The following is a 71,933-nucleotide window of genomic DNA, read 5'->3' as shown; positions in this document are numbered from 1 at the left end:
GAGGGGAAAGGGAAAAATAATACAAGAGGGAGATGAATTACAGTAGAGGGGGTAGAGAGAGAAGAGGGGAGAGGAGGGGAGGGGCATAGTAGAGGATAGGAAAAGCAGCAGAATACAACAGACATGAGTATGTCAATATGTAAATCAGTGGAAGTGTAACTGATGTGATTCTGCAATCTATATACAGGGTAAAAATGGGAGTTCATAACCCACTTGAATCAAAGTGTGAAATATGATATATCAAAAACTATGTAATGTTTTGAACAACCAATAATAAAAAAAAATACAGGGGCATTCTGTCTCACTCCAATTAGAATGACAATTATCAAGAATACAAGTAATAATAAATGTTGGAGAGGATGTAGGAAAAAAGTTCATTCATACGTTGCTGGTTGGACTGCAAATTGGTGCAACCAATACTTGAAAGCAGTATGGAGATTCCTCAGAAAACTTGTAATGGAGCCACCAATTGACCAAGTTATCCCACTTCTCAGTATAAATCTAAAGGACATAAAATCAGCATAATAGACCCTATCAACCAAAGGCCAAATAACCTTAATGATATGTGAATACTAACAAATAATCAGGGGGGAGAAGGAAGGATATATATTGATTGGATTAGACAGATGGAAATAAAAGAAGGTAGGGGAAATGGGAATAGAAAAGACAGAATGAATCAGACATAACTTTCCTATGTTCTTCTATGAATACACACACACACAGTGAAGACCCATATCATGTTACAACCATAAGAATGGGATCCTAATTAGAATAAGTTATATGCTATATTCTATGTGTATATAATATTTCAGAATTCACTCTACTGTCATTTTATATCTAAATAGTGAAGAAAAATATTTTTTTTAATTCCATACTATAATCCCACATAGGATCTTCAATGAAATTCTAGTAATCTAAATCTAGAAGAGTAATATTGCAACTTTTGGGATAATTGATTAGAAATTTGAGCATTGTTATTTTATGCATCAATTCCTGCTCTATGATTCTCAAAGAGGCAGCTACTTAAAGATTTGAAGTCCAGTACTCTGGGACTATTTCTGGGAAGCAGTCTCATGTCTACACATATCTCATTCTTCCTTCTCCCTCCTGATTATTTGTTAGTATCCTCATATCATAAAGATTATTTGGCCTTTGGTTCTTTCAATGGACAGGTGAACCCATGCTACAGCTACACTGTGACTACAACCTTGTGTGTTCCATGTGCTTCTGGCTGGAGCACAACTTTACTGAGCTTCATATCCTAGTTTATTCGGAGTGAGTGATGCCTGTGTGTACCTCACAGTGCTGCCATGGGGAATACAGAGAATAGGGCACATTCAGTGCTCAATACATGCTCTGGGTTGAATAGTCATGTCCTTCCCAGCATATCAGCTTATTACCTCATCTGGAAATGAGGTTTTTGCACATAAAAATGTTGTATGAGTCCATAGTCAATTAGAGTGGGCTATAATCTAATGATTCATGACCTTAGAAGAGGAAATTTGGAAAGTATACCTGTGCAGAGAGAACAACATGTGATAATCATGACAGAAAAAGGAGAGATGAATCTACACATCAAGGTATGCCAAGAATTTCCTACAACTACTGAAAGCTAGAGGAGACGAGGAAAAATCCTCCCCTAGACCTTCCAGAGCAGATACTATAATAATTCAGTTTGGACTCCTAGACTCCACAACTGTGTTACAATAAATTGATATTTTTGGACACCCAGTAAGTATTATTTTTCAGAGTAGTCCTAAGAACCCAAAAGGGCCCATGTTTGTCTCTTCCTTGACACTCAGTAGAGGAGTTAGTCCCAGACTGGTAGCTTCCTTTAATAAAAGGGTAAAAGAGGAATCCCATTGTCATCAGCAACATCCTATGTCCACAAAGTCCTGGATAAAATATCATGAAAATGCAGTGTGGAATTCTAAGAGTAAACGATGTTCTAAAATTCACATGGAAATCAACAATCCAAAAGATGAGATTCTAAAAACTGATATGAAGACAGTGGATGAAGTACAGAGATAGAGCTTGCAGTCTTCAGGGAAAAAAAATCTGAAACTGTGGAAGGCCCATGAGACTGGAAGATCCCATGTGCTCCAACTTATCATGGACATATGCAGGTGTGATCTAAGTAGGAGCTACAGTAGGTTTCTCTATAGGGCACTGGGAAAAGAGGTAGGGAAAGAAGGTGAAGACTGGACCCAAGGAGGACCTTATGTCACCTTCACTGCCCCTGAAATTTCTAGACCAGGGCAATCAGTTGGAAGTGTTTATTCCACGAACATTAGCAAACCCTGGGGGCTTGTAAGGAATAAAGAAGGGCCACCCCGGGCCCTGAGTCAGACACTCTGAGTTGAGGCCCAGAAGTCTGAGTTTGAGTGAGCTCTCCAAGTGACTGTCATGTACCCTACTTGAGATGTACTGTTGTAGTCTTGAACAGATGGCCTGGGGTGAAAGTGTCAATTTTATTCTCCATAAGAACACCTGGGAATTACAGAATTATACCAATAGCTTTTCTCTTCCAAGCTTCTGACCCTTCATCCTAGTCTCTCAAATATCAAATATCCAAAAGAATATATGGACATTATATATATATATATATATATATATATATATATATATATATATATATATAGAGAGAGAGAGAGAGAGAGAGAGAGAGATAGATAGATAGATAGATATAGATATATACACAATAGAACATTACTCTGCCTTAAATAAAACTCAATTAAGGCATTTGGCAATATACTGATGGAACTAGGAACTATCAAGCTAAGTGAAATATGTCAGTCCCCAAAACCAAAGGCCAAATATTTTCTTTTATATGTGGATGCTAATACACAATAAGGGACAAGGAGGAAATAACAAAAGTTCATTGGAATAGACAAAGAGAAATGAAGGTAAGAGAGCAGAATGATAATAGGAAAGACATGAGAATGAATTGAACATAACTTTCCTATGTTTATATATGAATTCATGACCAGTGAAATTCCACACCATGTACAACCACATGAATGGGATCCTAATTGGAATAAGGTATATGTCATCCATATATAATATCTCCAAATGTACTCCACTGTCACATATATCTAAAAAGAAGAAATTTAGAAAAGTAAAAGGACCTGGGGGAGGGAAGGAAACAAAGGGAAACACTGCAATATAATATTGCTTATTTTTATATTAGATTTATATGTGAATATGTAACAATAAATCCATTGTTCTGTAATACTATAATGCATTAACAAAAATAGGAAAAAAATTAAAAAGTGGATAGTGGCACATGAACCTAATTAGAAAATCATGCCTTGGTTCAATTCCCATTTCCAAAAAAAAAAATTTAAGTACATATATGTGTACATATATACATATGCACATATGCATGCATGAGCGCGCGCACACACACACACACACACAAAATTTACTGTATGAACAAATTTAAGTACAAAAATACCATGATATAATCAGTAGATGCAGAAAAGCCTGTTCACAACACTCAGCACCCATTCAGGTTAAAACACCAGAGGCACTAGTGATAGAAGGAGAAACCAAATGCCAACATCAAATTGAATTAAAAAAAATTAAAACATTTTTTCTCAAAACAATAGCAAAACAAGGAAGTAAACTTTCACCACTCCTTGAATCCCCAGCAAGAGCAAACAGGCAAGAGAAGAAACTAATTTCATACACATAGGAAAAAGAAGTCCTGTTGCCTCTGTTTACTGATGACAGGAACATTTTACTTAGATGATTTAAAATGCTCCATCAAGAAATTTATAGTGCTGATATCAAATCTACTAAAAGAGATGATACAAGAAAATAATACATAAATCAATTGTAGTCCTATAAGCAATAGCAAACCCTCTTCAAAACAATTGAGAAACATGTCTCATTCAAAACCCTAAAGAAAATACTTTGGAAAATATCTAACTTAGGAGATGAAAGACCTCAACAATGAAAATTATAAAATGGTGAATAAAACAAATCAAAGACAATCTTAAGAAGTGGAAATACTTTCAATAATCTTGAAAAAAGCAAAATTAATATTATCCCAATGGTCATACTACCTTAACCAGTGATCAGACTCAGTACAATCCCAGTCAAAATATCAATGACATCCTTCACAATACAGACATTCTTCATAACACAGAGACAAAACACATTTCTCAAATTCATTTTGACACAGAAGTGACATAGAACATCCAAATATATCCTGAACCAGAAGAGTGATGCTGAGATCTTCATGGTACCAGATATCCAATTATATCACAGAGCTTTAGTAAAAAAAAAAAAAAAAACCAGCATTATATTGCACCAAAACAGACCTGAAGATGAATGGAAAAGAAAACACAGACAAACCCGCATAGATAAAGTGACCTGATATGCGACAAAGGGGCCAAAAATATATGTTGAAGAAAACAGAAACACTTTAACAAGTGGTGCTATGAATACAGGGTATTCATATGTGAAAAACATAAAACTTGATCCCTATCACCCTGCATAAAAGCCAACTCCACGTGTATCAAAGATCTAGGAATTAAACCAGAAACTCTACAGTTGCTTAAAGAAAATGTGGCCCAACACTCCAACATATTGACAAAATCATCAACTTAACAAGACCTCTAAAGCACAAGAAATAAAACTAACAGTCAATAAATGAGATTAAATCAAATTTCAAAACTTCTGCACAACAAAGGAAACAAGAATGTAAACAAAGAGCTTACCAATGTGATAAAATATTTTTCATCTGTTCCTCAGGAAATTAATATACAGAATAATAAAAAAAACTAAAAAATATTAAACCCCAATTACTAAACGAAACAGGTACAAAATCTAAAACAGACATTGCTTAAAAGAAAAAATACAAGTGGTGTGTGTGTGTGTGTGTGTGTGTGTGTGTGTGTGTGTGTGTGTATAAGTATACATAAAACATATTTAGGCATCAGGGAAATGACAATCAAAACTGCAAGGAAGAGAAAGTCTGTTATAATGTCCTTGCTCTTTCCCTGTACTTCAATAAAACTATTAGATTCAAAAAGAACTGCATGGAGATTTTATCTCACTCCACTTAAAATACCAATTATCAAGAATATTGTGCAGAGATCCACATATCAGACAGAACATTTGGGGGGAAAGGAAGAATAAAGTTTATTGGATTAGACATAGAAGGATGAAAGGAAGGGAGAGGATGGGAATAGGAAAAACAGTAGAATGAAACAGACATAACTTTCCTATGTACTTATATGAATTACACAACTGTGTAACTCTACAGTATATATAGCACAAGAATGGAAAGTTATAGTCCATGTATGTATAATATGTCAAAATACACTTTACTGTACATACACCTGAAAAAAATTTTTTAAAAGAAAAAAATAATAATTCATGGGGAAATGCAGTGTTGGTAGGACTTCAAATTAGTACAGCCATTCTTGAAAACTGGATGAATAGCTCTTTCAAAACTTGGAATAGAACTACCATCTGACCCAGTTGTCGCATTCCTTGGTATATATCCAAATATCTGAAATCAGCATACTATAAAAACACAGGCACATCAGTGCTTATAGCAACACGATTCATAATAACCTAATTACAGAACCAGCCATCAAACCCATCAACAGAGTAATTGATAAAGAATACATGGTGTATATACACAATGAAGTTTTACTTAGTCATTAAGAAGAATTAAATTATGGCACTAGGTGGAAAATTGATGAAATGAGAACACAATTCTAAGTGAAATAAGCCATACTCAGGAAGCCAAAGGTCAAATATTTCCCCTCATATGTGAATACTCAACCACATAATGGAAAAGAGGGCATTCAACAGAGATATCTGTGAAAGGGGTTACATGGAAGGCATGGAGGACAAACAGAGGGATGAACAGTAGAATGAAACAAACTAAACTCTCTTTGTACATCTATGAATAAAGCATGGTGAATTTCAATGTTGTGTATGTCTATAATGCAGTAATTTAAAAATCTATAAATAAATAGATGTTAAACCAACAGAAGCCGGACTCATTGTTCTCTCTTTCACTCTTCCTCTAATTTTTCTTTTATTTTTATTTCTTCTCTTCCCCCTCATAAATAATGAACAATATGTTGTCTATGGATCAGCCCTATTTTGAAATTGCAAATCTTTGTCTCCCTAATATATTCTTCTTTACTCTTAATTATCTCTATTTTGAACTTCTCTTACCACTGGTTAGTTTGTATAATGTCACACCCCACCACTAATGCAATAGAAGCAGTTAAAACACTGGAAGTCATAGGTAATACCAATTGTTTGAGTTTTTGATGGACATAATTCATGATTAACTACTATCTTTAATGATAGAAATTGCTGACCCTACAATTTCTGTTTATTGTGTCAATCAACATTGTACATGTCATAATAGGAACTAAGTACTTAATTTAATCCTATATGTTATATGCATAGGTTTTTGCAGTTATTTGACTTCCCTTAATATCTGAGGCACTGGAAAATTACAGGATAACTAAAAGCTGGTAGAGTAGAAACCCCACTGTTTCAGATCCATTTGAATAGATGGGTTGATACATAAACAATATGAAGAAAACATCCAAAACAGAATGATTCAACAATAGACTCTACTGATACTGCAGTATAGGAAATTTCAAAAAATAAATTTAGAAAGTTCAAAGATAAGAAGACATAAGAGGTAAAAAAATGAGGTAAAGATTGGAATCAGAGAGAAAATATTAGAAGTGAAAGATCATGTCAAGAAGGAGATATAGATTTTGAAGAAGGATAATTTGGAAACTCCTGAAATTGAAGAATCAATAAACCAAATTAAAAATTTAATGGAAAGCATTATCAACAGACTACATCATTTGAAAAATAGATATTGACATAATAAAGGCAATATACATATTCTTGGCAAAGAAACTTGATCATGGAGAAAAGATGTTAAGAGAATAGGAGCTGAATTTCATGAAATATGGGATAGAATTAAAAGGTAAAATCTAGGATGTATAGGGGCTCTGAGGAACAAATTAAAGGAATGCAAAATATTTTCAATAAAACAATGAGAGAAAAAATATCAAATATTAAAAATTAAATGGAAAACTCTTTTTGATTTCAGATTTGGTTTATAATCTAACACCTTAAAATATAAAAATCTCAAGTGTGCTCATCAGATTCCCTTATTTCAGGGCTCACAAAAAATACTATTTGACTAAACTTTTTTGAGAAAATTGAATTATAAATTCGAGAATGCATATGACTTTATTTGGATACATTCACCTATTCAGCATTGAAAAATAATTTAAATAATACACATTTTACAAGAATATTGCAACTTGAAAACCCAAAAGGTTTCGGATATTTAAACAATACCACAAATATCATAAATGTTATTATTTGTAGTTACTCAATGGTCATAAGATAAAAGTGGCCGAAATGTATTGAAGCTTTCCTGTAAAATGAATGTTATGCTACAATGTAGCTCACATTTAAGAAATTATACTTGAATGAAAGTCACATTATAATATGAATAGCCTAGTATCAACTTTTTTATTAAACAAAAATGTTTTCCTTGAGTGATGTCTGAAATTTTTCAGAATATAAAGCCCCAGACCTCACTTCCTCACAAATATTGACACACAAAGATTATGGTCCAATGATCTCATAGAAACATTGCATAAGCCAGTTATGAAATTGGGGTATTCCAGGAATACACAGTTTTATTTAAAGAGGTAAAAAAAAGGCCATTTCCATTCACTTGCTATCTACCCCATGCCCAACCCAGCAAGACAAACATAATTCATGACTACTTTCTTAGGAGGAAGGGTGGATATGCTTCCAATATTATAGGTGTTGTTTAGGGAGAGACAGATGTCTGAGGAAATGATTTGTCTCACTTGTCTTAAGGCTCATATGAGGAAATTTCTTACTTTCAATACCTGAGTTGGGCTGAGAACCAGAGAGAGCTCAAAAGGATTGTCTAAGCATCAGACTCTACCATACAGCAATGAGATACCAGGGGGAGGAAGAGAGTACAAGACTTTCTTAAGAAACCAGCAAACCTAATTCAGAAATCATTTTTCAATTCCAGAAAAGAACCACTCCCATAAAAGATCCAAGGGGCTTCCAAAATTTCTGGCTAATTTGTGAAACTTGTCCCCCATACAAAACTGATTCACAAAGTCTGGAAGAGGTAGCTGTTTCTTCAAATGCAAAAACAAAACAAAAAATTATAACAGAAATAACAAGACACATGAAGAAACACAGAAACACAAATAAATCAAATAAATGAGATAACTCTACAAAGACCAATCCTAAGACTTTTAAGGTCTATGAATAATTTCATGAAATGAAAAATAGTCCTTGTAAAAATACCTACATGTGTTATGAGGAAACAGCAGAAAACTACACAAAAGGGCTGGGATTCTGGCTCATTGGTAGAGCGCTCACCTAGCACACACAAAGTCCTGGGTTCAATCCTCAGCACCACATAAAAAAATAAAATAAAGATACTGTGTCCAACTACAATTAAAAAATAAATATTAAAAAAATGACACAAAATCAGGAAAATGCATGTAAAGTGTAAAAATGCCAACATGACAGTATTTAAATAAAACAATAATTGAAATAAAATATTTTTTTGAAATTATTGATTGAAACAAAAACAAAATTAAAAATATAAAATTTTAAATGTGAAGAAACTCTAAGGGACTTATGAGACAACATCACAAGGACAAATATGTGTTTTGCATGTATCTCTAAAGAAGAGAAAGAGAAGGGTGACTAGAACTCATTTGAAAAAATAAAAGACATTTTTTTTCAATTCTGAGAAAGAAAATGGATACCCAAATTCAAGAAACTCAAAGAAAAATAATTAAGATGAATACAAAAAGGACCCAAAGTGAGGAAAATTGTAACAATCAAAATTTAAAAATAAAGATTTTTGATGGGTTGGGGCTGTGGCTCAGCAGAAGCACACTTGCCTGGCAAGTGTGAGGCACTGGGTTTGATTCCCATCACCTCATATGAATAAATAAATAAAAGTCTGTTCAATTCTCAGCACCATATATAAATAAATAAATAAAGTTTATCAGCAACTAGAAAATAAATAAATAAACAAGTAAATAAAATGAAAATAAAAAATTTTGAATATAAGAAGTGAAGAGTGATTTATCTCCTAAGATGGAGCTTTCAGAAAAACATCAGCAGGGAAATGGATCCACCATTTGACCCAGCTATCGCTCTTCTCGGACTATTCCCTGAGGACCTTAAAAGAGCGCACTATAGGGATACGGCCATATCAATGATTATAGCGGCACAATTCACAATAGCTAGACTGTGGAACCAACCTAGATGCCCTTCAATAGATGAATGGATAAAAAATGTGGCATCTATACACAATGGAGTATTATGCAGCACTAAGAAATGACAAAATCATAGAATTTGCAGGGAAATGGATGGCATTAGAGCAGATGATGCTAAGTGAAGCTAGCCAAGCCGTAAAAAACAAATGCCAAATGTCTTCTTTGATATAAAGAGAGCCCCTAAGAACAGAACAGGAAAAAAGAGCATGAGGAAAAGACTAACAGTAAACAAAGACGAATGGGGGGAGAGAAAAGGAGAGAGAAGGGAAAACATATGGAAATGGTAGGAGACCTTCAATGATACAAAAAATTATAAGAGGTTATGAGGGGGGGCTGGGATGTGGCTCAAGTGGTAGCGCGTTCGCCTAGCATGCGTGCGGCCCGGGTTCGATCCTCAGCAGCACCACATACCAACAAAGATGTTGTGTCCACCGAGAACTAAGAAAAAATAAATAAATGTTAAAAAAAATTCTCTCTCTCTAAAAAAAAAAAAAGAGGTTATGAGGGGCAAGGGGGAGGGAAAATAAAGGGAGAGAATTGAACAACAGCAGAGGAGGTAGAGAGGGAAGATGGGAGAGGAGGGGAGGGGAAATAGTAGGGGATAGGAAAGGTAGCAGAATACAACAGTCACTAATATGCCATTATGTAAAAATGTGAGTATGTAACAGATGTGATTCTGCAATCTGTATTTGGGGTAAAAAAGGGAGTTCAAAACCCAATTGAGGCAAATGTATGAAAGATGATATATCATGAGCTCTGTAATGTTTTGAACAATCAATAAAAAAAAGAAAAACAGCAGATTTTTTGGAAGAAAACTTTAGGTCAGATATGATGTATTAATTTTTCAAAGAAAAAGAATGCACACACACAAACTAAAAACAATTTAACAACTGAGAAGAGAGCACCAGCAATAATTTCCTTTAAAAATTAAGAAAAAATAACAACTTTTTGGCAAAAAAATAAAAGGTGTGTGAGTTAATTACCACTAGCCTTCCTTTTTGGAATTGCTACAGGCAGTCTTTCAAGTGGAAACAAAAGAATGGTGTAACAAAAAAAGCAAATGATCATATAAACATTCTAGGAAAGGAAAATATGCAAATACTGATTCTTTTTATTTATCAGAAAACATTATTATATTTCTCATCACTGACAGCATAAAATATGTTAATTATTAGTAAATCTTAATTTATATCATCTTTATTGATATTATTTTTGAATAATCTCAAATTATTCTTTATTCATGACTCATGTGGCCATTTTATTTATTCTTGCATCTCAATACATAAATTCAATGGTATCTATGAAATTCTTCATTTTTATAATATAGTCTGTGGCTGGGGATATAGCTCAGTTGGTAGGGTGCTTTCCTCACATGCACAAGGCCCTAGATTCAATCCCTTGGGATATAAAGGTAAAATTGAGGTATTATTAACAAATACGGTAAAGTAAAAATGACAAATCAATTTTATAATAACACAGTAAACACTTAAAATAAAGTATACTGGAATAAACTATGTAAATTATTGAGAAAGTCAAAGATATAGTTCCATAAAAATCTAGTAAAGTTCCAGACAGAAACTGTCATTGTGTGTTTGAGAAACAGTTGTAAAAACTTTTTTATTTACATGACAGTATTTAGGACAGTGAGATAAGGGTTTGGCTAGGTAGATATTTTCATACTTGGAAAGTCATAATATTAGGGAAATATTGGGATAAATGTGGTAGGCAAGACACAAAAACCATTTTTGAAGAGTGTGATGGTTGGAATGTAGTTAGTTCAGTTATTATAGAAGAAAGTATGGAGAGTCCTCCAAAAAATAAAAATAGAGCTACCACATATCTTGAAATTCCACTATTGGGGGGTATACAAAAAGGAATGAAATGAGCATGGCAAAGAAACACCTGCACTACCCTACTGATTGCAGCACTGTTCATAATAGCCAGGAAATGAAAACAACAGATGTGCCCATAAACTGACAAATGGATAAAGAAAATGTGATATATACAAACAAATATTATTTGACCACAAAATTAAAAGAAGTCCTGTCATATGCAACAACAGAAATAAACATGGAGGACATTAAGTTAAATAAAATAATCCAGGCACAGAAAAACAAATATTACCTGATTCCACTTATATGTGAATTCTACAAAAGTCAATCTCATAGATGTTGAGAGAATAGTTGTTACCAGAAGCTGGAAAGAGTGTAGAGGGTGGGAGGATGGAGAGAGATTGGTCAACCAGAACACCATTACAGTTAGGATGAATAAGTTCTTGTGTTCTATGGCAGAGGCGGGTGAATACAGCATTGAATAACTGAAATTAGATAGAAAGGAGGATATTTAAAATATATTTACAATAAAAATGATAAAAGTTGAGATAGATATTACCCAGGAATCAAAGTAATTACATTGTACATACTAATATGTACTTATGAGATGTTAAACAATATAAATCATTGAGAGAAGAAATATTGCCTGGGACCTCAGAATAAATGAGAAGAAAAGCCAGGCACTGTGGTGCACACCTGTAATGTCCATGAGTTTAGAGACTGAGATAGGAGGATGCCCTCTAGGAAAGAATACAGGTGATTTGGATAAGGCAGACGGGAGTGAAGGGAGTGGAGGAGGGTAAGAGGGTAGGAAGAATAGTGGAATGAATTAGACATTATTAACCTATATACATACATTATTACATGACCAGTGTGAATCTACATCATGTATAACCAAAAGAATGAGAAGTTATACTCCATTTATGTATGTCAAAATACATTTTATTCTCAATTATAACTCATATGAACAAATAAAACAATCAAGTATGCATCCCTTTTCTCCATTTATACCATCATCATTCTAAACCAAACCACTAGCTGGGGCTTGGAGGCCCTGGGATACATCACAGAACTGCTGTGGGAAACCAAAATTTCCACATTTAATTTCCTCATGAGAGCCCTCATTTGCATTTTGAGGTATTCTAAATAGAAAAAAAATATGAAATGAACTTATACAAATATAATCAACACTCAGAAAGGTATTCTACATAATTGAAAATCTAAAGTGACAGGATTTCAAAGCATACACAAACACACACACACACACACACACACACACGTATATGTTGAGGTGTAGCCACAACCCCAGCCCAGGAATTCAGTGCTACATATTTTAATGGAAATATGTAAGCTTGGTTGCATCTGCTACACTTAAAAATACTTCTAAGAAATGATACTCCTCATATAATCTCAATCCCACTGTGAAATCCCAAAAGTAAAAAAATAATTAATTATAATAGTGCTGGTTAATGTTAATATTCTTAATTGCCTACTTTGATGCCAACTTGTAAAACCCCTAAGTAAAACCTCGTTATAACAAATGACCTTGTGGTAAAAATAGAAATTAACCCTAACTTTGCTACCAGCTTCTTTTATCAGATGGTGATCATAATAAATTCCCACCTATAGAACATGAACAGAGGCTCAAACATATCGAATGATGAAGTGAAAAAATAGAAAACCTTTTTTTACTAAAACTGGTTCTATGAACAAAAATATTGACATGAAATATGTGTGTTACTATAAAGACATGTACTTACAAAATGCATGTCTCAACAGAGCAAAATGTCACCAGAAGACAAATGCCTTAAAAACCTGACCATTTCAACTACAGTTTATCTCCCATTTTAAGACAAAAACAACTGATAATTAAATTTCCATGAAGCTTGAGTAACACACACTGGACAAAATACACATCAAAGTATTTCAGAATGAATATACCCTTTGCACAGCAGAAAGGGAAATGCCAATGGATGAGTAATTGTACTTACTGGGAAATAGTGAACTAAAAAGCAAAGTAAATGAGGACTTACAAAAATGGTTTCCATAAAAATGATTGATTTAAAATATGAAAGTCATTGATATATAAACAATGAATCATTACAAATCACCTAATTGTAATAAAATATAAGTTACAAGAAAAACACATAAATTATATGTACAGAATGTAGAGAATAGACTTATACTAAAAACTTGCAATTTATTCTTTTGGGGAGACAAACAAAAGAAAACACTGGCAGATAAAGTTGAGAACACAGCTTTTAAAATGATACACCATACACACAGCTTTAAAAATGATACATGCATACTCCCATTTAAACCAGGTGTTCCGCTTTCTCCCTTTAACATCCTCCCATTCAGACCAGCCCCCAACCAGTTTCCCTTCACACTTACTCCCCCAACAAGGCCCCACTATTGAAGCCAGGTACCAGCCCTAAAACCTCTACCACACAAACTCAGCTGCCTCCAGGAGCACCCAGGAACAGCACCCAAGTGCCTCTGCCCCACTGCCCTACAACCTCTGCCACACCCACTCAGCTCATGTCAAGAGCACCCAGGAACAGCACACTAACTCCTATGCCCCACTTCCCTACCTCCACAGGCCTTAGCACTAGTGCCCCCTCCAGGCACTCACTCAGAGCAGGCAGCCACTACCCCACATAGCTGCCAGTCCCTCTGCACCTCTCCAGCCAGGGTGGCGCCCCCAGAGGCCTCACCACCTGTGTCTGCTCCAGTCATCACCTTGCAGCCACAGGCACTGAGTGCCCCCTCCCCACACACTAACCCACCTAGATTCTGGTCCCAGGACACCTCTCCTGCAAGGGTCCAACCCCCACAGGCCTCAGAAAGAGGCTCCTCTCAAGGAACCACCTCAGAGGGGCCAGCACAGCATGCCCCCTCCACACACACTACCCCACCCAGCTCTAACCCATCCAGCTCCAGTCCCCAATGCCTCTCCAGCCAGGGCTGTGCCCCCACAGGCATCCCCTCAAGTAACTGCCTCCCAGAGACAGGCACAGTGTGCCCCATCACCACACATTACCCACCAAACTCCTTCACCACCCAGCTCCAGTTCTCTAAAACCTCTCCTCCCAGAGCCATATGCCACATGCCACTGGGGACACTGGAGTCCTCCCTACCTGAGACTGTCCTCATAAGTCCACAAAGACCAACAGGAGGTGGTGGTGAGGGCCATGCTGCCACTGTGGGAGGCCCAACATCCTCACCCATGAATGAGAAAGGACGGCAAGGACACCTTCCCAGAGGGTGACATAGTCTAGGAGCAAGACTGGAGCAGCCCAGGCAGCCATCAGTAGAAAGAATCTGTGTGATTTGAAGGCCCCAGATTCTCCACAATCTACAGTACACTTTTAGGCTGCCCAGAAATCCACTGTGCAGACGCAGTTTGGGATAAGTCCCTGCATGAATCAGTGAATGTGTGCAAACTGCATGCACATGTGTGCAAGGGCGGGGCTATGTGCAGGGATGTTCCCAGGCCCTACCTCACAGTTATAGAAACAGTTCAGCCCTCCAAAGGTACTACCTCACTCAGCTCTGGTCCCCTAAGACCTCTCCAGCCAGGGTTGTGCCCCTACAAGCCTCAGGAAAACTGCCCCCTCTAGCTAACCCCTAGCAAGAACAGGCACAGTGCACTTCTCCCCACAAAAGTTCCTACCCCATCAAGCTCCACCCCATTCAGCTCTGGTCTCCCAATAACTCTCCAGCCAGGACTGCACCCCCACAAGCCTCAGCACAAGCACCCACTGTAGGCATTGCATTGCAGCAACAGGCACAGCAAGTACCCTCCCCATGTACTACCCCATCCAGTTCCTGGTGCCCTAACACCTCTCCAGTGAGGGCCTTGTTCCCACAGGCCTCAGAAAGAGCGCCCCCTCCAGGCATCTCCTCACAGGTACAAACACAGTGTACCCCCTCCCCACCAACTACCTCACCCAGCTCCGTTCCCCTGAAGCCTCTTCAGCCAGGGCGGTGCCCCCAAAGGCCTCAGCATGAGCTTCCTCTCCAGGCACCACTTTACAGAAACAGCGTGCCCCCTCCTCACACACTACAACACCTAGCACCTACCCCATCCAGTCTGGTCCCCCAACACCTCTCCAGCCAGGGCCATATGCCACACATTGCTGAGGACACTGGAAGTCTCCCTACCTAGGCTCTGCTCCCAGGTTCAGCAGGAAGGATCTCAGGTACTTGAGGACATGCTTCTCCACTGTCTACTGGCCACTTCTGGATGCCTGGAAATGCAGAGCACAGAAACAGTTTGCAATATGCCTGCCCAAGCTTGTGTGCTTCATGAACTCACCTGTGTGTTGAGGGTGGGGCTTTGCCCAGAAATGTTACCAAGTAATGCCTAGTGGCAACAGGCACAGTGTGCCTCCTCCCCAGACACTACCCCACCCAGCTCAGGTCCCTTAAGATCTCCAGCCAGGACCCTTCCCCCACAAGCCTCAGCATGGTCACCCCTTCAGGCACTGCCTCTTAGGGACAGCACAGGGCATCCCCTCCCCTGCACTATCCCACCCAGCTCCTACCCCACGGAGCTCCTACCTCACCCATCTCCTACCCCTTCCACCTCCTACCCCACCCTGCTCCAAGTTCCCTAAGAACTATCCAGCAAGGTTCCTATCCCAAACAGGACTCAGCAGGGTCGGCGCATCCATGAACCTCCTTACAGGGAGAGAGACACACTTTGCCTCTTCCCCATGCATTACTTACCCAGCTCTGGTCCCATGATGCCCCTCCAGCCAGTGCTGCACTCCACAAACTGCTGGACACACTAGTGCCCTCCCTACCTGAGGCTCTCCACTGGGATCCACAATGTCCAACAGGAGCACCGTGGTGAGCACCAGGCTGCCTTTGTGGGAAGCCTCACATTCTCACCAGGAACTGCAAAGTGGAAAGCCAGAAGGGACTTCATCCCAGAGGGTGACAAAGCTTCTTGGCCAGGAGCAGAGCAGGCCAGGCAGCCTTCCGAAGGTAGGTCCTCAGCTACGTGAAGCCACTTGCTTCTTCACCATCTGCCTGAAACTTCTAGGCCTCAGGAAACCCACTGCACAGAAGTAGTTCGCAGTGTGTCCGTGCGTGCGTGCGTGCATCCCTGCGAGCATCCGTGCGTGCGTGCATCCCTGCGAGCATCCGTGCGTGCGTGCGTGCGGAGTCCGTGCGTGCGTGCGGAGTCCGTGCGTGCGGAGTCCGTGCGTGCGGAGTCCGTGCATGCATGCGTCCGTGCGTGCGTGCGTCCATGCGTGCGTGCGTCCATGCATCTGACTGGTGCTCCCCATGCCCTGGCTAGAGGAAGGACTGATAACACACCCCCATGTACTGTCTTCAGGAATTGGGGTGGGGTCACCAGGGAGGACCCCCAGGATATGGAAGCTATGCTAAAGAAGGGAGCATCCTGGACACAGAGGCTGACACCCATGCCTACCCTGTGTCTAGTCCCAGAGGTAACCATCCTGGAGCCCCTGCAAGACATGCAGCTGAATGAAGGCCAGGATGCCCACTTCCGGTGCCGGCTGTCCAGAGCTGCAAGCCAGGAAGCCCGCTGGGCTTTGGGAGGGGTACCTCTGCAGGCCAACGAGATGAATGACATCACCATGGAGCAGGGCATGCTTCACTTGCTCACCCTGCACAAGGTGGGGCTCTGGGACCTGTTCCACTTGAACAGGGATGGTTCCAGCTCCATTCAGAAAGACCATCCATTAGGGGGTCGGGTTAGGGAGGTGATGAGCCCCATCACTGGGGGCTGGCTAGATGGACCAGTCCTTCCTGTCAGGATGAGTTGGCCAGGACTGAGCATCTTCCTCCCTGTGTCCTCAGGTGACCCCTGAAGATGCGGGAGCCATCAGTTTCCGAGTGGGTTCATGCAGCTCAGAAGCCCAGCTGAAAGTCACAGGTGGGCAGCTCTCTTCCATACCTAGGCCCTGGCCTGTGGATGCCTGTTTTCTGGACACCATAGCATCTTGCCTAGTGGCAGCTGGTGTGTGTGAGTGTGTGTGTGTGTTGGTGTGGGGAAGAAACCCTAGACTTAGCAATTTTCCAGTCCTTGATCCCTCAAGTCATGGAGTGGGGTAGGCTGGTGAAGATCTTGAGGAATACTGTGTATAGGGGGAGCACAGGCCAGGATTGGTATTCTCTGTAGGAGAGCTTTGCTGCCTTGGACCCTGAGGTTGAGACAGGGTCTTCTGGACATCATCTTCCAATGCCTGACCTTCTGATATGGTCCATGTGGGCCCACACACATCCATGTTGAAACGCTCTTGCATACCACACAAGCTCAAAGGTGTGGATGCAACAGCTGATGCGTGACACCTGTGTGGACTCAGGCATGGTGCACATGGCCCCAGAATGCAAACAGGACTTTAGGAATCTTCAACTTGGATTGTACCTTGACTCCACAGGTCACTCTTGAGTGCATTCCCTTACTGCCCTATTCCTGGTTCTCAGACTGGTCCCATCGGTCCACACAAATCATCCATTCATCCGTCCACCCATTAACCACCTCTCCATCCACCCTCCCATCCATCCATCTCTATCCATACGTTTATTTATCAACCATCCATCCATCTACCATTCATTCATTTACTACCACCATCTGTTCACTGTCCACTCATGCACCCATTATCCATCTATCTATCCCTCCACTTTCCATTCATCTATTACCTATCTTCCATATCTAGCTATCCACATACCTTTCCACTCATCCTCTGTACATCCATTTATCACACATTCATCCATCTACCACCAGTTAATTATCCTTCTGTCCATCCACTAACCTATTAACTATCCATCCATCCACCCATCAACCATCTACCAGCCACTATCAAACCACTTATCTACTCACCATTGAGCAAGCCCCTACCATGGTCAAGTCCTGGACCTTGAGGTCCAAAGGTAGCTTTGCCCTCAGGGATTCCCCGTCTGCTTGGTGGAGCTGGACATGGAGACAGTGTATGTTTGAATCTCATGCTCTCCTCCCCACAAACCTAAAGAATAAACAGATATGGTCAGCTCTGTGGCCTGGGGGCTGGGAAAGGCTACTTAGTGCCTTAGGTTGAGTGATGAAGATGAAGTGTCATGGGTTTCCTGAATGGGAGCAGTGCAGGAAGGGCCTTGTGTGTTCCTGGGGCGATGACTATGTGGGAGTGACATGGCTCTGAGTCCCTAGCCTGGGAAAGATGGCTCATTATGCATCAGGACAGTGATCTCAAGGGGAGGGCCCTGGGCCTAGGTGTGTGAATGGATGTCCAGGTAGGGGTGTGATAGGTAGGCCTGGGAACTATTGCTCGGGGCAAGACCCAGGAGCTGGCAGAGCAGGAGAAGGAGGTGCAGATGTACACTTGGGGAAGGCAGGTGCTGGTGGGGTGCATTGAAGGGGAGGAGTGTGGAGAGGCTCCTGAGGGAGGGCTTGCTGGGGTGGGCATGGGGGCTGCCCCGCACATCACTGTCCTGATGGGCTCTGGTGTCTGCCAGTGACTCTCACCTGCCCCTTGTGACCCGCCTCCTGGGGTAAAGGCATCTAGGCCTTACCAAGCTGAACAGTGTCTCTGTCTTCACAAGGAGGCCCCAGGATGGCCTGTGGAAAGCGCTCAGAGAAGCACAGGGTGGGGGTGACATCCTCCCTGCCTGGCCCTAGGCAGCAGGTGGTGGAAGAAGTCTCTGTCTGGTCCTACTGGCTGGCCTGTGGGGATGGGAGGATTAGACGTGGATGCTGGTATCCTCTTCCTCCAACCACCCTGAGTGTCCATCAGGAGGTAGACAGGATGGAGACTGTATGGAGGGCACAGGAGGGCAGCCATGATTCATCTGGAAAGGCCCTGAGCTTGGACCTTCTGTGTGACAGGAACAGGAATATTTGGATCCAGCATCAGGGCCCTGAACCCTGGGGCTGAGGGACTTCAGAGGAAAACTGGATGAGGTGCCCTCTTGGGATTGAAGGTGCCCCCAAGGACAGAGAGGTCCCCTTTTGAGGCCAGCCACCACCCCTGGGGAGAAGCAGGTGCTGGGACCTCTGCTTCCTGCCCTAACCTGGGTCAGACGAGGCATCCGCACTAGAAGGAGCTCCAGTCATGGGGCTTGGGGCTTGTCTGCTCTCCTGATGATCAGGGTACCATGCATGGCATGGTCTCCTCTGGGTGAAACCTGTAGTGTTCTGATGGGGTGTGAGCTGGGCTCACCGTGGTGGTCTCTGTGCCTCCCTCTGTGATGAGGGTGGATTTCTAGACCCCAGGGCTCAGGTCATCCTTTTGGTCTGGATGGTGCCAGCAGGCCCCAGGGTGGCCCCACACCAGTGGGTCTCAGAACTAGGCCAGCACATCCCATTTCTGACATCTGTTCTAGAGAATGGTCACTATTCTCTTCCTGTCATACTTCCTCAACCTAGAACATTTGACCAGACAGTTCCAATAGACATAAGCAGTTCTCCAGTGGACACCTACTGGGTGTCTTGTGATTCAGTTCTGACACTATCTACGCAGATTTAGCACAGACCCTGCAAGCTAAGGGCTCAGTCCATAGGCTTCCCCAGCTTCAGATGTCAATGGCAAATCTCAGGTTGCTACCCAAACTTCTGAGTGGCTTCAAGTGAGGGCTCCCACTGTCCTCTCCTCATGCTTGACCAGTTTGCTAGGGAAACTCACAGAATTCAGGGACACACTCATCTTGGATAGCTTGTTGCAGAGGATCCTGCTCAGGGACAGCCAGGTGAAAGACAAGAATGGGAAAGGACACAGATTCCATGTCCTCTCCACGCTGCCCTCCCAGCCTGTGTTCAGCATTGTGGAAGCTCATCTAGTCTTGTTAAGAGTTTGTCTTATGGAGATTGATGTCCAACCACCCTGCTTTCTCAGAGGATGGGGCTGAGCCTTGTAACCCTGTAATCACTTGATCTTCTTGGTGACGAGTCCTTTCCTGAAGCTGTCTCAGGGCTGGGCCTGAGTCACCCCATTAACATAATCTCACGTGTGATTAAAAGAAAAAAAGAGCCTGTTATATATAATGGAAGGACTTGCAGCATTTTCAGGAGATTCTGCTGGGTTAGGAGCTCTGGGCCAGAAACTGGGCATAAAGACAAAACCTGCTATCATAAGACACACCTGCACCAGTAGACCCAGGTAGCCTCTAAGTGATGAACCCAGCCCTCCTTCTTGTCCTCTTATGCAGAGGCTGCACTGTGCCTGGTTCGTGGCCTGCAGAGTGTGGACGTCTTCGCAGGGGAGGTGGCCACGTTCTCCTGTGAGGTGTCTCGTGCAGGTGGGCCAGAGGCCCGCTGGTGGCTGGATGGCACCTTGCTACAGGACAGCCCCCAGAGTGCCATCACTGTGCGTGATGGGACCTTTCACTCCCTCACACTCTCGGGCCTGGGGGTGGCCGACTCAGGCACCATCACCTTCCGCACAGGGCCCCTGGTCTCCACAGCCAAGTTATTGGTCAAAGGTATTGACCACTGGGGACTCCCCCATGCTGGTGCTTCTGCTCCTGCTGCCACATGCTTCCTGCGGGCTCCTGGGGAAAGGGGGAAGATGGGCACTGAAGGAGGACACTGTCCCCAGAGCCAGAGGCTGGGCATCACTATACATGTGCCACCTACCCTGGGCACCCCCAGGAGGCACAGTGGGCAGCTCTTACTTTTGAATGGGAGATCTAGCTGGAGGCTAGGTCCACTGCCACCTGCCAGGTAGGGCCAGTGCATTGCCGCCTGCTTGGCCACCAGTCACCTAGTTAGCTGCACATCCCCAGCCACGGGGGCCAGTCCCTTTGGGGGACTTTTTGGGTTTCTGAGGGGAGGCCCATGCCCTTGGCCCTGGCCTACCTGTCCCTGCTCACATCTGCTCCTCTGCTGTGAGCTCAGCTGAGATCTGTGCCCTTCTGGGGAGGAGCTGGCCAGACAGGGAGAGTAACAGCTGCTAGGATCTCCCTAGCCTCTTCCCAACAGCTCTGTCTGGTTCCTGCTATGTGCTGTCATGTAAAATGTGTTGAGATTTCAACAAATGGAGATGGAATGTGGGCTCTGGGTGGGCAGCAAGGCCCCTGGAGAGGAGCAAGCAGGGCAGGGGTTCTGGGTTCTGGGGCAGGCCCTAGGACATCCAGAGGAGCCTTTCCAGTGGCGTATGTTTCTGGGGGCCAGCAGGTATGTGGGGCCAGAGGAGCTCTGCCTGGACAGAGGTGAAGCCTAGGCACTATGCTCATGGGTGAGGTGTGTCTGATGGAGGGCTCTGGGCTGCGTTGTGGGTTCCCTTCCTAGCCACATGCCAGGCAGCTCCTGCTAAACTGTCACCATGAAGCTCCATGCTTGCAGCCACTGAAGCCACTAACACTGAGTGGGGTGGGTGGGCCATGGTGGTGCTGTTCCTCAGGGCTGATGCATGTCCGGCATGTTGGCCGACAGATCCTAAGGTGGAGGTGGTCAGTGCCATGCAGGACCTGGCAGTGGAGGAGGGTGGCTCTGCCGAACTCCTCTGCCAATACTCACGGCCGGTGCAGGCCACGTGGAACATGGACGAGAGGGAGGTACACGCAGATGGGCACCGTGTCATCATAGAGCAGGACTGGACTCTGGCCAGGCTGACCTTCAGGCCAGCCCTGCCCTGTGACAGTGGCATCTATTCTTGTGAGGCCGCAGGCACTGGCGTGGTGGCACTGCTACAAGTGCAAGGTGAGGCCACCTGGCGGGCAGCCCAGGTCCAGCACGGCTTTGGCGTGGCTCTGGCCATGCAGCAATGGTGGAGTGGCAGGCAGCAACAGCCAGCTATGCACTGCAGGGGACCTACATAGTGGGAACATGCCTGGGAGGTGGCAGGCAACCTGCCTTAGGCCTGCACTGCTGCTGGATCAGGGCATGCTGCTGCTGAGCTTGTGCTTCTGGGAGGAACCATGGCCAAGAGAACCTGAAAGGGAGGAGGGGACAGGGGCCGAGGACCAGGGAGGCCTCCATCAGCAGGGCTATGGGGGGAATGTACCTGAGCAGTAGCAGGGCCAGGAGTGCTATTGGGACACGAGGACAGGGTTGTCCATGCCTGTGACTGAGCTGGCTGGGTGGTGTGAGTCTGCGGTCTGTGAACACCTGTGAGTTTCCTGTGGTCAGGAGACCACTGTTGATGTGAGGGGCCCAAAGGGTGGGCAGGGTGTGGAGGGAACACTACAGGCCTGGGTGCCGCCCTCCTGAAAATGCTGGCTCTCCCAAGGGACAGTGAGGTCAGCAGTCCCTGAGCCTTTCTCTCCCTACAGCCAAGAACACTGTGGTCCAGGGCCTGGAGAATGTGGATGTGCCTGAGGGCGGGGAGGCCTTGTTTGAGTGCCAGCTGTCCCGGCCTGAGGTGGCTTCCCACACCTGGCTGTTGGACGATGAGCCCGTGCACACCTCGGAGAACGCAGAGGTGGTATATTTCGAGAACGGCCTGCGACACCTACTGCTGCTCAAAAACCTGAGGCCACAGGACAGTTGTCGGGTGACTTTCCTGGCTGGGGACATGGTCACGTCTGCTTTCCTCACCGTCAGAGGTAATGGCAATGAGAGCTGATGGGGTGGAGGTCGGTGAGACCTCTCCCACAGTAGGTTGGGCCACTTTCTGGGCAGCCCAAGGTGGCTTCCAGGACTCTCCCACCAGAAGGGAAGTTGCTCCTTGGGAACCCCCACTCTACCTCCAAAAAGAGTTGTCTGGACTGCTCACTCAGGGGATGGGGCCTGGGACAGGAGCAGCTTGCAGGAGAGTCCTCCACCTGGGCTGGTGGCCTCTGGGAGAGTGCTGGGGTCCTGCACAGCTGCCTGATCAGGGTATGCTGCTGCTGAGCTTGTGCTTCTGGGGGACCCATGACCAAGAGAACCCGAGAGGGAGTGGGGACAGGGGCCGAGGACCAGGGAGGCCTCCATCAGCAGGGCCATGGGGGGAGTGTACCTGCACAGCAGCAGGGCCAGGCGTGCTGTTGGGACATGAGGACAGGTTTTGTCTATGCCTGTGACTGAGCCGGCTGGGTGGTGTGAGTCTGCGGGCTGTGAACACCTGGGAGAGGGCAGGGCCTGGAGAGTTGGCTGGAGGCAGGATATCAGTCTTTGAGACAAGCGGCTAGGGAATGGAGTGAGATGTGGGGAGCCTGAAAGGGGTCTCCAAGACTCCTCCAGGGGCTGGGCAGCGCTCCCAGGACTGGAGTGCAGCTTCCAGTGCAGGGCATGTGTCTCCCAGGCCCCTCCAGCGTGGGGCTCTGCAGGTAGGGAGAGCTGGTGGAGATGGGGTCTCTGTCCACTCCCACTCAGTGGGAGACCCAGTGGGCCATGCTGGGCTTGCCCACTCTGGACCCTCCTACACACCAGCATTCATTCCACCCCTGACTGCAGGCTGGCGCCTGGAAGTCCTGGAGGCCCCCAAGGATGTGGTGGTGCAAGCCGGCACGCAGGCTTGCTTTACCTGTGTGCTCAGAGAGGCCCTGCCAGTGGGCAAAGCCACCTGGTACATCAACGGAACTATGGTACAGCCTGACAATGACTGGACCTTCACTGCTGATGGCAGCCACCACACCCTGCTGCTACACAATGCACAGCTACACCACGCTGGGGAAGTCACCTTTGCTGCCCGAGACGCAGTGACATCAACTCGACTTTCGGTGTTGGGTGGGTGGTTTGTGTGTGTGAAGGTGTGTCCCTTCTCTGCAGATTGGGTCACACTCCTGACACCAGGGTGGATGACCATCCTGGGCTGGGTCCTGCTATGAATCTGTCCCACCCCCAGAGTCTTAGGATGCTCCCTCCATTCCTAGGTGGCTTAACCTGCAGGTGTGTGGGCCAGGTCACTAAAGTCTCAGGGCTGCTGTTGATCAGATGTGTCCTGGCTCAGCCCTGAGTACCCCCTGAGGCCATGGTCCCCAGATCACCACCTACCTTCCCCTGCTTTGTACCTGTGAGAGGTCCAAGCTGGGCCCTGGAGGGGTGGGCAGGAGGCGCAAGCTTGCCAATCCATACATGCTGGGGGCTCTCACTGGCCTCCCACTCAGAGTGGGCTCTAGGTATGGTCTCATGATGGTAGAGAAACGTATCAGCATCCCTTGCTACCAGGGCTCAGGGGAGGTGATCTGCCCAGTGCCTACACTGTGTCTAATTAATTGCACATGTGTGAATTCTATTTGGTGTCTTATTAATTGGTGTCTAATTAATTAACAAATTCTATTTGTCTAATTAATTAGCACATGGGCTGGTACACATAGGTCATTTGTGTGGTCTCTGTGATTACATGGCTGTGGACATCCCAGAGCATCTGCCCGGCACCTGCCCCTGGCCAGGCAGCACCCTCCACCCTGGAATCACAGAGCTAGGTGAGCTTCTGCTGGCTAGAGGTGACAAGATGGGGTCCTAGGCTTTCCCCACATGCGGGGGGATGAGGTGTGAAGATGGAAGACCCTGGTCCTTGCTGTGGGGGCTTCCTGCGCCTCCTTCCCTAAGGTTGGCCTTCTTTCCTGCCTACTGGCTTGGCCTGGGGCAGTCAAGGAGTGCACAAGAGGCCACAGGACCACCCCATTACCTCTGAGTACCACACGGCCAGAGTGGATGGACCTGCCCACCCATGAGCTGTCCTTGGCAGGACTGCCCCCATCTCATGACTCAGTTAACTGGGGGAGGTTACCGGATGGGGACGGTCTGTCCCTGGGCCCCAGAACCAGTCACCGTCTCCTGCTCCAGGACTTCCTGGATGAGAGGCTGTGGCACCTCTGGGATCTCAGCTGCTGGGAGATGAGGAGCCTCGTGAGACAGAGCTGGGCTGGGGCTCAAGGGACCCTCCTCGGCCCTGCACTGCCCAGCTGTCCCCCACATCACCAGGCCAGGGTGTGTGTATGCTCAGCAAGACCACTGCTTGCAGGGACCTGGGGGCCATGGGTGAGACTGTCCCCAAAGCCCAGGTTCAGCCCATGGCTCAGCATGTGCATGCTGGCTGGGGTCCATTCTGCAGGCACCTGCCCCACCAGGGACACCCACTTCAGTGTCCCTGCCCAGCAGCTAGGCTACCATCCAGGTAACATCCTGACAGCATAGGTCGGTGACCCAGGAAAGTGGCTATATCCCACGCCATGGGTGCCATAGGCTCTGGCAGCTTCCTACGGGCAGGAGAGACTGCAGGTGACGTCACCCAGCACTACAAGTTGTATTGTGGCCATAGCACACAGACAAGGCCCACTCTATCAGTGGCCAGGGACAAAACAGAGGATAGCCTAGCAGACTGGCTAGAAAAGTAGGGCTTAGGGTGACCAGGTGGTCACTTAGAGCAGGCGGTGGTGCCCTTGGGGAGGTTCTCCAGGGCCCTGAGGCTGGCTGCAGGTGAACTGAGGCATCTCAGGCTGGAGCCAGCACTTGGGTGGGCAGGGAGGGGCAATGTGCTGGGCCTCCAAGGACAGGGCTGGATGGAGGCTGAACTTAGGGGAACCCCTCCATCTTCAGGCAGGACACAGGGAATGAGTGGAGGGAAAGGGAGCCCAGGATGGGAAGGGGCTCGGCTTGCTCCCCAAAGCAGCAGCAGAGAAAGTGAACACCAGTGCCAAGGCAGGCCAAGCAACACCAGGGGTTTGCTCCATCACCGCGTTCCTGGACACCAGAACTCTGTGGCCACTCTGATCCAGCAGCCTCCCACAGAGATGCCATCCCTAGCCTTTGCCTCTCCATCCCCTGTGGGCACCAATCTGTCACAGCTGGTGGTGGTGACAGACAAGATGAAGCTGCCTTACTCTTGGTCCTGAGAGAGACACTGGGCCAGACCTACACCTAACTGACACCATGCTGAGAACGCTGGGGTGGCCATGTGCAAATTCAGAGCCCAAGGACATTCCTTGGCCAGGACAGGGTCAGCACAGGATGTGTCCTTGCAGCCAGTTCCCTGCAGGGCTTACCTGGTGTGCCCGAGGCTTCTGGAGCCTGGGGGCCAGCCTCCTGAAATGCCAGTGGTTCCCTGGGGCCGGGGGTGGGGCTGGCAAAGTCCCCTGCAGAAGGGCCTGGAGCCTCAGGGCCCAGCAGTCTCTGCAGCACAGATGGGACTTCCTGGTCGGCTCCAAGGGAGGGCTGGGCGGAGCCCTCCTGGGTAACACCTATGAAGAGGTGGGTTAGCAGCAGATGGTAAGGCCCAGGGTCTGGTGTGGCCTGATCCCAGGTAGGGGCCTCCAGAGACCAGTCCCTGTCAGAGACAGTCCAGTGGGCTGACCCCAAGCTGGCCTCTCCCACCTGCTTCATTCACCCACCCACTCAGGAGGCTGTGAGGAATGGAGGCTTGGCACAGAGAGAGAAGCCCCAGAACCCACACTGGGGACAGCTACTTCCTCCCCTGGAGCTCAGGCCTGTCCTCACCCAGGTGTCCCATGGAGAACTCCTCCACCTCCTGGGCCAGGGGACCGGGAACCCATCCTTCACCCTTCATGTGCCCCAAATCCTAGCACACACTTCATCCCAAGGCTGGCTGTCCTGCAAGGCTGACTCTGAACCCCAGCTCTAAACCTGGGGGAAGCCTGATACCATGTCAAGGTCCAAGGGAATCATGGGGCTGGTGTCCAGGTGGCCAGAGCCATTGGCCCCCCTCCTGGGGACAGACCCACTGCCCTATCCTTACCCAACTCCATCTGCATAGTAACCATCCACCCTCCACTTACAGCTAGTCCAGGCCATGCTACCCTTCCCTGGCCCCTTCCACCTATCCCTGAAAAACTCTCCAGGCCCCTGCCTGGCATGGCCCATGCCCTTCCCACCTGCCAACCATCTGCAGCCTGAGGATGCTGACCACTCCCATCCCCAGAAGGTCCCTTCCCAGAACCTTCCCCAACCCTCCTGAGCCCCTGCCCAGGAGGGGCACCCAAAATGGAGAGGCAGCTCCAGGATGCCCTCTGTGGGGTCAGGGAACCCACCCTCCCCTTCCCCATCCAAGAGGTCAGTGGATCCCTGGGAAGCCTCACGGTTGGAGCTCGGCACAGAGTGGTTCCCACCCCTCTGACAGATGCTAGGTTGTCCTGGGTCACCTCAGCTGGGGACAAAGGGGTAAACCTCTAGATGCCAAGAACTTGGGACCACCATATCACACCCCCACATCACATCTGTCCTGACACTAGCCTCAGCTGCCAGGTAGAGGAAAGCCTGCACTGCTCCTGGTGGGCCAGAGGGACAATTATGGGTGATTCTGGTCATATCATGTGTCCACAGGACCAGCCCCACAGCCCCTGCCTGGGAACAAGACAGGCCCATGTGCTGCCACAGCCCATCTGGGCACATAGGAGCCAATACAGGGCACCCATGTGGCTCCCAGCTTGACCTTGGAGTGAAGGAACAGGGCAGTTGGTCTAGGCCCAACCAGGGCTATGGGTGGAGGGGATCCCAGGGTACTGAATGCGAGAGCGAGAGGAGCAGAGAGGAGGCGCAGACTGGTTTATTGCTCTATCAGCCAGAATACAGGTACACTTCCCAACACAGACCCTGTGTCCACCCTGCAGAGCCGCTGGTGGCCACTAGGCCCTGGGTGTGGCTTTGGGGGTCTGGGTCCCATCCCTAGCCTGGGGACAGGCAAGGCTGTGCCCAGTAGGAGCAGGACACAGGCCCAAGTCCACATCTGTTTCCAGAGCCTGGAGGCTCCTGCAGGCCAAAAGGGACAACCCAGAGCTTGGTCTCTGAGCTGTCCCTGGCCAGGGCTCTCTTGAAGGACTTCAGTGCATCCAGCATTGTAGGCATTGTAGGCACTGTGGTCCTCTTTGTTGAGGACCAAAGTCCAGTGAGGTAGGAAGGGCCCAGGACAGAGGGCATGGCAGGCTGAACCCCGAGCTCAGAAGAGCAGGTGCTGCTGCCCAGCAGGGTGCAGGCCCCATGCTGCAAGGACAGCACAGTAAGAGTGCCCTGGCCTCCCTGTCTTGCCAGGGTATGTGGCCTCATCCCTGGGAGGGGCCAGGGGCCTCATCTCCATCTGGGGGAATATGCAGAGTGACAGTCTCTCCCACAGACCCAAGCTGGGTGGAAACCTCCGTCTTAAAGCTGCTCTGCCTGCCATCTGTAGAGTGCTGGACCCGGGTGCAGTAGGAGGTCCAAGGAGCACTGCCCACAGGCCCAGCTCGGACCCCTCGCACGTGAAAGGACAGGTCCTCAGGGCTGTGGACCTGGGATCCCGTCCTGAAGAAGCCAGGTGGACCCACATGTCTGGGTGGGCGCCCCACGTTGAGCAGGATGGGCTGCCCCACGGTGGGCTCACTGATCTCTCTCTGGAGCACGGAGACCTCACAGGGCATGTCGTCGGAGGTGCTGCTTACTGGGCAGCTAAAGGTCTCCCCTGCCTGGGGCACGTAATCTTCCAGGTCAGCCAGGGTCAGCACACGATTATTGTGTGTGAGGATCTTGGGGTCACGGCTGCAAAGGCCATCCGTGTCCTGGGGCTCCTCCACCACGAAAGGGGTCTCCCCATCACCCTCTCCTCCTGCCCACTCCATGCTGCTGTCCCTGAGGGAAGCCCCAGTCTCCTCTGGCTCAGGGGTGACTGCTCCAGAAGCAGCCCAGTCCACACTGCCCCCAGCATCCACATAGAAGACGAGGGGCTCCCCAATGCAGACCACAGCTGGACCCTGGGCATGGGGCTCCTGGTCCAGCTGCTTGTTGTTGGAGTTGTTGGCGTTGGGGTCTCCACCTGGCGTCCCACCAGGCAGTGTGAAGAGCAGTGCCTCCATGCCTCTGGGCATCTCCCTGGTGGGAGACACAGCCTGAGGACCCGACTTCTTCACTGGGACTTCAACAGTCTCCTCAACCTCCACCCACTTGGGCTGGGGCCCTGTGCCCCCTGGCAGGGCTCCGGAGGGGGCCTCAGCCTCCATCATGTACAGTGTGGGTACAGTGGGCTTCCGGCCTGGCTCTGTCTCAGGCCTGTGAGGTTGCCTGGACCCCGGCAGGAACAGCAGGTCAGGGGCCAACAGAACTGGCCTCTGTGGGCTGGTGGAGCCGCGGGAAGGAGAGCGGGAGGGGAACTTGCTGGGGGACCGTCGTGGGCCACGGGGACTCTTCACCACGGTGGTGATGGTCTCCTCTCTGGTAGGGGAGAGGGCCCAAGAAGAGATGGGCACAGAGATCTGCAGCCTCACCCAGCTCCAAGCCATCAGCACATGCCAGAGACCAAGTTAAGGTACAAACAGGTGAGGAGGGTGAGTGTGCAAACTCCTACACATGCTCTTCAGCCCCACCTGCAGAGCCCCTGGCAGGAAGCCAAGGAAACCAAGCACAGTGTTTCACATGGCTAAGCTCAAGTTCTGCTCTGCTCAAGACATGTGGAGGCACCTAGAAGGCCCATGCTACATCACCCAAGCTGAAGCCTCTGGACACCAGGACTGCACTGTCTCCCCGTCCCCCTCTTCAGCAGGCTTTCTGCTCTGTACCTCAGGCAGGGTGCCCAGCCTGCTACCAGGAAGTGCCCACATGCCACGAAGTCTTTGGCAAGTGACAGGCTGCTGGCCTGTGGCCTGTGCTCCTGGCCTCTGGATCTAAGGCCAGTGAGGCCCCATCAGGCCAAGGGGAAGATGGCTGAACACTGAGCTCCACATGGCCATGTCCCCCGCCTGGCTGGCATCTCCCAAGGTGGGAGGGGCAGATCTCAAGGCCAACAGCTCAGGAGTGCATGCTGGGAGGGCCAGCGACTCTGCAGCCCTGGCCTGTCTCAGCAAGGGCCCTCGGTGGTTCTGATCCCCTTTACAGGCATGGACAGGGGGAAAGGCTCAAAAATGCCCAGATCCAAGGGTCAGCAATGCACTGGTTAGCCCAGATCCTCCTCTGCTGCCAGTGATCCTGGCTCTAGCAGGTGCTGAGGTAAAGTGGGCCATGAGCAGGGAGCAGGCTCCAGTTGAGGGAGGCAAGTCCATGGTCAGGACTTGGTGCTTTGACCAAGGCACAGCCTATCTCTCTCTCTCTCTCAGCACTTATTTTTATTTCTTGCTCTAACTTCGGGGCTCCAGGAAGAGTTGCTCCCAGGGACGGGCCCAGAGACACATGGGCACCCTCAAGGTGCACAGCAGTGATGAACCCTACATTCCCTATCCCTTGTCCAGGAGGAAGGGAATCTCCTACTCCACTGACTGGTGGGGAGGTTGAGGCTCCTGGTGGCCTATTGAGGGCCAAAGCTGAGGGGGCACAGCCTTCTCTGCAGGACAAAGGTGGGTACTTCCCAGAATGTTTCTAATCCCCAGTCCCCTTCAGGTTGCCTCTGAAGCTTCCCAAATGGGATCTGGCTCCATCTCTACAATGCTCCCCCTGTGGAGGGAAGGGAGCAATAACCTGTCTGAGGCCCTAGAACACCTGCTTGTACCCAGGATGGCACTCTACCACCCAACTGTTCCCATCTGTTGGGTGGCACAGTAGGAGAAGCCTACTTCTGGGGAGAAGGGAGGTCAGGGAAGAGCTAACCCAGGGCCTCATCAATTCTGATGACAGAATTCTTCTGTAGCACATCTACCTTCAGGCCCTTCTGGCGGCTGCTCAGCCCCTGAGGAATGGAGGTTTCTATCCTGGAGCATCCCAGCCTGTAACTTATAAAATCCTCAGCCAGTCCTGCCTACAGCTCCCCCCACCTCCACCTGCATACCTCCTCTGCAAGTCTCCAGGACTGTCCAGGTCATAAGCAAGCCTATGTTCTGTGAGTTCACCCAGCTCTGATCCCCCAAGTCAGCTCACCAACATGCCCAGATTTTCTACAGCATGAAGGTACTGAAGGACAAAGAGCCCATGGGCATGGCTCTGGGGAAATTGGCTCTCAGCTGACTTCTGGGAGCCACCCTAAGCCTCATCACTTCCTTGAACCTTGGTTAGGCTTGGGTTTGGAGACTGCTAAAATTCCTTCACTTAAAATTTTTTTTTAGTTGTAAATGGATCTTTTTATTTTATTTATATATTTATGTGCAGTGCTGTAGATCAAACCCAGGGCCTCACACATGCCAGACAAGTGCTCTACCACTGAGCCACAATTCTAGCCCCTAAAATTCATTTCTTAAGCTGCACTAAACACTTCAAGTACTCAACAGACACACGTGGCTAGTGGCTGCCACACTGGGCAGTGTAGAGAGAATACTCTCACCACTGCAGCAAGTTCTGTTGGATGATACCGTCCCAGACCTGGGGTACCAAGGGATAAGAGTCTGTCTCTAGTCTTCTGAGGGAAGTGGCTCAGTTCCAGCCCCACCCTAGTGGTGCAACTCTGGTGAGCCATTGTGTTGTGTGCAGAGCAAGAGAGCCATGACGTGTGGAGGGACCTAAGGCCACGGCTGTGTGAGAAATCTGCAAGGCACTGGTGGCCAGAAGTGAGCCAGGCTGTTAGTGCAGCCACTGCAAGTGGCCAAGACACACCGCAAGGTTCAGGAAGGTTAGTGGCATGCAGGGCACTGCAGTCCGAGGATGGGTTAGGAACACGCCTGCACTTACATGATGACGGTTTTCTTGGGGACTTTAGTCACCTGCACAGTGACTACAAAGAAAACAGTCAGAATAGCAAGGGTTACAGAGAAGCCAGTGCCTGGGGCTTACTCCCTGATGGCACTGCAGTGCAGCCGTCTGCTGGGCTTAGGAGCACTGGCCATGTGTCCCTGGGCAGTCTGTTTCAGCTAGGAGGTCCAGTTTCCTCAGCTACAGACAGGTGAGAGCATCTGCCCCGAGGGGCTGGGATGTGACAGCAGGCACCACAAGGATAGCCCACTCTCTCTCCTGAGCACCACAGGGGCTGTGGGGAGAACGAGCTGGCATCTGTTGCCTACTCAAAAGGGCCCAGGCTTTTCCTCATGCTGACATAAGCCTGTGAATTCCTCAAACATGTAGCCCAACATAGCCCTGAGGCCTAGGGAAATGGAAGAGTAGCTTGTGGCCATGCAGTGGGCCACCAGCCACAATGGGGCCAGGATGGTTGATACCTTTGCCACAAAACAAGTTCAAGTCCAAAAGGTGTCTCCAGGGGAGAGGGACCAAGAGTCCTGAATGTGGACATCTGAACCCCACACATGTGGTGAGTGGTCTCCAGGGGAGGGGGCACCAGAGTGCTGCATGTGGCACATCTGAGCCCCCTGCATGTGGTGGGTGCCTGAGGTCTGAGTGTGGAGGTCAGCTGTTTCAACTGCGTGGCCTTTCCTGGTTTTCGCAGCTGTTGCCCTTACCAAAGCCAGCCCATGGGGCCTATGTTTCCATCTTGCTGCTGGGGACTGGAGTTCCAGGGAGGATTAAACTCATCTGGAACCAGGCAGCACCTACTCCCAACCACCTTGAGGCCTCTTCCCTTGACCTCTGGGCAGGCCTGGGCTTGACTACTACATGCCATCTCCAGGCTCAGCAGCCCTCTCACTGCTCAATGGGAAGGTGGAGGAGGTGGCCAGCAAAGCCAAGTGGCCTGTACTGGGACATGGTCCCACATCTCCTGGACCAGGGGACTTTCTGCTTCACTGCACTGCAACACTGAGATAGGCTTTCCCTAGGCAACTTTTGGCATTTCAAGCTTGTCTCAGATGATGAGCATAAGAATTAGACACTGTCTCTGTGTGTGTGCATTGGAGGTCACACTGGCTACATTTGTGTGCCTGCACATGGATGTACCTTGCATACAAATGTGCACACAGGTGTACTTGTCTGCACACATATGCATGCTCAGACATGCTGCACACACATTCACACACACAAGTGTGTATAAATGTATATGCACATCAGCACATGTACATGTGTTTGCTCAGGCTTGTGTTTATATGTGTGCATTGCTTGCACAGGCTGTGCTCAGGCATGTGTGTATTTATAAGTGTGCACTGCTTGCACAGGCTATGTTCAGGAGTGTGTGTGCATTTATATGTGTGCATTGTTTGCACAGGCTGTGCTCAGACTTGTGTGTGTTTATATGTGTGCATTGTTTGCACAGGCTGTGCTCAGGCATGTGTGTTTATATGTGTGCATTGCTTGCACAGGCTGCGCTCATGTGTGTATGCATTTATAAGTGTGCATTGCTTTCACAGGCTGTGCTCAGGCATGTATGCATTTATATGTGTGCATTGCTTGCACAGGCTGTGTTCAGGTGTGTGTGCATTTATATGTGTGCATTGTTTGCACAGGCTGTGCTCAGGCAAGTGTGTTTATATGTGTGCATTGCTTGCACAGGCTATGCTCAGGCTTGTGTGTGTTTATATGTGTGCATTGCTTGCACAGGCTATGCTCAGGCAAGTGTGTTTATATGTGTACATTGCTTGCACAGGCTGTGCTCAGGCAGTGTTTGTGTTTATATGTGTGCATTATTTGCACCGGCTGGGCTCAGGCATGTGTGTGTTTATACGTGTGCATTATTTGCACAGTCTGCTCACGTGTGTGTATGCATTTATAAGTGTGCATTGCTTGCACAGGCTGTGCTCAGGCATGTGTGCGTTTATATGTGTGCATTGCTTGCACAGGCTGTGTTCAGGTGTGTGTGTGTGTTTATATGTGTTCATTGTTTGCACAGGCATGTGTGCTTATATGTGTGCATTGCTTGTACAGGCTGTGCTCAGGTGTGTGCGTGTTTATGTGTGTGCACTGCTTGCATAGGCTGTGCTCAGGTGTGTGTGTATTTATGTGTGCTTTGCTTCCACAGGCTGTGCTGAGTCATGTGTGCTTATATGTGTGCATTGCTTGCACAGGCTGTGCTGAGGCATGTGTGCATTTATATGTGTGAATTGTTTGCACAGGCTTTTCTACAGGGAAGTGACTGATGGCGGGAATAGGAATCCAGTCAGGAAGCTGTATGTATTTAGACTAAGTTGGGCACAAAGAGGGACAACCTGTGTGCCATCTGCAGGCAAGCTCCTGTGCACAGAAGGACAGGAAAGCCCAGGGCCTCCACCTGGGTCCTCCCTGGCAGGGACCCGGCTTACTGCTCCATCTTGCTGCTCCAGGACACCTTGGGTTGCTAAGCTGGCACTTTATTCATGGTCCCCAACTTCCCCAGACCAGCTGTGGGCCCCAGTGAGTCTGCTGTTACAGGAGGGCTGCAGCCGTGCAAAGTAGCATCCTGACCTGGTGCAGACACTCAAGCCAGGTCAGTGCCACCAACAGGAGACAGCCAGGGCCCCTCTGGCTGCGGAGCCACTGGTTAAGACAAAGCAGCAGGACAGGATTAGGAAGCAGGAGGCACAGGGCTCTGATTGCATGGCCTTCAAGAACCAGCTCTCAGTGATGTGCCTGGCCCCAGTGGGCTCTGGAGGCCTGCTCTTCACGCTGACACCTGCCTTCTTCCAGAAAGGGACCCATCGTGACCAACAAGAGAACAGCTGCAGAGGACACTCCTGCCCCAGTGAGAAGGGCACGTCCCCAACCACGAGACACGCAATGCAGAGGAAGTGGACAAGCCGGTGGTGGTAAAAGCATATATGTATGGTGATACTGTCCCCGGGTTGTAGGACAGTATTATGTGACGGGTCCCCAGGAACACAGGTCCAATATGGCAGGTGAGGGTCACAAGCCCTCACACAGGGACTTGCCCTTGGAGAAAGAGTCCATGAGGGCCACAGGGGCTTCGAAGTTCCTAGGGTTGGGATCTAGGGCTTTGGCTGGCCCGGTCCTCTGAAGGTCCAGAGGGACAGAGACCCTGTGTGTTGGTCCCTGGGATGGACAGACTGCAGTGGGAACACTCCACAGGAGCCTGTGCTCAGGAATTGGACGACACATTTTCCAACCACCCTCTTGTGGAAGCTGTGGCTCCACAAACATGGGTCCAGCCTCTGCTCGATGGCCCTAGGGACAAGGATTCCCCACCTGCCAAGGCAGCCCTTCCAGGGGGACAACTCCACCTGGGAGCCAAGATATATAACAGTGGCCCTCCTCCCATCCTGGTGGCCTGGGTACTGGCTCACCCAGATGGGGCCTTGTAGGAGTGACTTGTTGTGACCCTGGGAGTGACCTAGGCCAGGGCAGGGACACTAAACCACAAATGCTCTGGACTCTCCAAGGCCAATTCAGCCTGGTGGGAAAGGGCCAGACCAATATCTGACTCTCCACTCATCAGCTTAGCCCTCAGTGGAGACGCCCTTCCCCAGATGTCCTGCTGTCCTGCCCTCTGCCCTCAGTGTAGACGCCCTTCCCCAGACATTCTACTGTCCACCTGTGCCCTCAGTGTAGAGGCCCCTTCCTCAGACATCCTATTGTCCTGCCTCTGCCCACAGTGTAGACACCCCATCCTGAGACGTCCTACTGTCCTGCCCTCTGCCCTCAGTGTAGAGGCCCCTTCCCCAGATGTCCTACTGTCCTTCCCTCTGCCCTCAGTGTAGACGCCCCTTCCCCAGACTTCCTACTGTCCTGCCTCTACCCTCAGTGGAGATGCCTTCCTCAGACGTCCTACTGTACTGCCTCTACCCAGACGCCCTTCCCCAGACATCCTACTGTCCTGTCGTCTGCCCTCAGTGTATATGTCCCTTCCCCAGACGTGCTACTGTCCTGCCCTCTGCCCTCAGTGGAGATGCCCTTCCCCAGACGTGCTACTGTCCTGCCCTCTGCCCTCAGTGTAGATGCCCTTCCCCCGACGTCCTACTGTCCTGCCCTCTGCCCTCAGTGGAGATGCCCTTCCCCAGACGTCCTACTGTCCTGCCCTCTGCCCTCAGTGGATATGCCCTTTCCTCAGATGTCCTACTGTCCTGTCCTCTGTCCTCAGTGTAGACACCCTTCCCCAGACATCCTACTGTCCTGCCTCTGTCCTCAGTTGAGATGCCCTTCCCCAGACATCCTACTGTCCTGTCCTCTGCCCTCAGTGTAGACACCCTTCCCCAGACGTCCTACTGTCCTGCCCTCTGCCCTCAGTGTAGACGCTCTTCCCCAGATGTCCTACTGTCCTGCCTCTGCCCTCAGGGGGAAACCCCCTTCTCTAGAAGTGCAGCCCATCCCAGCTGCTGCCTGCAGGAGGCCTGTGTGACCACTGCCAGGCAGGGTGCCCTGGGTCAGAAGTGACTCTGTGGGTTGTCCTGCAGGCCAGGGGCAGGGCTCACACTTCCCCAACACAGAGCAGCCTTTCCAGCACTCATTCTGGGTTCCTGGCCACCTCTGCCTGCCCCACAGGTGCTGAGACCACGTGGCCTGCAGCCTCTGGGCTCCTCCCCACAGCCTCCTCTTCTAGCCAGGTCATCTGCCCAAGATGCCTGCCCAGCCACCCCTGCAGGAAGTGCACCCACTCTGAGACATGGTGAGTCTGCTGCCCCCCAGTCCTGGCTGGCTGTGCAGCTGTGACACAAGGCTCAAGCCTGAGGACCCACCTAGGCAGCATGGGCAACAGGCTTGGTGGCACCTACCTTCTATGGCAGCCACAGTCTTCTCCCTGTGGCGCTGCTCCTGGGCCTGCAGCACAGCGCTCTGCATGTACAGCTCCCCACCACCAGGAGTGGAGCCAAGCCGGTTCACCAGCTGCAGGATGGACAGAAACCACTCAGGACCCCTATCCTCAAGGGACATAGCTGTCTCTCGACCACTCTGGTGGTCTTTAGTTTTAGGTCCCCCCTGAGACTGTGTCCCTCAAAGGGGACAGGGCTCCCAGCCAGGGCCTCGCCCAGGCATCTTGCACTGTGCAGATGGCTGCTGGCTGTGTGTGGCTCTGAGCCCCTGAAGTGCAGAGCTGGCTGGGTCTCCCTGCCTCCTGGAACTTGCATGTGGGGCCCACATGCAGGAGGCTGGCCTCTAGACAAGAGCCAGAGACTGGAGCCTGGGGCTCTCGGAGGCCCTGTAACGGGCACACACCTGCTCAATGTCACGGTGTGCCAGGACAGGCCCTGAAGACCAGAGGCTCAGACTGGGCCTTGCCTTCAGGAGCCCCAGCCTTGGGCCTCTGGACAATGAATAGGGACAGGGCAGCTCTTCCTTCTGTAGGGTCCCACCTATGTGACACCAGGCAAAGGTGGAAACTAACACTACTTTTTACATAAATGGATGAAAATTGAGGTCAGCACTGGGTTCCCTAGAAAGGCAAAAACCAAAGGGCTTCTTTGAGAGGGTGGGAACAATGACAGGTGGCAGGGCTCAGCCTCGTGTGGAAGAGGAGCAAGGCCAGACATGGTGTGGTGGGTTGGGGATGATGGGTTACAGTGGCCTGGTGTCTCCGGGCCTGTGCCAAGGGCCCAGGCCCTTCCCTTGTCAAGCCCCAGTGGACAGCTGGTCATGAGGCTCCTTGCCCACCCATCTTACCTCGCATTCATAGTGTCCCAGGTCATCCTTGCCAGCTGCTCTGACCACAAGCACCAGCAGGCCGCTGCGGGGCTCACTCAGCATCTGGTACTTGTTGCCCGTGGTCAGCAGGGCCCCATCTTTGTACCACCTAGAACCCGTCACAAGAGTCCATGAGGCAGGGTGTGACATTTCCTGTGCTGCAGAGCCGCTGCCCTGGCCCAGATGCTACAGTCCTTGGTGAACCCACCCTCTGGATGCCCACATCCAGCTTGGCCATGCTATCTTGTGGCAGAGGCCCCATGCCCAGTGGGTCTCAGCCCCACAATGCCCTCTCTTCAGTGATCAGTCACTGTGCCCAGCCCCGTACAGCTGCACAACCCTTGTGTTGCAGACAGGAGCCTGAAGCCCCTTCCCTGGTGCCCCACCATGTGCTGGCCCACCTGATCTGAGGGTGTGGGGCGCCTTCGATGGTGCAGGTGAGCTGGGCATCCTCTCCCTCCACAAAGGGTGAGGCCCGGACCTTGTTCACAAACCATGGCGGGACTGCAGGGTGGAGAGACACAAAGAGCCACTCTGATGGAGCTGGGGGTGTCCGAGCCCCCACATTCTTCCTGAGCCCTAAGTGAGCCCATGACCACATAGGGCTTCCACCCTCCCATGCCCGCCTGCCTGCCCTTCTCTCCCACCCACACCCAGTCCCTCATCACAGTGAACAGAGGGATGGAGGGCCCTTCCACCCATCCACCAGAGCCACATGGTGGGCTTGGTCAGGGTGTCTCCCTGCCCCACGGGCCTCCAGGCTCACCTTGCACCAGGATCTTTCCCAGGGTGCTGGCACTGCCAGCGGCGCTGGTCGCAAAGCACATATACTGGCCAGAGTCGACCCCAGTCAGGTTGTCCAGGATGAGGGTGCAGGAACCATCTGGGTCTTCGATGAGGATGTGGTGAGGGTCCACTTCCACTGGCTTCCCATCTAGAAAGGAGGAGTGAGGGCTGTTGTCGGGCAGGGACCTTGTAAGCCTGCCCAGATGGATGAGAGGCTGGGGCTGGTCTGTACCTCTCTGGGTCTGTCTCTGTTTCTCTCTCTTTCTCTCTCTACCCTCTCTACACAGAGGGTGTGGCCCAGACCTCTGTCTCTGTGTCTCTATGTCCACCTTGGACATTAGCTAGAGGCAGGGCCAAATGAAGAGACCTGAACCTGACAGAAGACATCCACATGGACAGCTAAGTCCATGGTCACCCCACCGCCCCAGTGTGACTCCCTGCGGACCTCCCATGTGCTGATCACGCCCAGCTCCCTGGCTATGGGCCCATCCTCACTCAATCCCACCAAGCCTACAGCTACATAATCCACTGCCTAACACCCCTTCCCTCCCACCCATACCTCGTCCCTCATCACAGCATGCAGAGGGATGGAGGGCCCTTCTACCCATCCAATCTGCAGGGGGCTTCGAGAAGGAACTCAAATTTCCATGGCTGTGCTGGACACAGGCACCAGGCCACCCAGTTGTGGACAGGGACCTCTGGGTGCCATGGCGATGATGTCTGCATCTGAACTCTGGCCTGAAACTGCACGTGACTCTGAGTTCACATAGTGGACCCTTAGCACCAGCCTTCTGCTCAGGGGGAGCCAGGCATCCTGCTGGTCTTCCTGAGGCCACTAGTGCAATGTGCCCTTGTTGACCCAGGGGCTGCTGCAAGTGGCATGGCCATTTGGTTTGACAGTTAACCAGCTAAGCTGGGACAGCTCCACGCAAACAGTGGATGGCAGTAAAGCGTGGATGCCACACCCCAACTTTCCAGCCTTTGCGTGGCTGGCAGAAGAAGTGCCAGGCCTTGCTATAGCACAGAGGCAGCCAAGGTAATGAGAAGATGAATTGCAACTTGATGTCCTTGTATGGCCATCAGAAATGGTCAAAGAGAGCTGGCTACTAGAGTGATCACCACCAGCTCTATCTACTTGCTGCCCCCATGGGCCCAGGTTGTAGGCACATACATAGGTCGTGCAAGCCCAGCAGCTCCAGATGGGTGGCTCCGAATGGGGTGCCCTGGGAGCGCTCCCCTCCTGAGAGGTAGGGCCCAGCAGAAGTGAATTCAGTCACTGAGGGCACTGACTGGAAGGGATGGGTGCTGGTCTCCAGAGGTCAGCAAGCTGCTATAAAACCAGCCTGGTCCTGATCCCCTCTCTTCCTGTCACTGCAATTGCTCCTTCCCCCTGGCAAGACTTCCAAGAAGTCATGAGGCCACCAAGGGGAACCCCACCAGATGGCACCATGCCCTTTGGACTTTCAATCTGAAAACAATCTCTTCACTTTATAAGTAACCCAGACTCAGGTGTCTTGTTGGCACATCAGGAAATGGACACGTCGAACGTTCCTGAGACAGACCGTTTCACGGCTAGAGCCCTTGATGAGTGAAGCGTCCCCTGGGTCTGGGACTTATCCCCTGCCAGACATGGCTGTCAGATACCACTTTTGAAAATCAGCTCTCAGCATGCAGTGGGGCTTTGGAGGAAACCAGATGCCCAACCCAGTGAGGCCTTGTGATCTTCCACTCAGGGATAGGCCAATTGGACTCCCTGAGGAACAAGAGATAAGGGCTGCCCAGCATTCATCAAAAGGAAGAGAGCTTCGTGAATGAGTGGATGTCCCCCAAGGGCAGGGTGGGCTCTGCTCTCCACTCCACTCCCTGATGCAAGGCAGCTGACTCCATGAGAATCTGGATCCAAGGGTCTCCACTCATGGGCTTGGGTTCGCATGGTCTAGCTAAACTGAAGCCCACTGACACGGCAGCTCGCTAGCCTCATCACCCAGGAAAGGAAGCTGGACTCATTCATTGTTTTGGGGGCTGGCCAGAGCTCTTGGCACTCCTGGGCCCTCTCTGCCTGGCTGCCCTTCCTCGCTAGCTTCCTGGGGTCCCTCCCATCTCTCTGGCTTGCCGCCCCTTCACTTATGTTCCTCACCTCTCTGACTCTGTGAATCCCAGATCCCAAGCCTTGAAGCCTGCCTTATCTCTTCACGCTCATTCCACATTCAAACTGACCTCAGTCTCTCTCTCTCTCTCTCTCTCTCTCTCTCTCTCTCTCTGGCACTAGGGATTGAACCCAAGGGCCTTAATCACATCCCAGCCCTTTCTACATTTTATTTAGAGACAGGGTCTTACTAAGTTGCTTAGGGCCTTGCTAGGTTTCTGAGGCTGCTTTGAACTTGCATCCTCCTGTCTCAGTCTCCTGAGCTGCTGGGAATGTTTTGAGGGCTGTGCACTAGACCTGACCCATAGTTTCAGACACACTATATGCCAAGGACCTGCCTGCCATCTCTCACCTCCAGCCAGACATCTCTCCTAAGCTCTAGATTTATTCTCAAGCTATCCCCTCCATAACCACCTGGAGCCCAATGGGTACCTGGATTCTTCAAAACCTCACAAATCTGGGTTTCTTTCCTCCCTGCCCAGCTCAGAATGTACCAGCCTGCCTCCCTGTGGGTCTGCCCCACCTCTGTGAATAGGACCAGTGGCCTCTGGTGTCCACAACCCCTGTGCTGCTCCCTGGATGCCATCTCTCTTCCACACACCCCATGCAACCCATCAGCAAATCTGGCTGGCTCTGCCTTCAAAATGCATCCAGGATGCAACCATGGCCACCACCAACATGATGCCATGTCCCTAAGCAGACCCTTGGCACTACAGCCAAGGTGAGAGATGACAGATCTGAACCATGCCCCCTGCTGCTCACAAGACCATGGGGTTTCCATGTAGTCAATGCTCCATGCTGCCCAAAGGAATCATGTTGATCCCTGGCACCAGCAAGGTGCCTTGGGACCCGAGAACAGTCTGCCAGGGAAGAGCCTCGGATTTTCTGGAACCTTGGGCCACAACAGATGGGCTAGCCTAGGGGTTTGTGGCTCAGGACCAGACTGGACACTCTATTTTACAATGGCATTCATGGAGGAGGCTCTGGCCCATGCTAGCCTCTATACCAACTAGGAGATTCCTGGTGGGTGACCCGGGCCACGCTGGCATCTATGCCAATGAGGAGATTCTTAGTAGGTGACCTGGACCACACTGGCATCTATGCCAACAATCCTGGGGGGATTCTCAGGCCATTCTGAGAATAGGTGACCCAGGCCATGCCAGTGTCTATGCCAACGACGAGATTCCTAGAAGGTGACCCAGGCCATGCTGTGTCTACACCAATGAACAGATTCCTGGAGGATGCTCCAGGCCACGAAGGCTTCTATGCCAATGATGAGATTCCTGGTGGGTGACCAGGGCAATGCTGGCATCTCTACCAATAATGAGATTCCTGATGGATGCTCTAGGCCAAGCCAGCACTACGCCAACAAGATTCCTAGTAGGTGACCCAGGCCATGCTGGCATCTACGCCAATGACAAAATACCTGTGGGTGACCTGGGCCATGCTGGTGTCTTCACCTTTGACGAGATTCCCAGTGGATGACTAGGGCCATGCTGGTGTCTATGGCAGTAACGAGATTCCTGGGCCACACTGGCATGTACACCAATGAGGAGATTCCTGATGGATGACCCAGGCCACACTGGCGTCTACACTAACAATGAGCTTCCTAGTGGAGCTCCATGCTGTCTTCTATGCTAACGTGAGATTCATAGTGGGCTTCAGGCCATTAATCTTGACTTCAGGAGGACTAGAGCCTGAGGTCAGCCACATGAGTGGTCAGCCATGCAGGTCTGACAGAGTTCCAGTGACAAATGCTGACGTCAAGTCTCATTAAGCCTCCTGGTTGGCATAGGTCTGTTTGTGTTCTCAGGTGTCACTGGGAGGAGAAGGTGCTCTTCCTCACTGCACTGGGAGCGGGAGGCTGGGAGCTCATAAGTGGTGACACTGGACCCTCCCGAAGTGCTCTTCTTTTTTCTCAGGGGATGCAGTCTTGTCTTTATGCTGAAGTAAACCCTAACCCTGAGCATAATAGCTCTGAACTCCAAGACCTTCTGGTGAATCACTGAACCTGAAGGCAACCTTGGGGACCAGTGAACTGGACGTCAGAAGTGAGAGTGGTCTCGGGACCCCAAGCCTATGGAGGTGCAGGAAGTGAGGATGGTCTCGGGACCCCAAGCCTGTGGCAGTGTCAAGTGAGACGGGCCTGGGAGACACCTGACCTCCCTTGACCTTGGCAGCTCCCATCCGTGAGCCACGTAAGGCCTGTGCTCTGTGACCCTGAAGGCGCAGTGTGATCAGCACCCTTCCTGGCCCATTAAGTTTACAGGCTTCTCCTGCACCCAGGTGCCTGCCTGTGGCCCCCTCTGTGGTCCTGGTGCTCTCTCGGCTGCCCTCAGGCATGTCTGTCTCGGCCTTGTGCTGACTCCTCACCCTGCTCATTCCCTAGGGTGGCCATGGCACCACCTGACTTACCTGTTCACTGTCCATCCCCAGGATGTTTGCCCTTGAACAGGCCTGGACTGTCTCTTGTTCCCCATGCCCAGCCCACTGACCAGACCCCATGCTGTCCTCAGCCCCCGTGCAGCCCACCCCTGGTAGGGGTTCCTGTGAAGGGTCAGTCTGTAGGCCCTAGCAGGTACCCTTGTACCAGCTGACAGTAGGCTTGGGTGTGCCAGTCACGCGGCAAGCCAGCTTTACAGTTTCCCCCAGCTCAGCCGTGCAGTCAGCCAGTTCCTCTTCAAATTCCAGAGGACCTGAGGACACATGTGGGGGTCTGAGGACTTTGAGGGTGGGATGTCAGGCCTATGTCCCCTGGGTGCACCCTGGCAAATTGCCCCCAACAACAGCAGTGGCCTCACATCCAAGGGCCTGGTTACTGACTAAGCTGGGTGTGGCTGCACGAGGCAGGGACAGACCAGGGTACAAGACCATCACACCCAAACATGACCTGGTCAGATACTCCAAGTCTGGAGCTATGCCATGTCCCCACTACATCCCTTGTGTCCCAGGGTCAGCTCAACACCTGCTATGGGGCTCCCTGGGAGGCCAAAGCCATTGGTCCCTCAGCTAGATCTGACCAAGGGGAGAACCAAGCCACCAGTGCAGAAAGCAACCCATTCCCACGTGCCCGGCCTGGGTGCAGCCCGCTGGGCATCTAAGTGATGTTCAGGTCCCCACACCAGCACAGCACCAGGGACACTCACGCCACACAGGCAGGGCCAGGCGCTGCTGGATGCTGCTGATCTCCTTCACCCAGGAGTGCTTGATGATGACTGTGCACGTCTGCAGCAGGTACTTGCACACAGAGTCCTCCCGCTCATGCCACACCTCGAAGGCAAGGTCGTCCCCTTCCACCTGGTCGTTCAGGTCGATGCTGCTTAGCTGTTGAGGGGTGCAACATTAGTGGGAGGACAGAGCTAAGCATCCCTAGACAGACAGGGTCCAGTAGGGCTATGCCCAGGTCATCCCAGAACAATGGCAAGTTCTGCTCCAGTGGCCACCCTGGAGCCCAGGAACAGGGAAACCTCCACTGGCCTGCATGACACCCCCAGCCCCTGGCACCACAGACCTTCATCATATTCCAGAACACATAGCTGAAGGTGTCAGTGCGCGAGTTTCGTCGGGGCTTGCAGATCATCAGGCGGTTCCGAAACAGGAAGACATGGCGATTGTGGCCCTTCCAAGGCATTCGGGCTCCTGGTGCACCCTCCCACACAATGAAGTGGCCCTGGGGTGTGAGTAGATGTGGTTGGACTGTGGTTGCCTGGCCCCATCCCTGGGCGCAGACCCCAGGGTCATCTATGAGCCCAGCACCCACAAAAGCCACACCCCACCACATGGCAGCAGACACAAGTCCCCCCACCTGGCGGATGGGCTCCCCCAGGGCCTCCAGGGTGCCGGGGTAGTTCTCCATGAGGGACACGTGCAGCTTGTTCTCAGCACGCTGGGGCAGCGCTAACACGACTGCGTAGGCCTGCTCCAGAAGGGCGCAGTTCTGCTGGTTCCGCGCCTTGTTGTGGATCAGCTCCTGAGGCAGACCAAGGGTCAGGACCCAGACCGCTTCAGCCCCAAGGCCTGGCCTGGACATTCAGGGCTGGGGCAGGACAGGGCTTCCCACCTTGAGCAGAGCCTGGTACTTCTGCACCCGCTCCACCGGCTGCTCCAGGTAGTGCTGCAGTGGGGGTGGCAGTGGCTGCGAGGGGTCCCAGCAGACAGCATCTCCTCAGTGCATTTCTGTAGGCACCACAGGGCGGGTTTCAGGCAAGAAAGCACAGCTCCAGTTAGGGCATCCTGACAGTAGAGGACATCCCAGGGGCACTCTCACACCTGGCCCTGAACCTGGACAATGGCTGTGTTACCATCTAGCCGGACGCATGCACAGAACTTGGGCAGTGAAGTGGCCAGCCCAGGAGCACAGAGCTACAGGGCTCAAAGGTCCCTGGGGACTGTGGGGAAAGAGATCAGGGAATATGAACTAAGGCCATGAGCACAGGACAAGGGCTAAGCCTCAGGGGACTTTCAGGTCAGTGAGTTTTCTGGTGGGAGTCAAGGCCAGCACTAGGCCTGGGAGTAGCCAGGGAGGGGTACCATGGCCAACGCCATGGAGCCAGGCATGGGCACCTTGTAGAACTCCTGGATGGGCGTGCTGACAACCACGGACTCTGCCTGCACACGGCCCACCAGGAACTCCAGGTACTTCTCAAAGGCTTCCTGGTTCTTGATGAAGCACATGGCCACATCATCATCTGTGTCACAGCGATGCAGGTCCTGCAAGAAGCTGCCACAGAGAGGGACAGGGTCAGGGACAGGGTCAGGCACAGCTCACAGCCCAGTCCTGGGCCCTGTCCTTGAGAGGCTATGGTTCTTGCCCAGGAGTGGGTTCTGGGTCTGTGAGACTGAGTATACTAAGCTGGGTGTGCAGACATGTGGGCACGTACAGAAGTGCATGGGTATGTACACTTGCCCATGAGTGTGCAGATGTGTAGTATGTGAGCATGTATATGTGGGTACATGCATGTATATGTGCACGTGTGTGGGTGCATGTGTGTATGCATGTGGCTCTGCATGTATACACAAGTGTGCAGATATGACCATGCATGTGTGGCATGTGTGTATAATATGTGTGCATGTGTTTGCCTGAATGTGTCTGTGGATGTGCGCATGGCACACACATGCACTCAAATGCTTGTGTGAGTGTGCAAGAGTACATGTGCATGGAGATCAGCATGCATGTGAGTGCACATATCTATGTGTATCCAGCATGTATGTACATTTTTGTACAGGAATCACATATGTATGTGTGCACACATGTACACTATGTGCACACACATATCAAGCACATGTCCATGCACACTTGAGGCTGGGTGCGTGAGCATATGTGGTGTGCACATGGGACTTCCCGTGTGCCCATGTACATTCATGTGCATGCACATGGGCCTGTGTGAGTGCTCATGGGTGGCAGGTATTCTTCAGCCTTCAACCCATATGGCGAGCGTCTGTCACTGGGGCATCACACAAGTGGGATGTGCCCATGGGTAAATCGAGTTCCTACCCCAGCTGCTGAGTGTCACCCTCCACGAGGCCTGACCCACAGCTGTGCGTGCACCTCACATGTATGTGTGTGGCCTTGCCTACCTGCTGTGGAAGCGACTGATGTCCTGTACATTGTGAAAAATGACTGCCTTCTGGCTGGCCACGGCTGCTGGTGCTGTATGTAGTGGCTTTGGAGGAACTGAAGCTCACCCACGAAGGTCTGCTCTGAGCTCAGCAGTTCCTGGATGACAGAACTGGTGGAAGAGTGGCATCAGGGAGTGCCCAGCAGCTGCCCTGCTCCCACTGTCCCTAGTCTCCACATGGGGACTAGGGACACATGGAGAGCTTGCTCCCTTGCACTGCAGTTAAATGGGGTTCCTGTGATCAGGAGCCTGTAACCCAGTTTCAGAAAGTGGGTAGGTGGTGGAACAAGGGCACCACCTCTTCCCCAGGAAGCCCTCCCAAATGAGGCTCTGGGAGGGCACAGCTGCAGAAACCAGGGGCAGGACCGTGACCTAAGGAGGCTCACACAGCTTCAGCAAGCACAGGTCCCCCATGAAGAAGCACGGCAGAACGCCAGCTGGCCCTTGAGGCCCAGCAGCCAGCTGTGGCTCCACTCTCAACCCTCCCCAACACATACCTCAGCCTGGTCTTGTACTCATCCTCGGACACGGCCTCGGGGAATTCGGGGGCCTCACTGGGCCCCCACTCAGGAGACAGCTATTGAGAAACAGGTGTTTGTTCCAGGGCACCAGTTTGTTCCACCTCCTCTGTGGCCACCGGGCTCCTGTCCCTTACTTCCAGGTTTCTCTGGCGAAGGGCCAGGATCCCAGGGCCTTGGCACCCTTCCCCAGCTCCGGACTACCATACCTTGAGCCTCTTGTCCAGGTAGGCTGGTGACACACAGCCTTGCCTGGAGGGGCTGGACTTGGTGGGCTTGGTGCGCACAAGCCAGTGCAGTGGGTGGGCTGAGTCCAAGACCTCCACATACTGGCCTTCCCGCAGTGTAATGGCATCCTGCTCGGCCCCCAGGGGTAGGTAGTTGGCCGTGGCCACATAGATATCAAAGATCTGATAAAGAGAAATGGGCCTAAGTCTTGGGGCCAGAGGGGTGAGGCCTGCCAAGGCCCCCCATTGCCCCCCACCTCTGAGGAGGGATAGGTTCTCCCAACCCCCTAAAACCCCCAAGAGCACAGAGGGGAGGGTGCTGAGTCCAGGGGTTGAAGAGGTACCCAGTCCAGGGCCACAGGGCAGGAGCCCCCAGGGTCACTCTGCACAGATGGCAGTGAGAGGGCTGGCTCCTGCCAACGTGGATGGGCGCCTAGACTGTGGTTGCTCACAGCGCCTTGCTGCCCACTGCCCCCTGCAACCCAAGAGGTGGTGGGCTCTGGAGGCAAAGGTGCACTCTCCACAGATGGCAGTGAGAGTGACATCAGAGGTAGTGCTCTGCAGGAACCCACGTGCAGAGACCCTGCCCTCTGCTCTAACCTCTGGTGTCCCTTGGTGTCTCTGGGGGTCATGCCCCTCCCTTGGTAGCACCAGGCCCTTGCAGCCCCCCATTGTCTCTTCAGCAAGTCAGGCCCCAAGCCCTGTTCCTAAGGGTCCCAGCCCACCCACCTCTCCTTGGGAGTCCCCATCCTCTGACTCTGAGGATGACTCCTGGACGCTGGAGGAGGGCCGTGACCGGCCATGCCGGGGGGAGGTGGACGGAGTCTTGGACTCCTCATCACTGTCACCTCCAGGCACCTGCAGCTTGGCTGGGCGAACACAAGAGTTGTGATGTCCCTGGAAGGCTGTCCCCCTACTGCCTACCACCCAGCCAGTCTCCAGGGCTCCCAGGCACAGAGTCCTAGCTAGGCCCCATGCGAGGACACAGGGTCCCAGCCTCCCCTGTGGTTGGGGAGGTCCCATCCTGGCCCCCTCACCTTGTGTGATCTTGGCCGACACCATCTCAGTGATCTGGGAGGTGAGTTTCTGTAGGAATTCCTCTGTACCCACCTCAGTGAGGGACAGGTGGCTATGGGCCTCCTCAGCCACCAGGGCCTCCCCTGGGGGAACAAACACAACACTGTGGGGTCATGCTTCCCCCAAAAGTTCACTGCAATTCTCCTAGGGGCTGATGGTGAGCAGGAGACCAGGCCCTGGCAGGGAGACCATGAGGTGGTGCCAGCAGGAAGAGACCAGTGAGGTCAGCAGGATGCAGAGCCTGTGACCAGGGATGAGAATGAAGGGAGCGGGTCTGGACAGAAGAGGCAGCAAGTGGCCAGAGAATGGCAAGCACAGCTAAGGGGCAGCAGGTGGCAGGCAGGGCTGCAGGCAGATGGTGAGGGAGCTGAGGACAGGGCTGGGCAGGGTCCAGCCTGGCATCAGGCTTGAGGCAGGGTTGGGGCTGTGGGGGCCGAGGTGACTTTGTGGCTCTTCTTAACATAGCCCACTGGGCAAGGGCCCCCTGACCACAGAGGTCAGAAATAGCTCTGACTCCAACCAGAGCTGGGAGCTGGCCATGAGAGGACAGGAACCTAGAGCCCAGGCTGCTCAGGTCCAAAGGGCGGCCTCCCCTGCACCCAACCTGGGCATACCTTTCCTCTGCCCAGCAAGGCCGGTGAGACCAGCAGACTCTGACATCTGTGCTGAGATGGCTTGGGTGGTCCTGAGGGGAGGAGGGGTGTCCTGCAAGCCCAGCTTGGACCCCACCACTCTGCTCCCCATAGAGGGGGGCCTAGGGGCCAGGACACCACAATCAGTGGCTCCACACCAGAAGGGGCCCATAAAAACTTCATTTGATAGTGTGGAGAAGCTGCACAGGGAAGGGGGTGGCCACCCACAGGGCTACACCACCCTAGCCCACTGGGTAAATCAGTCAGGGCACCCACTCACCCCTGTAGGAAGGTAGAAATGAGAGCCTCCTTCATCTTCTCCTGCTCCTCCTCCTTGGGCACTGTCCAGAGATCCAGGGGAGCTGTCAGGACCAGTCCTGTACTCCGATACCTTGAGTCCTGGGCTGGGACCCCTACCCAGGACATCTAGACCACCCTGGGGGCCCTGCCTGCACTGTCCCTAAGAAGCCCTGGCAAGGGTCTGTGCCTAAGCGCCCACCTCCCTGTCCACTCTCAGCACTTGGTCACCCATGGGGTTGGGGGACAGGCCTGCCCTCCAAGCACCATCGCTCAGAGGGGCTGAACAGAGGGCTCTGGGCAGGGCCTGCAGGCCATCTGTGCACCATGCAGGCAGGGCTGAGGTTCCAGGCCAAACTGGCCTGCACCACTGGGCCCAGACTGCTCTTGGGCTCTGCAGGAGAAGGATCACAGGTGGGTGAAGGCCATACATCCCAAGCTGGTCCCTCACCACACCCAGGCTCCCTACTCACTGCCTGAGACATGCAGGCTGGCAGAGCAGAGGGCCTGGCCAGTGGCCTTGGTGGCAATGCACGTGTAGGTGCCCTGGTGTTGCCGGCCCACATCTAGCAGGACCAGGCTGTGCTGCTGAGCAGAGCTGGCCATAGTGTAGCCTGGGGTGTTTGGGCCAATCCACAGCACGCCTCTCTCGGCCTCCTCCTTGAGCCAGTGCATGGTGGGGGCCTGGCATCCTGTGGGCAGGAGAGGGCTCAGTGGGTACACAGCCCCACTGGCTATGGGCCTCCAGAAGAGGGTGCTTGGCAAGAGTGATATGAGGAGTGGAGCAGGAGGCCACGCAGGGTGGCATGGGTGGACTGTGGGAGGGTGGCATGGGGACTCTGGGGGGGTGATCTTTCTCCGGGGAGTGAGGATGCCCACCTTCCACCTTCACCGAGAATGTGATGCTGGAGCCCCTCTTCACTTTCTTGGGGGTGAACCTCTCCAGGATGCGGGGTGGCACCAATTGCTCACACACATCTGGGAGAGCAAGGATAGCCATGGAGACACCCGGCACCCCTCCTTCAGCTCCCACGACCTGATGTCCTTGTTCTGGGAACCCCAGGTAGTTCTCTGCGACCTGTGCCTGTGGCCCCAGAGAGCCCTCTTCCTGCACCTCCACCGCTACCAGGCCCAGGGCTGGTCCACTCTGGCCTCACGCCCACAATCCACCCAGCCTCTGTCTGCCCACAGGGCCATCTCACCTGATGATGACTTCTCTTCTGGTTCATCAGGACCTGAAAAGTGCAGAGGGAGTCAGATGTGCAGCATGCACAGATTCCCTTGCTTCCCTACATGTGGGGAGGTCCTGGTCCTACTGCCCAGTGGGGGGACCTGGGAATGGCCCCACCCATGGTCAAAGGTCCATTACCTTGCCTGAAACTTTGGCCGGGAGGCCAAAGAACTCACACTCCAGTGTACATCCGTGTGACATCCCCACCCTCCCTGTGCCCACTGGGAATCTGGGGCCCCGCCTAGAACCACATGGGCACTGGGAGATGGCAGCTGGGGCTGCACCCTGAGAGGCAGGAGGAGGACCCAGCAACAGTCTCTCCGCAGGACCAGTATGGGTCAAACTAGGAGTCAGCTCTCAGTGCTCAGAACGTTTGGGAAAATAAAGACACAGGAGTTTTCTTGTCAGAGCTGCCACTGGGGCTTTGTGCAGGTCTGCTGGGCCCAGTGTTCGTCCGCTTCCCCCAAGAGCCTGCTCATCACTCAGGGCGTCCAAGCCCCACTGGGCACCCGCTCCTGTGGGGCAATTCTGCCATCTGTGCCACTGTGCATAGGGCAATGGGCTGGGCCCCGGCCTGATGGGGCCTGGCATGCAGTACATGTGGCACTGCTCACTCCTTCAGGGCACACACCTCAGACCATCAGATGGGCAGATGAGTAGGCAGCACCAACAGCATTGCTGATATAGGCTGCATACTGGCCCACGTCCTCCCGGGTGAGAGAGACGATCTCCAGGGTGTGCAGTGTCTTCTTGTCAGCCATGCGAATGTGGGCAGATGTAGACAGGGGCTGGCCATCTTTGAACCAGTACAATCTGGGGACTGGGTAGCCTACCCCATGGAGGAGAGTGGTCAGCACATGACCATTCTCAATGGGCACTATACTCTTTCGATGGGAGACAGACAAAGGCCCAGAAAAGAGGTTGCTCAGAGGCCAGCGAGCCTCTGGTGTGGGGGTGGGGTGGCAGCCTCTTGTTGTCCAGCAGCAGGCACACATGACCTCCTGACCTCCACTTGTCAGGCCCTTCCCACGTGTAACCAATGGGAGACAGCTCCTGGCCTCCCTCCAGCTATGGTGCCCACTCCCCAGCACCTCACCTTTCACTTTGAGCTGAAATTTGGCCAGGCGTGTACCAGGGGCCACCTGGAGGTCCCTCAGCTCCTCCACCACCTGGGGCAGCTGCCCCTCATCTGATTCGGTTCCCTCTTGCTCCCGGCTGGCAAAAAAGACAAATAAGGGGGTAGCCATAAAGTGGAGCAGGCTGAGGGTCCAGGCAGGAGGGCCCACGGGGTGAAGGTCAGAGGCGGATAGGTTTGAGATTCCCTGTATGCTGAGTGGAGGAGCAGAGGGACAAAAACGGCCAGGGTCTGACTGAAAGCTGCAGGCTTGGGAAAGTCAATCTAAGCCACCCAGCCCAGATCACCACTTCCCGGGAGGCCCTGGGCCGCTGTCTGTGTGGCCCCACCTAGACAGGTATCCCTGGGCACTGAAGTAGGATGAGGTCTCCGTGGCGTCTGCGGCAGTGTCGTAGTCTGTGCTGGTCACTGGGGAGGAAAAGTGAGTGGAGGAGGCTCAGGACTTTGGGATTTCAGGGGGACACGTCCTCCTGGGCCTGCCCACCCCTGCTGTTCCCAGCCTCGTTCTTCCACACCAATAACTAACTGCAAGCCTCTTAGGCCCAGCACAAAATGTCATATGACCTGAATCTCCAGAAACAGCAGACAGGGACAGTGGCAGAACCTTCTGGTTCCATCCCACCAGGGCATGAGAGGTTGGAGACACAAGCCTCAAAACCAAGAGAAAGAGACTTGAATTTCTGGCCAAGAAGGGGCAACAAGCTGGACTTCCACCACTGTGGGCCAAGCGAGAGTCCCCAGAGTGCCCATGCTGAGACGCTACCCCAGCAGGATGGTTGGGAGGTGGGGCTCTGGGCCTGGGGCCAGTGGGAGCTGAATGGCAGCTGCACCTTAGCCAAGGACCCGAGACCCCTGGCCCTTCTTGCCACGTTCTCAGTGACATTCAGGTAAAATTGGGGGACTTTACAAGATTTCTTAGACAATAAAATGGAAGAAAATAGTCTTTTACAAATGGTGTTAAGAAAGAGTGAACTTGGAGCCTTGCCTCAAACTCACAAATTCCCTCCAAGGGAACCAAAGACCTCAACTTCAGAGCTACCACCAAGTTTCCAGAAGAAAACACACATGTGGGTCTTTATGACTCACATCAGGCAGCACTTGCATACGTGTGGCAAAGCCCAAGCAGGCAAGAAAGAGCAGAGACCCTAGCCTTCATCAGGCCAGACACAGTGCCCCCAAAACATGGCCAAGAAAGGGAAAGACCGAGGTCATGCCTCTGATGCAGCCCGGAATCAGAAACACGTGAAGAGCTCTTTCAGCTCTGGAAGGAGACCAGCCATCAGTGCCCACCATGCCACAGCTCCAAGCATGCCTGTATGCAGGGGAGCCTCCACCACGACCCCACACACACCAGCAGCAGTTCTGTGGCCAGGGCACCTGCCAGCTGCATGTCCTCTAGCCCAGCTCAGCTCTGACCCTGTTTGCCTGGGGACAGGCAAGACAACCTGCTTCAGAGGCTAGTCAGAAGCCCAGGCTCCTCGCTGGGGTGGACCCAGTGGATATAAATCAGGACCCATGGTCTCCCTGGGGCAGGATTAACCTGCCAGGGCAGCTCACAGAAGCCAACCAAGGGTCCTGTTGCCTAGGCTGAAGGTGTTTTAAGGACACCTCAGGAGCAGCCAGATGTGAGATCATGTCGGGCAAGCTTTGGTGGGCACAGCCCCTTCCAGCACCTCTGTTTCCATCAGGCCGAAGTTCCCTGAGGCCCACAGCCTGGGCACCCTACTCCAGCTGTGTCACACGCCATCCCCAGTGGATGGGGTGGGGCCCTTTCCAGGCTTCCTGTCAAAGCTTGGTCTTCCTGGCCAGCCTGCCCACCAAGGCTACAGGGACCCTGTAATTAATTGGTGTCTATTTGCTAATTAATTAGACACCAGTGCTACAAGTTCAAGTATGGGGGTCAGGGGTCAGGGCGTGCTGTGAGGGTGGCTCTGCAGTGCCTGGGCTGGGGGCAGTTGCTTGGAGGGTAGAGGGGCCCGCTAGATCCCTCCCTGCTTCAGCCCAGGTTCCCCACCCCTTCTCTTGTGCCACAATGGGGTGGGGGCTGGAGCTCTCCTCCAGGAGAGGCAGGCACTACAGATCCGGTGTCTGCTGGACCCAGTCCTGGAGAGAGCCATCACCCCCTAGTATGTTTTGCCTGCCTTGGCTTGACTGTTCTCGTGACTGCTGGGCCAGCTGAGGGCAAAGCAGGGAGACAGTGGTTGGATGGAAGGAAGAACTTCCCAGATACCAGGGGGCCCTGTTGCCTGTTGCCCTGGAGTGTACTCAGAGCCTCACTGACCACATGTATGGGCTGTGCAGCCTGGGAATCCCTCCTCATGTCCCCCTTTCCACCTCTTCCCAGGGCCCCCAACCATGCAGGTGACCATTGAGGATGTGCAGGTCCAGGCGAGTGGTACGGCACAGTTTGAGGCTGTCATTGAGGGGCACCCACAGCCCACTGTGACATGGTACAAGGTAAGAGCTGGCCCAAGGAGGCAGGGTGGGACCCTCAGAGGCCGGAGGCACCTGTGTGTGCATGTGTGTACGAAAACCGCACCACACAATCCTAGCTGTGTGGCCCCTCCTGCAATACCCAAGCCCATCATGGCTGGGCATGGGGCTGGACCTGGGGCCGACACACAGCAGGTGCCAGGGAAGGGCAGGTGGGCCTGATGCTGGGATGGGCTGATGGCGTCCTGGCCTGCTGGTGTTTCAGGACGGTGTCCAAATGGAGGACAGTGCCCGGCTGAGCCAGCAGAAGGATGGCACCACTCACTGCTTGCTACTGAAGGATGTGGCCCAGCAAGATGCAGGCGTCTACACCTGTCTCGCACACAATGCTGCTGGCCAGGTGCTCTGCAAGGTGGAACTGCTGGTCCATGGGGGTAAGCCGCAGAGCCTCCCAGGCCCAGGGCCGCTCGGTCTCCACATGGCATCCCCAGTCCCCACAGGGACCCCAGCTCAAGGTTCCCATGGGCCACAGACCCAGGCCCAGGGAACAGCTTGCCAGCTCCACAGTACTGGGGACGAGGGCCAGGGCAATGCCTTTGCCGTCCTAACTACCTTCTGTGCTGACCACAGGAGACAGTGAGCCAGATTCAGAAGAGCAGAGCCATTGAAGGAAGCTGCACTCCTTCTATGAGGTCAAGGAGGAGATTGGCAGATACACTCCAGCCCTTCTGGCCCCGGGGATGCCCAGGACCTGTGGCACAGCGTCACCATCCTGATCCCCCTCCCTCCTCCCCAGAGGCGTGTTTGGCTTTGTAAAAAGGGTACAGCACAAAGGAAATAAGGTATTCTGTGCTGCCAAGTTCATCCCCCTGCGGAGCAGAACTCGGGCCCAGGTGTACCAGGAGCGAGATATCCTGGCCACGGTCAGCCACCCGCTGGTCACTGGGCTGCTGGACCAGTTTGAGACCCGGAAGACTCTCATCCTCATTTTGGAACTGTATCCTTTCTTCTCCTGGCCCCTTGGGGTTTGAGGAGGGGTACAGTGGCCACCAGGCTGGGGATTGGAGGAGCATATGCTCCCTGGGCCTGGCAGGTTGTGACGGCCTCAGCCCACCTTCCTGTGGCCAATGCTATGTGACAAGCAGCCCTGTTCCTGACACTCCTGATGGTATTGGGCAGGGGGTTCTTTCTCTCTGAGGGTTGTCCATGGGGGTCACCAGGCAGGGTCAGTGGTTGAGCTGCTCCTGAGGGTCCAGATGTCCTCGGTGGAGATGGCCAGGGGTCTCCTCCCATGGGTGACCTCTCAGATGTCAGGCGAGGTGTATCCTACACAGGTTACTCCAGGTCTTTGCCCACTGCCCATAGGTCCCTGACTGGGGTCTCAGTGTGGAGGGCCTTGTGGCTGGATCTGCTCCTGTGTTCTTGTCTCTCCCCTGAGGAGGGATTTGTGCAGACAGGCCAGGTGCCCCCACCCTACCACTGCCCTGTGGCCTCAGTCCCTAGGCAGCCCCCCTCATCTGGGCTGGATGCTGTCTGGGGTTCCAGGGGCCCATGGCACCTCCCCTCAACCTGAGCACCAGTACCCCACCCTTGAGACCGCAGGAACCCTGTCCTGGCCACCTCCTGGTGGGTTCCAGCCTCAGCTGCTTTCCTTGACCAGGCCCCAGGTGCTCATCAGAGGAGCTGCTGGATCGCCTCTTCAAGAAGAGAGTGGTGACAGAAGCCGAGGTGACTCTGCACCTGCCTGCCACTGGCCTGAGCTGCATGCGGGTCCCAGCCCCACCCAGATACAGCTGCCCCAAATGTGGCCCAGGCCCCGCCTCTCTGGATCCCAGGCCCCGTGGCTACCCAGGCTCTGTGCCCAGCTGCACTGCCTGGCTTCCTGCAACCTTGCTTGTTCCTGGGGATTTCTCTGGCTTTGGCACTTAGGGCTCAGGGTGCCACCTACCCTTTGGCACTTAGGGCTCAGGGTGCTACCTCTCCTCAACCCCTTTGGGCTTGTCCCAGATGCTAGACTGGGGCACTCAAGCAGGATGAGTCAAGGTGGAGGGCCACGGCCCCTCCCTGAGCACAGCATTTGCCACAGGTCAAGGTCTACCTCCAGCAGCTGGTGGAGGGACTGCACTATCTGCACAGCCACAGGGTCCTCCACCTGGACATAAAGATTCTGTTCCTTGGGCCCCTCCAGAACCTGGGTGGGAGAGGGGAGCCCTGGGCCTACAGGATAGGAAGGGACAGGCCTACCGTGTCCAGTTTCCTTGACAGGACTTGCTATCCTGCAGGGACTGGATGCACTGCTAATTGGCAGCTCATCCGTGGGCTCTGTCTGATCTACAGAACTTCTAGTTTCCCCCTCACCCCCCTCTCCCATTGTGGCTTAGCTTCTACAGATCAGAGAAAATATTTGACCTTGGATTTTTAATCCTAATTTTCAACTCTGTAGAAGAATTTGGCTCCAAACCTTTCCAATCAAAAGGGTGATTATCTCCTCCATGGGACACAGTCTCCCCTTTAGATATAGCTGACTTATGGAACCAGACCAGAAATACCTGTCACTTTCACAAATGGAGGGGGAGAATGGCTCTACCACTGCCTCTGGGTCCAAACCCATCACTTTGGATCCACTTTTAAGAAATCTAATATCCAGTATGCTAATGAATTATTTTCTCAATTAATTCCACTAATTAGTCATCTATTCTTGCTCTGCCAGAATCCCTATCTTTTTACCATCTAATCATTCATTGCCAACAAGCCACATATTCTACCTCCCTAGAGGGATGCATTTACACTGGGTAAATAAATGGTTAGGGTAATCTCATGCTGCCTGTTCCAGCTTCCCAGATCCAGTTCACAGTACCAAACATCAATATTAACCATCAAGGGAAAATATGCTTCTTTAAATAATCAGGAGAGAATCTCCTACTCTATCTGGAAATTTCTCTGTTCTGCTAGTTCAGTATTGGCAGTCAACAGACAATGGCACTCATTACTACTACAATACTAAAAGGCATTTTCCCTATAGCTAAACCATCATCTCTGACACCCAAATAATCAGAATTTTTTAGCAGAATTTACTGTCCTTGCCTCACCCCCCAACAGCATCTTCTGCTCATTTTTCGCCCAATACTGAGGTTTTATCTGAGTTCCATGGTGATGCCAAGACAGGTAAAGATATTCTTTAAATCTTCCACCTACTCCCTTCTTTTCTGAAACTTACACATAATCAATGTTTTTACTTATTTTGAAAACTCTCATGCACCAGGTATAGTGATAATAGCTTTAAAAAGCATTTACCTACTTCCACCCTTAAATCTTTATGGGTTGGGGTTCGTACCCCCATTTTACAGAGAAGAAAAGCTGAGGCTCGGTCACCTGCCCAAGGTCATCCCGGGCAGGGGCTGGGATCCAGGTTTGACCTGGATGTCCTCTGTCCTCCGCTTGCTGGGTTCTCACAGTGCGTGCGGGCGAGGTGCGCTCCTCGGGGCTGTCTTCCTTGGAGGACGAGCCTCTGAGAAGAACCAGTCCCCTTCCCTGTCTTCACCACGCTCCCGCCACTTCCACCTGGCAGCGGTTCCCGGAGACCCTACTCACAGTCCCTCCTCTGGGGCCAATTCAAACTTCCCCTCGGTCCCCAAAGCAGGCACCGGCTGGCTGACACGAGGAGCCGCCGCCTCCCCGCCCGCAAGGCTGGGAGCAGGCGAGTGGAAGAAAGGAGGGCGCGGATACCCCGCTTCCCCGGGCTCGGACTCGGGGGCCAGAGGCAGCAGGACGCTGCGGGGGAGTGGGCAGCGCGGGCGGGCCAGGGGTCGGCGGGACCCGGGGACCGGGGGACTGGAGACCCGGCGCGGGAGCGCGGCTCGGGCGGGCAGGGGGCTCCGGCGCCGGGGGAGGATGCGCGGGCGGCGGGGCGCTGCCGCCGGCGCCAGGTCGGTGCGCGGAATGCCGGGAGCCGCGCCGGGGCGGGGCGGGGCGGGGGAAGGGGTCCGTGGGGCGGGGGGGGGGGGAGGGGGGGGAAGGGGTCCGCGGCGCGGGGGGGAGGGGGGGAAGGGGTCCGCGGCGCGGCGGGGAGGGGCCCGGGGCCGGGCGCAACGGGCGAGAAGGTGCGGCGGCCTCAGGCGCGCCGGGCCGGGTCGGGGTCGGGTCCCGGGAGGCCCCCTCCTACCTATGCCGGGCGCCACGTAGACGGAGTAGAGCAGCGAGGACGAGAGCGAGAAGAAGAAGAGCGCGGCGAGCGGCAAGCGGCGCGGCAGCCACAGCAGCCCCCGGCGGGCGCACATGCTGCAGCCGGGCGGCCGCTCGAGGGCCGGGCCTGCTCCTGCCGCTCCCTGCGCCGCCGCCTGGGCCTCCGCCGCCGCCTCCCGAGCCTCCCGGGCCGCCACCGCCGCCTCGCCGATCCCAGCCGACGGCCGCCGCGGGCCGGGCCACATGAAGCGGGCGGGGCCGCGTGGCCCGGAACCAGCGCAGCAACGGGGGCGGGGCGGGCAGTCGCACAGGGGCGGAGGGGCGGGGCCAGCGCCGCCCGGCACCAGCGCAAAAGACCCGCGCGCTCGCTCGCCACCCGACCCCGTCGCCCCCGCGGCCGAGCAGCGGCTTTAGGAAGCTGTTAGAGGTACAGTAGTGAAGGATAAGTCTAACCCCACTCTTGAGGGTAGTGGGTTAGAAGCACAAATGTACTCCAAGTAGGCCATGTGGTACAGGTGCCATGGACCATATGTAGCTGCCCAGCACCTGAAGTAGTGTTAACTGAGTAGTGTTAAATAGTGTTAACTGAGAGATGCTATGAGTATAAAACACTCACTGGAATTACACAAAGGATGTAAAATTCCCAGTGCTATTTTTTCATGCTGATTGTATCCAATCACATTACTTTGAATATAGTCATCCCTCTGTATCTGAAGGAGATTGGCTCCAGGACTCATCCCAAACTAAAAATCTGGGAATGCTTCTATCTTTTATATAAAAGCATTTGGACATAAACTATGCATATCCTCCTGTATGTTTTAAATTTCCTTTAGATTTATAATACCCATTATAAATTAATATTATGTTGTTATATATTTACATATTATATTGCATTGATTAGGGAATAATAATAAGAAAAAAATCTGCACATGTTCAATAAATATGCCATTTTTTCCCTGAATATTTTTTAATCCTAACTTAGTTGCAGAAACCACAAGTATGGAGAGTCAACGCTGTTTGGTCAGACAAGATGTATTGTTAAAACTGATTTTCCCTTCTCCCTTCTGCTTTTCTGCACTTGGCTACAGAGACCTCTGGTCACAGGCTGCTTACATTCTATTTGTACTTGAAAGAGGTACAGCTGTATCTACTCTACAGGATGCTCCGGATGAGTGGGGGTTCCAGCCACGGGGACAGAGAAGGCCTGCAGAAGGATGTGACAACAAAACTGTCATCTGGATGGCAAGTAAGATTTAGGCCAAGAATAGGTCAGTGGTGGGGTTGGAGGATAGACTTGAAGGCAGAACAGGGTATTTAGAGAAGGCCACCATTTGCAAAGTCAAATCATCATGATTTTCATTTATTAAGTAGCAGGTTGCAGCCACTTTTTAAAAGTGGGCTTTCTCTTCTAATGCAAGGCTTTGATGGCCCCTTTATTGGAAGCCTGGCAGCAGAAGGGTGGGCCTCAGTGATGCCAACTTCCCCCACATGGGCTATCCCCCCTCATATCTTAATATGAGATAAAGCTCATTTTAGGAAAGGGTAAATTCTCTTAGACCAGAGGAAGAATAGTGACATTGAATTAGCTAGATAGATGGCAACAAGTAATCTGAGTGATTACCTTGGACTTGGGCTGGGCAGGCACGTCAGCATTGGCTGGAGGACCTCTGATCATGCAATTTATCCTCATCCATGGAAATGAATGTGCACTTAAAAAGTTCCAGGAGAATATTTTAGTAAAAAGCAATAGAAAATTTTAAGACAGATTAAGGTTTAGTGTCACAGAAGATTATAGTGTGAGCAGACTGTCCTCATAGGGATCAGTTTAACTGTTCACAACAGGAGGAGATGTGAGCTGCAAGGATATTTGACATGAGAAACATGAATTTTCCCTCTGAGTGTTGACTAGCATTTGCAAGTACCAGGAGATGAGATATGAAATGTACTGTCAAGCATTCAGTGTTCAAAATATAATGCATTATTTTAAGTTGAATTTTTTGTTTTCTGAGATCCTCATTCTCAATTTGTCTACCTCTGGGATAGATAGATTGGCCTCATATGGTGCCTTCCCAAACCCTAATGGCAAACTGCTGCAGCAAAAAAAGGATGGGGCTTTCCAAAGCCACTTACTCCTGCCTGTTCCTTGCCTCCCTGGATTAGAGGCAGAATGGTAAGGCCAGCCCCTCTGTAACAAGTGAGGGTCATTGGCTTACTCTGTCCAGTAAGATTTGGGCAATAGTGTCTAGGGAGAATGTTCTCCCAGACAGAAGAGCCAAAGCGCTACTGGCAGGGAACCCATACCCTTTTCCTCCCTACCTCCTCCAGCCTGGTGTCCAGAAGGAGGACACACATTCAGCAACAATGCAAAATGCTTCCATGAGGTCGGCAAAGGGCAACTTTCCCCAGATGCCCAAGACACTTTCTTTGTCCCAGTGCATGGACCAAGTTTCTGAACCTCCCTATAATTCTGAAGGGGAAAATCTTGTAACAGCAGGGACCCACAGATCTGAACCTTAGTGAAATAGTTAGGGTGTCACTTGTGGAAGTGCAGAGGACCTGTGACCATGGGCTCTCAAGCTAAAATCAGGATGAAAAGTGCAGTTTTATAGAATCCTGTTTTAGCATGGCCTGTTAAAGCCAAAGTACTTAGAATTTAGAGCCCAAGACTTACTTACTATTGCATGACACAAGCCTCTGTGGTGTGGCTTCCCTTCCCACATCTTAAAAACAATTAATGTTAGTTTTAATACTTAAGCCAAGAGATTCCCCCCGCCCCAGCCTACTCAGACACACCATGTGAGTGTTCACTGCTGCTCTTCCTGGATCTCATGACTTTCTTGCAGCCCTCCTCTCTAAAGTCCAGCTTTCTCTGGTCATGTCCAAATATGAGGTTTTGCTCAAACGATATTTATTATATGAATCAATGAATGAAATAAAACAATTGAATGTGAAACACAGAAGAGTTTTTTTTCTGGTTTTTTTATTGGTTGTTCACAACATTACAAAGCTCTTGACATATCATATTTCATACATTAGATTGAAGTGGGTTATGAACTCCCAATTTTACCCCAAATGCAGATTGCAGAATCACGTCGTTTACACATCCACAATTTTACATAATGCCATATTAGTAATTGTTGTATTCTACTACCTTTCCTATCCCCTACTATCCCCCCTCCCCTCCCCTCCCATCTTCTCTCTCTACCCCATCTACTGTAATTTATTTCTCTCCTTGTTTATTTTCCCATTCCCCTCACAACCTCTTATATGTAATTTTGTATAGCAATGAGGGTCTCATTTCATTTCCATGCAATTTCCCTTTTCTCTCCCTTTCCCTCCCATCTCATGTCTCTGTTTAATGTTAATCTTTTCTTCCTGCTCTTCCTCCCTGCTCTGTTCATAGTTGCTCTCATTATATCGAAGAAGATATTTGGTATTTGTTTTTTAGGGATTGGCTAGCTTCACTAAGCATAATCTGTTCTAGTGCCATCGATTTCCCTGCAAATTCCATGATTTTGTCATTTTTTAGTGCTGCGTAATATTCCATGGTGTATAAATGCCACATTTTTTTTTTATCCATTCATCTATTGAAGGGCATCTGGGTTGGTTCCACAGTCTAGTTATTGTGAATTGTGCTGCTGCTATGAACATCGATGTAGCAGTATCCCTGTAGCATGCTCTTTTAAGGTCTGCAGGGAATAGTCCAAGAAGGGCAATAGCAGGGTCAAATGGTGGTTCCATTCCCAGCTTTCCCAGGAATCTCCATACTGCTTTCCAAATTGGCCGCACCAATTTGCAGTCCCACCAGCAATGTACAAGTGTACCCTTTTCTCCACATCCTCGCCAGCAATTGTTGTTGTTTGACTTCATAGTGGCTGCCAATCTTACTGGAGTGAGATGGTGTCTTAGGGTGGTTTTGATTTGCATTTCTCTGACTGCTAGAGATGGTGAGTATTTTTTCATGTACTTGTTGATTGATTGTATATCCTCCTCTGAGAAGTGTCTGTTCAGGTCCTTGGCCCATTTGTTGATTGGGTTATTTGTTATCTTATTGTCTAATTTTTTTAGTTCTTTGTATACTCTGGATATTAGGGCTCTATCTGAAGTGTGAGAAGTAAAAATTTGTTCCCAGGATGTAGGCTCCCTATTTACCTCTCTTATTGTTTCTCTTGCTGAGAAAAAAACTTTTTAGTTTAAGTAAGTCCCATTTGTTGATTCTAGTTATTAAATCTTGTGCTATGGGTGTCCTATTAAGGAATTTGGAGCCCGACCCCACAATATGTAGATCGGAGCCAACTTTTTCTTCTATCAGATCAGAGTCTCTGATTTGATATCAAGCTCCTTGATCCATTTTGAGTTAACTTTTGTGCATGTCAAGAGAAAGGGATTCAGTTTCATTTTGTTGCATATGGATTTCCAGTTTTCCCAACACCATTTGTTGAAGATGCTATCTTTCCTCCATTGCATGCTTTTAGCCCCTTTATCAAATATAAGATAGTTGTAACTTTGTGGATTAGTCTCTGTGTCCTCTATTCTATACCATTGGTCCACCCGCCTGTTTTGGTACCAGTACCATGCTGTTTTTGTCACTGTTGCTCTGTAATATAGTTTGAAATCTGGTATCGCTATACCGCATGATTCACACTTCCTGCTTAGAATTGCTTTTGCTATTCTGGGTCTTTTATTTTTCCATATGAATTTCATGATTGCTTTATCTATTTCTACAAGAAATACCGTTGGGATTTTGATTGGCATTGCATTAAACCTATAGAGAACTTTTGGTAATATCGCCATTTTGATGATGTTAGTTCTGTCCATGTACAGGGTATATTTTTCCATCTTCTAAGATCTTCTTCTACTTCTCTCTTTAGGGTTCTGTAGTTTTCATTGTATAAATCTTTCACCTCTTTTGTTAGGTTGATTCCCAAGTATTTTATTTTTTTGAGGATATTGTGAATGGAGTGTTTTTCCTCATTTCCGTTTCAGAACTTTTGTCGCTGATATACAGAAATGCCTTTGATTTATGCATGTTGATTTTATATCCTGCCACTTTGCTTAATTCATTTATTAGTTCTAGTAGTTTCTTTGTAGACCCTTTTGGGTCTTCTAGGTATAGAATCATGTCGCCCGCAAATAGTGATAATTTAAGTTCTTCTTTTCCTATTTTTATGCCTTTAATTTCTTTTGTCTGTCTAATTGCTCTGGCTAATATTTCAAGGACTAAATTAAATAGAAGTGGCGATAGAAGGCATCCCTGTCTTGTTCCAGATTTTAGAGGGAATGCCTTCAACTTTTCTCCATTCAGAATAATGCTAGCCTGAGGCTTAGCATAGATAGCTTTTACAATGTCAAGGTAAGTTCCTGTTATCCTTAGTTTTTCTAATGTTTTTAACATAAAGGGATGCTGAACGAGGGGAATGACAGCCAGGGTTTGTGGCGCTGTCCTCATGGGCTGGGTGCTGTCACCGGCAGTTCACATCATGATCTCACTTAACCCCATGCTGCCCAGGTGCATCCCTTGGCCCTGCTCGAGGGTTCTCCTGCCTCGCGGGGGCTGCACTAGGATCCACTACGTGGGTTTGTTCTGTGGATTCAGCAAGTTCACCCACGAGGTGCCGAGTTCCAGGGAACCGCACAGTGAAGATCGGCTGTCATTTTTTATTACAATCCCTCAATTCTGAAGCCCAAAAAAGACTATGAAAACCAACAGCTTCCACCAAGTCTGATGCTACGACTCATTCTAGGACAAATCCCGGGCTGCTCTGAGGCTACTTGGACTCTCGTGGAGCCCTAGTTTGAATAATCACGAGTCACAGAAATGGTGATGGAACACGGTAGGATACGTGGCTCATAAACCTCACCCCCCCCTCTGAAATCTAAACATGTCTAAATTTGGAAACAATGACTTCTGCCCAAAGATTATGGACTTGTGATACCAATCCTCATGACAACCCTTAGGCCAGCCCTACGAGATCTTTATTTTGTAGACAAGGAAACAGGCTCCTGACAAGGAAACAGTCCTGACATGAATCTTGTTTTTCTTTTGTCATGATGCAATTTGCCCAAAGCCACCAAACTAGGATATGGATGACTGAGAACTTGAACTTGGGTGGGCTGACTCCATGGGTGTCTAGGTCCTTTTTCTTAGGGGATCGTCTGGTGCCCCCATTCTGAGGACCAGGGAGGCCCTTTGAGCAGGAAAAGGCTTGGTGACTCCTATCCTGCCACCAATGAACTCTGTGTGACCTTGACAAAGCCCTTCCTCCTCCCAGGACCTGTGCCTCCTGACTTGTAAAACAACTGACAACACTGTCTTTGAGGTCCCTTAGCTGCTGGTCACATTTTCTCTACAGCCTTTGAAGAGGAGTCCCGCCTGTCGCATTGAAAGTAGGCATTCAGACCCTTGGGGAGGTGCAGTGGCGCCAGGTCCCGTCCTGGAAATCCTTTGAAATGTCAGGCTGGGCTGGGGGAGTCTATGGGATGGGGGGTAAGGAGCAGGCAGAAAGAATTCTGAATGTCCCTTGATTCTGAGATGCAAGTGCCACGTCATTGTCTCCACCCCTTGGTGAGTGAACCTGCCAAGGACACTGCCTTCTTACTTTCCCAGGTTTCTGAGGCTATTTCAGCAAGAGCCAGTCTTGCCAGATTGAATGGATTTCTTTCACACACTTAAAAGAAATGTAAAACCCAATCGTTCCACTGTCTTTTGAAGTTTTATTACCTAATTTTGAAATGGTGAAAACTGGCCCAAGATAAACAAAATTCAAGGACAATAAAAATATGTAGGAAAAATAAGTTGGTCCCTCTCGGGGACTGATGTCCCCCTCCTCAGAGGCACGCCCAGCTGTACATCTCCTTCCCCGAACACTTTTGGGGTCTGTGAGTGCTGTTGGGATGCTCTGGGCAGCAGGCACAGAGCCACACGTGACCTATATGTGCATGATTTCCACATAAGTACTTGGGCTGTCAAGGAGTCCCCATGGATGCACTCAGGGGCATGTAAATCCAGAGAACCAGATTCTGTCCTTCCTTTGCTCTGGCCATCGTAGCAGTGAGACTTGTGAATCCTGACACTGGGTGAGTGAGCACCATGTGCAGCAGGAGTGTTCTGCAAGTCACCTCTACACCAGGACAATGAACAATACCGAAGAGATCGTGAGCGACATGATCCCCTCCCACGGAACTGAATGAGATGGATTCCCCACTTCAGCTTCCCCTTAGGTGACACTGCCCATGGCCCCCCAGTGCCACCTGACACCTGTCCTGGGAGTGCGGGGCAGTCGGGGACAGTGGTCTGCTTGCAGCTGCAGGACCTTACCTCTATGGGGGGCTGGGGGAGCCTATGACCCTGAGGACACTTGGCTAGGGCTTTGGCAGCTCTCACCAGTTGAAGTCCTGGCGTAAGCTTGTAAGCTTCGTTTCTTTAGGGTTGATCTACTTCCACATTTGCAGGAAAGCTGGGCCGGCTGAGTGATCGGATGTGAAAAGTGAGCGAAAGAGAGAAATCCAAAGTGATTTGAATGTGGTTTTTCTTTCTTTCTTTCTTTTTTTTTTTTTTTTTTTTTGGCTTAAGCAACCAGTTGTTTAGAAAATGAAAAAAAAATCAGTTTGGGGGAATCAGAAAGCAAAAGTTCAAATAAAAAAATTGAGGTTCCTATTAGACAGCTTCTGGACAGGCAATCCAGGCATCTATTATCTCCTCTCTTGCTGAGAAGTCCATCACACATTTGTAGGTTGTTTTTGTACTTGTAGCCAAAAGCTTCCCAACAAATGCAGTATATGCATATGTGTGTGTGTGTGTGTGTGTGTGTGTGTGCACGCGCGTGCATGTTACACACACATATACATGTAGATGCCTCTCTTTTTTTTTAACAGTACTGGGGATTGAACCCAGGGGTGCTTTACCATGGAGATACATCCCCAACCCTTTTTGAAAATTTTATTCTAATTTGTTACATATGATAGCAAGATGCATTACAATTCATATTACACACATATAACACAATTTTTCATATTTCTGGTTGTACACAATGTAGAGTCACACCATTCGTGTCTTCATGCATGTACTTAGAGTATTGATGTCCACCTCATTCCACTGTCTTTCCACCCCCATAATCCCTTCTTTTCCCTCTCTCCCCTTTGCCCTATCTAGAGTTCATCTAATCTACCCATGCTCCCCATTCCAACCCCATTATGAATCAGCCTGCTTATATCAGAGTAAACATTCAGCATCTGTTTTTTTTTGGGGGGGGGATTGGCTTACTTAATGTAGCATTATATTCAACTCCATGCATTTACTTGAAAATGCCATGATTTTAATCTCTTTTAATGCAGAGTAATATTCCATTGTGAATATATACCACATTTTCTTTATCCATTCACCTCAAAAGAGCATCTAGGTTGGTTCCACAGTGTAGCTATTGTGAATTGTGCTGCTATAAACATGGATGTGGCTGTGTCCTTGTAGCATCCTGTTTTTAAGTCCTTTGGGTATAGACCTAGGAGTGGGATAGCTGAGTCACATGATGGTTCCATTCCCAGTTTTCCAAGGATTCTCCACACTGCTTTCCATATTGGCTGCACCAATTTGCAGTCCCACCAGCAATGTGTGAGTGTGCCTTTTCTCACATCCTCACCAACACTTATTGTTGTTTGTGTTCTTAATAGCTGCCATTCTGACTGGAATGAGATAAAATCTTAAAGTAGTTTTGATTTGCATTTCTCTAATTGCTAGAGATGTTGAACACTTTTTCATGTATTTGTTGACTGATTGTATATCTCCTTCTGAGAAGTATCTGTTCAATTCCTTGGCCCATTGATTGGGTTATTTGTTTTTTTGGTTGTAAGATTTTTGAGTTCTTTATATATCCTAGAGGTTAGTGCTCTATCTGATGTGTGTGGTGAAAATTTGCTCCCATTCTGTAGGCTCCCTATTCACCTCACTGATTGTTTCTTTTGCAGAGAAGAAAGCATTTTAGTTTGAATTCATCCCATTTATTGAGTCTTGATTGTAATTTTTGCGCTATATGAGTCTTATGTTGATGATTGGGCCTACTTTGAAGTCTCTGGTTTAATTCCTAGGTCCTTGATCCACTTTGAGTTTTGTGCATGGTGAGAGATAGGGGTTTAATCTCATTTTGTTGCATATGGATTTCCAGTTTTCCCAGCACCATTTATTGAAGATGCTATCTTTTCTCCAATGCATGTTTTTGGCGCCTTTATCTAATACAAATGTAATTATGTGGGTTTGTCTCTGGGTCTTCCCCAACCCTTTTTAAAATTTTTATTTTGAAATGGGTTCTTCCTGTGTTGCTCAGGCTGGCCTCGAAGTTGCCTCAGCCTCCTGAGTAGTTGGGTTTACAAGGTGTGTGCCATCGTGTCCAGCTCTACACATCTGTCTATCTGTCTATCTATCTAAATACGCCTGAGACTAGTCAACAGCCTGGCCTCTGGGGCAGAGAGATGGCAGGGGGATGGGGGATGGAGGGACAGTTGGGAGACTTACTTTTTCTAGGAATTTTTATTCTGCTTGAATAAAGAAGCAGCAGAGCCATCTGACCTGAAGCTGGCCTGGCTGGAAGGAGGCCCCCAGGGTCAGTCCTGTCCTCTGCCTCTGCTGGGTGATTCCTCTGTGTCTCACCGTGGCAGCTCTCTCTCTCTCTCTCTCTCTCTCTCTCTCTCTCTCTCAATATTTTTTAGTTGTTGATAGACCTTTATTGTATTTATTTGTGTGTGTTACTGAGAATCGAACCCAGGGCCTCACACATGCAAGGCAAGCGCTCTACCACTGAGCCACGATCCCATCCCCCATGGCATCTCTTTTGACTGAGCATCACTAAGATTCCCTTGGCCAAGAAAACTGTGCACTCTTCATTCCCTCCACTATGGAAACTCCTATGTGGTTAAAGCTGCAAGTCCTGAATGGGGGCCGTGCATAGTGGCGTACACCTGTAATCCCAGCCGCTTGGGAGCCTGAGGCAGGAGGATCACAAGTTCAAAGCTAACCTCAGCAACAGTGAAGTGCTAAGCAACTCAGTGAGATCCTGTCTCTAAATAAAATACAAAATAGGGCTGGGATGTGGCTCAGAGGGTAAATGTCCAGAAGTTCAATCCCCAGTACAAAAAAAGAAAAAAGTAATAGTCCTGGGTGGTCCCCAGACGACACATCTGCCCCACATCTGCTTTCTTTTGTAATACCAGATTCGTGGGATCCCATTAGACCTCCAGGAGCTGAATCCGATGCAGTCACACAAGAGTCTTTATTGCAAGCTTGAGCCTGGACTCACAACCGTTCCCGACACAGCAGTCCTAGGGAGTGAGTCCCAGTCCTTTGTTCAGTGAGATTTTATAGGTTTTGGGGGGGATACTCTATGCATAACAACAACATACAGCAAATCATTCCAAACTGCGGGAAAATCAAACAACTCTTAACATTGATTAGCACATTCACTGGTGGGAACAAGTTGGGTGGGGTGATTGGTTAGTACAAGAAGGGGTTTCCTTTAAACTGGTGGGTCTGGCCACGAGGGGAGTACGTGCTAAACTACATGGTTTCCCAACATGTTATCAACCACCATAAACTACTGGGGGGTTATCTGGCATCCCAGGTATTTCCCTGTCTCATGCTGTTTGGTGATTGCTAAGAGGTTGCTATGGGTCCTCACCTAACCTGAGTCAGGGACATCTGGCACTGCAGATCTCTCCTGCAAACAACTCAGCAGGGTGGCTATCTGCCTAGAAAAGCTCTATGGATTTTTCCAAGGACAAGGATCATGCCCCCCCCCCTTCCTCAGGACAGGCCTTGGGTACAAGCTGCTGTTATTTATTTTCAAAAAAGGAGTCACATTAGTTTCTCACTTTCACTTAAGGACGAGAGCTGCTTAGGACTCCAGAGAGGTCTGGGTCCTACCCCAGCTCCATTGTCACATCACTGATGGTAGTGCTGTGTGTCTTTGGGGAGGTTATTTACCCTTCTGTGTTTGGGTTTGCTCCTCTGCAGCAGCTGTCTTGCAGGATGGCTGGAAGTGTCAGCGCTGTCCTTCAGACTGGAACGTCTCCCCAAGGCCTAGGTGTTAAAGTCCTGGTCCCTGGCGTGGTGAAGGTGTGGGTGACTGAAACTTTGTGAGCTCGAGCCTCGCGGGAGGCCTCTGGTCCCTGGGCATGCCCTTGAAGGGGACTGCGGGCCCAGCTCTGCCCTCTTCTCCTGTTTTTCACTTCCTAGCCCTGAGGTGAGGGTTCTGCTCCAGCATTGGCCTCCATCATGATGCGCCGCCTCAACAGCTGAGCCCACTGATCATGAACTGAACCTCCAAAACTGTGACCAAAACAAACCTTTTCCCTTTATAAGCCAGTCATCCCAGTTATTTGTTGCAGTGACAGAAAGCTGACCAACACAGTCGGAGACTTGGAAGGTCTGAACTGTTGGGCTCTCTGCCTCTTGGCAATCCATCAATCAGTCTGCTCCTGTTGCTCCCACTCCCACGCCCCCTCCTCTCACTGGGCCTTCGCATATGATGTTCCCTCTACCGGGAATGCTTTTCCCTCCCTCTCTTTGCCTAATTAATGACCACTTATCCGTCAGGATCTCTAACACTTGACTGCAACCTTCATGAAGGCAGGCCTATTTTTGTTTCAATATATAATGCACCTGGCGCTTAGCACCACTGGCATTCAGTCATCATTCACTGTTCACCGTGTGAGGGAACGACTGCATGAGTAAATGAAGGAAGAGATCCATTATTGCTAATCTGCTCAATCAATATCCTGCAAAGGAAGATAGTAGATACCTATCTCCTATCACCATGGGGACTGAGGGCATGCATTTAAAGTGTGTGGGGTGGTGCACACCTGTGATCCAAGCTACTTGGGAGGCTGAGGCAAGAGGCAAGTTTTTAGCCAGCCTCAGCAACTTAGTGGGTCGTTATTACTTATTATTATTTCCAACAGGTATCCAGGTGGCTTCCTGGTGGCTCCAGCTCTCAGCCCTGCTCAGATGGGAGGCCCCTGCAGTCCCTCCACACCTTCACCCTGGCAGCTGGTCCACTCACCCATCCCAGCAGCCTCAGTCACACTCCACAGGAGAGGACTGTGCTAGTCCTGAGGAAGGGAATTCTTTTTTTTTAATATTTATTTCTTAGTTCTCGGTGGACACAACATCGTTGTTTGTATGTGGTGCTGAGGATTGAACCCGGGCCGCACGCATGCCAGGTGAGCTCGCTACCGCTTGAGCCACACAGGGAACAGGAAAGAGGAGCTAAGCAGGCCAAGAAACCCAAGTACAGGGATGGAGAAGCACCATCCGCTCACTACAAAAGGCTGAGTTCTCCTAGTAGAGAGCATCTTCTTTTCAGAAATAGAAAGAAAAGTGTGCATCCAGTGGGGAAGCGACAGAGAGAATGACCAGAAAAATACACATGGCTCCTGAACATGTCGAAAGAATGCTCACAGAAAACGAAATGCAAACTAAACTACAGAGACGCTGCCTCCCTCAGCGAGGCTGGTGAAATCAGGCACCACGCACTTTGCTGCTGGGGACGTGCATGGTAGGGCCAGTGTGGCACCATCTGGCAGTGTCAATCACCACTACGGAGATGCACCTGTTGATTCAGAAAGTCCATTTCTGGTCATTTATCCTGCAGGATATGCTACAAAGCATAGAACAGCTATGCTTTGTAACATTGTTAAGGTAAAAAGAGGTGGGGTAGAGGCTTGGGGTGGGTTAGAGGCTGGGGGTAGGTTAGAAGCTGGGGGTGGAGTAGAGGCTGGGGGTATAGCTCTGCTGTAGAGCACTAGGCCACCAGTTCTATCCCCAGCACCAGAACAGAGTTAGGAACAACCCAAATGTCTATCCCAAGACTAGTTAAACAAATTACAGTTTATCCATAAAATTGAATGCTACATGGCTATAAGAGGAATCAGGAAAGTGTAAATGCACTGGCACATTATAGGAAGGGCAAAGCAAGATGATGCTTCTTGTGTACCAGGGTGAGAGAGGAGAATCTATATTTATATTTACTTTTTAAAAAAATATTCATTTTTTAGTTGTAGTTGGACACAATACCTTTATTTTATTTATTTATTTTTATGTGGTGCTGAGGATGGAGCCCAGGGCCTCACACGTGCTAGGTGAGAGCTCTACTGCTGAGCCCCAGCCCCAGCTCTTATATTTACTTTTATATGCATGAAAACTCTGGAAAAATCGACAAGAAATGAACAATAGTGGGGTGGGGCTGTGGCTCAGTGGTAGAGTGCTCACTTAGCACATGTGAGGCATTGGGTTCGAAACTTAGCACCACATTAAAAAAATGAAATAAAGATATTGTGTCCACCAACAACTAAAAATAAATTAAAAAAAGAGAAATGAACAATAGTGGTTAGCTGTATGTGTGTGTGTGTGTGTATGTGTGTGTGTGTGTGTGTGTGTGTGTGTGTGTGTGTGTGTGTCATGAGAGACTTGTAGAGATGGGAATCAGTTCAATAAAAAATAAGTATGGGATGGGGCAGGAGTTGAAGCTCAGCAATAGAGCACTTGCCTTATACGTGTGAGGCACTGGGTTCGGTTCATAGCACCACACATAAATAAGCAAATAAAATAAAGATCCATCAACAACTAAAAAATAAGTGTGGAAGTTGATTTATTTAAACTGGATTTAACACACACAATCTCTCTCTCTCTCTCTTTCTCTCTCTATCTATACACACACACACACACACACACACACACACATATATATATATATATATATAAATGTTATTGAGAAACATTACCCATAGCATACAATGAATCCATTTAAAATATACAATTAAAAAATAAATAAACATAGGATTCAATGCTTTTTAGTGAATTCACAGAGTTGTGCAACCCATCAAGTTTAGAACAATCAAGTTTAGAACATTTGCATCACCCCCCCAGAAACCCCACACCTGTTAGCAGCCCCCCCCCACCTCCCTGCATCCCCCATCCCTAGACGACTACTATCTATAGATTTGCAGATTCTGTACATTGCCTTAAATGGACTCACACAATCTGTGTCTTCTTTCACCCAGCATAAAGCTTCCAAGATCATTCCCATAGTAGCATGTGTCAGTTCTTTCTTTCTTTCTTTCTTTCTTTCTTTCTTTCTTTCTTTCTTTCTTTTCTTTTCTTTCTTTCTTTTTCTTCTTTTTTTTCTTTCTTTCTTTTTCTTTTTGGCTGAATATTATTCCTTTACACTGACATAACACATTTATCTGTTCATCAGTCAATGGATATTTGGTTTTATGTTTTTGTTTTGTTTTTTGGTACTAGGGATTGAAC

General features: G+C 50.4%; 1 protein-coding gene across 1 annotated transcript; it reads right to left on the bottom strand.

The window, feature by feature from the left end:
• Positions 1 to 27,578: 27,578 nt before the first annotated feature.
• Positions 27,579 to 52,412, bottom strand: LOC144374799 (obscurin-like). Its single transcript, XM_078037571.1, is given in 28 exon segments — positions 27,579 to 29,219; positions 31,596 to 31,638; positions 36,449 to 36,560; positions 37,335 to 37,464; positions 37,757 to 37,859; positions 38,122 to 38,289; positions 42,870 to 42,983; positions 43,434 to 43,611; positions 43,799 to 43,957; positions 44,093 to 44,257; positions 44,348 to 44,436; positions 44,439 to 44,463; positions 44,851 to 45,007; positions 45,865 to 45,934; positions 45,937 to 46,016; positions 46,403 to 46,482; positions 46,633 to 46,833; positions 47,380 to 47,519; positions 47,688 to 47,810; positions 48,342 to 48,412; positions 48,640 to 48,700; positions 49,130 to 49,348; positions 49,536 to 49,634; positions 49,859 to 49,891; positions 50,555 to 50,716; positions 50,984 to 51,102; positions 51,352 to 51,430; positions 52,400 to 52,412. Coding segments are annotated over 28 exon segments (4,134 nt in total). The 3' UTR covers positions 27,579 to 28,078.
• Between the last annotated feature and the right edge of the window lie 19,521 nt (positions 52,413 to 71,933).

This window comes from Ictidomys tridecemlineatus, unplaced genomic scaffold (genome assembly GCF_052094955.1).
Source record: "Ictidomys tridecemlineatus isolate mIctTri1 unplaced genomic scaffold, mIctTri1.hap1 Scaffold_885, whole genome shotgun sequence".
Taxonomy (NCBI): Eukaryota; Metazoa; Chordata; class Mammalia; order Rodentia; family Sciuridae; genus Ictidomys; species Ictidomys tridecemlineatus.
The sequence above is the reverse complement of the archived record's forward strand: the minus strand, read 5'-3'. Positions and strand labels throughout refer to the sequence as shown.